Here is a 72,089-nt window from a genome sequence, read left to right as displayed (position 1 = left end):
AGTCTTATTTAAAAGAAAAAGAGGCACATGATAAAATAAACGGGGCTCTTATCAAAGACGAAAAATGGTAATTATGAGAAGGGGAAGGGGCACTTATACGGAAAAAGAGCATTTATTTGGAAGGAAAAGGGGAACATGTAAAAATGAAGGGGCATTTATAAGAGATGAAAAGAGCCCTTATCAGGAGGGGAAGGGGTACTTGTCAAATTAAAACGAGTATCTCTCAGAATTGAATAGGGTCATTTACAAGAGTTGAAAAGGGGCACTTATAAGAATGGAAAGGAACTATTTTCATAGATGAAAAAGGGCATTTATGAAAAAGGAAAGGGGCTCTTTTTTAAATAGGGGCACTTATTATAAGAGAAAGGGGCACTTATTAAAAAGGGAAGGGGGCACATGTGAAAATATAAGGTGCGCTTATCCAAGTTAAAAATGGGTAATTATTAAAATGGGAAGGGGCACTTTTACAAAGGAAAAGGGAAACCCTCCAGATTTAAATAGGGCAATTATCAGAGGTGAACGGGGCGCTTATCAAAAGTAAAAAGGGGCGCTTCTGTTACCTAAATAAGGAGAACTTACTAGAGATTAAAAAAGGCACTTATGAGAATGGAAAATGAACACTTATTGCTAAGGAAAACGGGAACTTGTCAAAGGAAAAGACGTACGTGTCAAAATAAAAGGGGAACTTATCAGAGGTGGAAAGGGGAAGGGGCACTTTCAAAGATTAATAGGGGCACTTGCCAAAGTAAATGGGGCACTTTTCTTATGTAAAAAAAGGCACTAGTGTCAAAGTAAAACGTGCACTTTTCCTATGCTAAAAGGGGCACTTTTAAGGTACTTGAAAAAGTGGGAGGGCACCCCCCTGCCCTCCGGGAGCGCCGCCTCTGTATACAACATAAAGAGTTTATTATTTACAATTTCATAACTTGAGACTCGATTTCAACCGCGACAACGATCAGTGAATATTGTTGGAGGGCATTTGCTTCTAATATGTTAATTTGAACCAAATTCATGACCCCATACACAAACTTTGTATTACCTTCGGATCGCTGGTTTTATTTCACCTTCAGAGTTTCTATATGTTTTCCTTATACCATGTGCCATAACGGTACACACACGTACACACACGTACACACACATAATAAACGTACATATAATTGTATGTATGATATACATATAATGTTTCTTTTAACGGCCAGTGTATGTTAGTTAATGCAGCCCTCCTACTGTCCTACATTGTGCCCGCGACGTTTCGGTTTGTATCTCATTCTTTGCAAAGCTGTGAAGATTTATTAGTTGTCAGTTGTCACTGTCATAACCTTTTAATAGTAAACATGAATTCGTCAACTACAGAGCGTGTGCTCCAACCTCCCTGTTCTGATCTACGTCACTGCTATAGCAACTGACCCGCGTTTCCGAACGCCGCTTGCATTTGGATCGTGCCGTCTATTCGCCGTCCATTCATATCTACGTAGAGATCAGTGCATGTAGTTGTGCAAGGGCGTTCGTAGACAGCGCGCAACCTGTGTTTCCGCATGCATTACTCCTTTCATTACGTTTCGTCCGCTCGGAATGTAGTTCCATTACAAAGGGAAAGAAGCCTCGATCTGAGGAGTTCCTACGTTTAATTCATGATCATTAATTGGTCGTTAATAATGACATATCAATCACATAAATGAATGAATTCACCAACCATCATCTTAAAGTGATATGGTGGAAATGATGCGGGTAGCGTATGAAGGTAATACTAATAGGCTGGTTGGTCATGAATAAACATGATCGATGACGTCATATGCATCATAATCGCTCGTCGACCAGGTTACTGGTTCTAAACATTAGAGCTGCGTAAGCCTCTGCGCTGTTGGAGTCTGTAAATTCTGGCGAGCAAAGCGAGCTAGAATTGTCGGACTCCAACAGCGCCATGGCCATCGACAAGAGGTTTGTTTAGCTTGAAATTGTTTTGAACCAGCAACCTTGAAAACTTTGTGAGTATGACAATTACGTAGCAGCCCCTTAATATGTTTTTACGGTCATTTTCGGTACCAAATATGCGCCATTTCGTAGGCATTCAGTATGTTTGCTCCGGTAGTGCACAAGCCTCTAATTACCTTCATAGTATGATTCTATCGATATTATATTACTTTCAAATCGATCAGTCAGATACAATCTGTCTCATCAAGCTGTTGACTTCATCCAATCTCGAACCAATTTCCCTATGCATCCCCAGTCTTAGGACTAACTCTATCCACCCAGGAACCAACTCCGTTAAACCTCTCATTAACTACACATACATAGTGCGGGGGGGGGGGCACAGTACCCCTAAACTGAGTACCCCTTTATTATTTCGGGAAAATGCATTCTTACTTCAGAAAAGTGTCCCTCCCCCTTTTCTTAAATTAGTGCCTTTTCCCACCTCTGATCGGTTTTTACACACTTAAGGTGAGTGTCATTTTTTCTTCTAACAAGTGACATTTTTTTTTAAACCTTTGATAACTTTTCTTATTCCAATCTGATAGGTGCCCTTTTGACTTTGACAAGTGCACTTTTTCTTTGTAATACATTTCCTTCTCATACGTGCGCCTTTTCAGGAGAGAGAAGTGCTCCTCTTTAACCATGACAATTGTCCTTTTTCCTTAGTTTGTAATAATTGTATTTTTCCCTTTACATTTCCAATGAGTCCCCCTGTTTAGGTATGAGAATACCCATTTTCAGCTCTGATAAGTACCCCTTTTATCTAAATTTGCCATTGTCCCTTCAAATTGTGCCCCGTTGTGGTCATCTAAATAGCCATATCTAGTTTCAAAGAATAGAAGCAGATTTTTGTAGTAACAGGTTCTCTATTTCTAAAACCACGATAACAGGTAGTAGCCGAGTGGGCAGGGAGTACAATGCCCAAATATTATATGAACGAACTGTGCCCCTTTCAGAAATACAATCGTGTTCGTTTTCAAAACCATCTAATGATCCTCTATAGTAGATATGTATAGTACCTGCTCCAACTCCATCAATCCTGGCACCAACTCCATTAAGCCTGGTAGTGGTACCAACTCCATCGAGCCTAGCACCAATTCCATCCACCCTAACACCAACTCCATTGGGCCAAGCACCAATTCCATCCAGCCTAGCACCAACTCCATTAAGCCTAGCACCAACTCCATCCACCCTAGCACCAACTCCATTAAGTTTCAAGTTTCAAGTTTCAAGTTTTATTTATCTTTCTTTCATAACACACTTTACAAATATGACATGAATATAACAAGTTTACAGAATATGGCGTTACAAAAGAAAGATGAGGTGACCTTGGTTGAAAGTAAGGCTTGTGGATTTAAGGTCCCTCATGAGTAGCTTATTAATATGTCCTAAAAGAACAAAACTCGTCAGATAAAAATAAAAATAAAATAAAATACATTAGGCCTGGTACCAACTCCATTGAGCCTAGCACCAACTCTATCCACCCTAGCACCAACTCCATTGATCCTAGCACCAATTCCGTCCAGCCTAGCACCAACTCCATTAAGCCTAGCACCAACTCCATCCAGCCTAGCACCAACTCCATCCAGCCTAGCACCAACTCCATTAAGCCTCACATTAATACCATCTATCTAAGCTTGCACCATCTAATAAGCTTGCACCAACTCCATCTACCCCAGCACCAACTCCATCCACCCTAGCACCAACTCCATTCAGCCTAGCACCAACTCCGTCTAGCCTAGCATCAGCTCAATTTAGCCTGACATTAACTCTTTATATCGTTGGATGGAGTTGGTGCTAGGCTGGACACAAGCTATAGGGGTCCTAATGGGCGATATATGGAGTTAAGTTAAGGCTTTATCGTGCTAGGCTGGATGGATTTGATGAAAGGCTGGATGGAGTTGGTACTGTATAAGCTAGATGGAGTTGGAGCAAGTTTAGATGGAGATCGCGCTAGGATATAATAATAATAATAGTGGGTTCTTGTATAGCGCTCATGTCAGTCAGAGTTGACCCTCTTGGCGCTCCCGATTATTCCCCTGGCTTTAAGCACGGCTGCCTTACGGCGCTCTAGCATTTCAAGGAAAAAATCCCCATATATGTGAAGTTAAAGGGGAAGTAAACCCTTAATATCAGAGGCAGTGGTGTAATGTGGCTTAATCGTGGTAGGCTGAATGAATTGATGATAATTATGCTTGGTAGAGTTGGTGCTGTATAGGCCAGATGCGGGAATCAAACGACGGAGCCCCCGGAAGCTCAATGGGTTTTAGGCATTTAATTCTATTTGTCTTTAACATACTTTTTCAAAAGGTAAGGAGTGGTGGGGGCGCTACTCCCCCCTCCCTCCAAGCCACGCCGTTCCGCGGGCCCTTTTTATTAAGAATAAGCAAGTTATGAATGAACACACAAATTTTTAACTCCGTGAATAATCTTGCGATCTCCCCTCTCTTGCCTGTAATGAAAAATATCTGAATTGTTTACTTCCCTCAAAAAAATCATATCATCAATAGTGATCTGTCAGTTTATGACAGGTTCAGTGACCCATTCAAAATTCTATATCAAGTGTCTCTCCGAGTTTCTCTCCAAGTTCCTCGGTCTTGAGCCAACCGTTTCATCGTTTCATACCCTGTTGCTCCACATTGTGTGATAATATCGTCTAGAAAGCCTTTACGAGGTCTTCCCCTCTTCTCCTTTCCATGAATACGATCTTCTATGACTCTGAGCATCAAGCCCTCATCATGCCGCATTATGTGTCCAAGCCATTTCTTCTGTCTCTCTCTAATCGTTTGAATCAGCACCCGCCTTTCTTGAGCTCGATGCAACACCTCTTAATTCGAAACTCTGTCCCTCCAAGACACACCTAGTAATCTGCGCCAGCACCACATTTCGACCACCTCCAATCGCTGCATGTCCTTTTTAGTGAGTGTCCACGTCTCAGCCCCATACAACAGTACACTCCATACTAGGAACTTCACAAGACGTTTTCTCAAACTAAGATCAATGTTGTGGCTCATCAGGATATCTTGTCTTTGAAAGAAGGCAGCTCTTGCCAGAGCTGAGCGCAAGTTGACCTCTTTGGCAGACTTGCCATCCTCAGTCAGCACACTGCCTAGATACTTGAAGTGGTTGACTTGCACTAGTCTGTTGCCATTTATCATGATAGTTATTTCTTTTGTCTTGCCTTTACTTATCATCATCACCTTTGTTTTCTTCTCGTTGATTCTCATGCCATAACTCCTGACCACTTGATCCATCTGTACCATCTGTCTTTGAAGACCATCGGCAGTGACCATCATAATATATGCATCCTAAATACAGTTATTGCAAATATGATTCTATACGCCAACCGTGTGAGAAAAAAAAAAATTCTGTCATCAATAATGACAAAATTGATGATTTAGGACATTTAATGTACAGAACACATGAGAGAGGAGCTCGCAGGATACGGAATAACGTTGCCAATAACCTGTGTTTAATTGATCGCATCTTCAAAATTCATAAGATTCCTATTTTTAATCAATTTTGCTCAAACTGTCACTGAGCAGAGCTGCTCCTCGCATTTTATGCTTTTATTAAAAAGAAAAAACACAAATTAATATTAGGACAGACTTCCTAGGCTGGGTGGATCTGGATTTGATCAGTAAATACATATTACATGGGGCTGCTTCATAATTCGTCGCTGTTTTCACGAAGTGACGGTAGTGAAAAAAACTACATTCACTTTGCGTTACGATTTTCCTCACTACCGTCACTTCGTGAAAACAAGGACGAATTATATCTCCCACGGTGGCTGGGTGCAAAGGCCATTGTGTTGCACATCGCAAAGTTGAGCGATGCGGATGACGTATTGCATAGATCATGTTTATTCATGAGCGCCAAGCCTGGCACCTTCATACCGCTACCTGTTTTTACATGTTCACTATGAGACAATTCCTGCGCGACATTTAACGAATAGTCTCATGATCGTATCCAAATGTTTGTGTTTTCATGTTTTAGGGTTTGTGTTTTCATTAAATTTTGACGATAGTACTGAGAGTGCTATCTTCAACATTTACGCTATGACATTTTGGAGAGTAACAACGTCTCTAGAACAATATAGATACTCAATGAGTGATATGAGGGCATTATTTAGGTTTGCGGAGATGTCACCGGTTCATAAACCAAGACTAAATGCATTTAAAGGTATTATCTGCCTTTGAAGGCACTTGATGATAAAAATCAAGTGCATGGACTATGCACGCGAAATGTCTGCTAGATACACAATCATTTTAAAGATGAAGTTGAGTTCTGGTCATGCGATTGCATTGTGACAGAAACGGTGTGGAATCGACCAGAAAAGATTGATCATCTAGCATATAAGAATTTGTGTGTATTGCAAGGTTCTGGAATCATCAAAATTATAAGAAATTTGGCCAAGTCTTGGTAAAGTTACAAACACTTTATACAGAAAGATGTATATGGGACTACACAAACATATGGGGTAAAAATCTTATCCGGATTTTTACGATGTTACATGACATATTAAGAATATGAAGGCATTTGAAGAGCCATGCTTTTCAGGGAACATGTCTTATCTGATGTTCTTCCACACTTGCATAATAAGAATGATAACTCTCATAAATTATTTTTTCACCTCTTCCCAGAACTCCACCTTCTCTTTAAAGACGCATCATGGTTGTCTTAGATATATCAGGGTTTTTATTGCAAACTTCCACTGTTGAAGCATTGTATCTTTCCATGTTCAAACTTGATTTGCAAACCTATTGTATTTCCCTATCCCAACATCTTATCAAGAGACTACTTTCCAATAATACTGATTTTGTTAGCAATACGAAACAAATATGTTTGATAGACTCAAAATCAAATGTCTGTTCGCAGTAATCAATAAGTTAATGCGCCTCGGAATATAATTATTTAGATAGACGACGATATAGAAATGCCTATTATTATTATTATTATTATGAATGAAATTTGTTCCAGAACAAAAAATCACCAAGATAGTTTCGAATATGACGAGTATAAATTAACAAGTAAAGAAAGATTCATCAAAGAAATAGAACATGTCCTTCATTTAAATTGATTTTTTTCCTTCTTCTCACCATTCAGTAATCGTTCATCATATTGTTCTTAATACGGTGTAAATTGCTGTCAGATTTTGAAAGAAGTTGAGGAAGTGCTAACGGTAATCCCAGCCAGATACGTGAAATTACTATGTGGCTTTGTTTATATACGGAAGAATATCATTGTAGCTTGCAACAATAATGTGGTACAAATTGCCCTTGGAAGGCCGTTATATTCATAAGCATTACAATGTTGATTCAACACGTGTGTGAGATCCTATACATCCATATCTAACAGTTGTATTGTTCGCTGCACATAATTCCCCTTAAGAGAGAGCGACGGAAGAAAATGGGAGGAAAGAAAGAGAAACGGCGTAGTATAACATATAAGTCGATCTAGTTATTATCATTGTTATAAAGAAAAAGAGAGAGAAAACGAGGGAGAGAAAGAGAGACAGAGAAGGAAATTAAAAAATAATGAAAAAAAATTAGTATTAATGGATCGGCAAGGTTATAAAGTGTAACACCTTTAAAGAAGTTTTGGAGTTGTAAAAGGTCCTCGGAGTCCGAGATCTGATAGCTGATAGTAGTTTGTGGTTTCATTGAGTTAATATGCAATATCAGTATATATGTTGTTGTGTTTTGGTTTATTGGCGATTAGTCAGTAATTTGACTATTGTCACCAAAATACTTTACGGCACGTGTTATATCTCTCATTTTTGTATTTTTGAAAAATATATTTATTTCGTTTTATATTTATCTATCTTTTAAGATAGTATCGAAAAATAATATCGTAAGCAAAACATTCATGGGCTTTGTTAGTGTTTCTTAACAGTACGTGCAGATTATTTGTTATATCACATACACACCATACATAAATATGTATACAAGATATTACCTACATAGGCCTCTATATTCAATAATCTTATCATACCATTTATCATTGTTACTTTTTCTTATTTTCTTTTCTTATTACATTATGTTATTATATTTTTAATGTACTGAGTGTAATTTAGCATATTTATAATATTGTTTTACTGTTCTTATTTTATTTCCTTATTACATTGTGTTATTATATTGTTAATGTACTGAGTGTAATTTAACATAATATAATATTGTATTATGTTTTACTGTTCTTATTTTGTTTTCTTATTATAAGAATATCATGGTAGCTTGCAACATGATATGAAATAGATTGCTCTTTAAAAGGGCCGTTATATTCAATTATATTCAGATAGCAGGATAAAAATACTGTAAAAAATCTATTTCAGATTATTATACTAAGAAAATGATGGTACAAAACGTTGAAGTGCTATTATTGAAGGTTTGGGAAGAACTAAAACATAGATAACCCGTCCAGTTGTGTTGAGAATTCAAATTGTGTTATTACAGATTCACATGCTCATACGGTCAAACCGCATTGATAAGTTTGATAAAATTGCTCGGATCATTGGTGCAGAGTGCCGCTTTTCATATTTGGTCGGTGCCCCTTTTCACCTCTGATAATTTCCCTTTAGCAATGATACGTGCTCCTTTTCCTTTCTATTAGGGGACCTATCCACTTTTCAAAAATACCCTATTCTCACCTCTGATAATTACCCTTTGTACTTTGAGACGTGCTCCTTTTATTTGTTAATATAGTGTATTATCCCTTTCGATAAGTGTCTATTATTCCTCTCATCATTAAACGTGCCCCTAATCTAACACGACATATTAAGAGCAATTTCTCCCAAAGATCTCTCGCTTGTATATATAGATTATATAATTATATTACTTTTCAAAGGTTTGTGCAGTCTTCCGTTATGAAAACCTGTTCATAACTCCATCATGAAAGGATTTTTCCTCTTTATAAGATGTATTTTTGTTTGCGCTGCGAACTCTTAAAACTTTCCGAGCTCGCTTCCCTCGCTCGCAAATGAATATTCAGACCATCACACCCAACTTGCAAAGTATGATGCCTAAAGGTATAGACCAATTCTGTTCATACGATCGCATTGTGAAAAAAACGCTGTGGAATCGATCAGAAAAGGTTGACCATCTAGCATATAAGTATTGGTGTGTACTGCAAGGTTCTGAAATCATCAAAATGATAAGAAATTTGACCCAGTCTTGGTAAAGTTACAAGCATTGTACACATAAAGAAGTATATAAGACTACGCGATATTTATCCAGTCCGGATAGATATGATAATTTACCAAAAATATCAATTAGTAGGCGGTTTCCCGGCAAAATTTGTATCATCACGTATTTTATAGTCAAAACCATATTCTTTCACATGATTGGTAAAAAGGGCTTCTATTTCATTTTTAAGAGGGGGGGGGGGGCGTTTCCAAAACTGGTCTATATCTTTCCCGGCACCAGGATCTTTTCCCTCCCTCACGAATTGATATCTCCTCTCGTCGCCTACGCTCTTCACATCTTCTCAACACCCCTCTATTCTCATGTTTGTACTACATTTATAAATATCATAAGTCGTACGGAATACCGTGAAGCAGTGACTAGCTGGCCTTCACAACTCATGTATTCTTCTGTAAAAATACTGTCTACGTTATTGTCGGTGTATTGTCTTGAATAACCACTATCTCAACTTCACTGTCTCTGCGCCAACACGGAACGATCATCAAACATTGATCAGTGCCCACTTCTACATCACATATTAGATTACACGACACACTCATCTTTGACAATTGCTAGGGGTTTTCAAACATCAACATGATCACATCAACATAATTCCTAACATTAATTCCAGACCTTACACTATGCCTAACAAAACCAGTAGCCCAAATCTACCCAATTGCAACCCTTACCCTAACCGTATACATTTGTCGGAACAATTGTCGCCGGACCAAATTACGATAAATTGACCTTTCTTTGAGGTCTTAACTGATTTGCTATTCATGTTTACAAGCACACATATATAGTCAAACGTATTTTTTTTAAAATTCAATTGTTTTATTTTTCCAAATCATTAATAAATTTACATCAAATACATTTACAAATACAATTCATGTACAGTAAAATAATAGATAAGGAAACAAAAAAAGGGAACCCCAAAAAAGCAGAAGCTTGTTGGTTGAAAAGTTCCCTCAGTAAATTATTATAATCAAACTGTGTACATAAATGAAAAGTAAGGAAAATATTAAAAAATTACACTTACACTGTACAAAACTGACAAATCACGACACACATCCACGCATACAATCAATCACACGGGGAGGGGAGTGGTCGGGAATCGGGGCTCAGCCAGTTGTGACTGGTGCAAGTCAGTCCCCTTCTCATATATACATGTAAGCAGGTAAAGTGACAAAAGACTGACCTGGACCAGCCACAAAACAGTGACGGGCCCTTGAAACGAATCTCATGTAAATAATATACATTGTAGTAACTTAATGATTATAAATGAATAACAAGCTTCGCTTACATTTGTTTTTGAATGAGCTTAAATAACTGCATGATGTAACATTCAAATTCAGAGAATTTCATATGCGAGGGCTCTTATGACGAATCAACCTCAACGTGCGATCATTTTCTACTTTTGAATAGTGCCATTTGGAGCTTTGCCGAGTATTGTAAGAGTGTATATGTTCATTTCAATTGAAAAAAATGAAGAAATATTTTTCGGCAATATTGCACTTTTTTAAAGTTTAAACATTAAAATAGCAATTTGTTAAGTATGAATATCAAAGATATTTAGAGTTTTAAATCTAAAGAATATTGGTTGAGAGCGAGCAAGAAAATGAGATGTACAAATTCCTAAAGCTTTCTTTTGAAGTTTGAGTAAAATGGCTCAAGTTTTGATGAACCCGTCCCTGCCCAGGACATGTTACATTGAACATGCGGAAGAATCAATGTGTTATATAACATGAACAATTGTTTTTCTGGAAGGATAGATTGAAGTTTAAATAAAATACCCTAGTTTTTTTTTTATATCTTCCTACAAATTACTGATCTATGCACATTGAAATTAATCTGATCATCAAGGATGACTCCGAGAAATCTTATATTTTTGGTCAATATGAGTTGAACATTATTCATCATACAAATATTCAATTGATCACGTGCAATATTTTGTATTCGAGAAGTACAAGTAATTTGTTTTTCGTAGTTAACAATTAATTAATTTGATTTAAACCTGTTAGAAACTTTTAGCAGTTCACTATTTGTCTTGGTTATTAATAAAAAAAATTACGATCAGATGCAATAATTGTTGTATCATCAGCAAAAAGTCTGATACTTTACTTAGCTCATAATATACAACAGAAAAGGCAAGGGGCCAAGAATCGAACCTTGTAGAATACCTGATGTAACATCTTATAAAGAAGAGAAGGTGTTATTGAATGAAGTATACTGAGTCCGATTGTCAGGTGACTCCGAAACCATTGTAATGGAATGCCCCGGATACTAAGATAAATTTGTGTAATAATAAATCGTGATTTATAACATCAGAAACTTTAGTAAGATCAAGAAAAATTCAAAGGAATGAAGACCATTATTCATCTTTGTCATCATTCGATCCTGTAAGTCAATAACTGCAAGGTCACATGAATAATAATGTCTAAAACTATACTGACAATCGCTTAGTAATGAACGTTTTACAAGGTGACTAAATATTCTTAAGTAGATTAATCTTTCTAATATTTTTGAAAGACTGGGTAACAAGGATATGGGTCAATAATTAGAAAAACGGTGAGGATCACCTTCCTTAAATTGAGGAATTATCTTGCTAATTTTCAGATCTTTTGGAACATCACCTGTACGGATGGCTAAAAATGTATGACAATGGCATCGCAATACAATGAATGACCTTTTTGATGATCTAACAACTCATTTGATCAATACCTGAACTGGCAGTTTTTTTCATATTCTAAAAAACTATATTAACCAATTCAGTTTCGTTCGTTGGGTAAAAATAAATAAAATGGTTACATTGCTCAGGTAAGTAAGAGGAAGAGTTTATGAGCTTAGATAAGACCGGATTTCTTTTTGGAGATTCAGAGCAAAGTAAGAGTTGAATTCCTCTTTTTATTAAAAGCACGGTATGCTGCTACGATATAGGGGCCTTATTAGAAGAGATCCTTGCTTAATAGGGTTCAAAACATGTGAAGGTCATGTAGCACCAATATTAGTGGATATTTACAGGAGCCTCAAGTCCTTTATGCTTTTGATGAGATGTTTCTTCCCTTTATATTCTAGCGTTCCAAAGATGCGTCCGTCCATAGACCATGCCGCACAGATCTTGTCATCGCTTTGAGTACTTTGCAAGAGAGTGAAATTTGAAGCTTTCAAATCCTCATGTATTGAAATTCCACTACTTTTCAGTTTCCGACGATTCACTAGGAGTTGCTGCCGAATGCTGTGAGAGCATAATTTCACTATGACACTACACTTCTTATTTTTCTTTCTGTTTCCCCCTTTTGGTTGCTTCGTCAATTACTAAAGCAGAGGAAGGCACAGTTGGTCTCATTTTGATCCCATGGCTGCGATCAATATCATTTGGTGATAATGGGTGATTTGATTCGTGAAAATCCTCCCATTTGTGGTCGTAAAACAGGAAAGGCTAATGTTGGGAAAAGGATTATGTGGCAGTTCATCCATGCATATCATTACACAAACACGATAACATTAATATGATAGAACGATCATCCATTTTTATGTGCAACTGTAACCTTAATAAATATAGTTATCTTTATTATGTTTTGTGCCCGATTTATCTGAAAACGTTTTTTTTTCTTCTGCTTCCCTGCATTAAAGGCCCCCTTTTTTTTAAACATTAAAAGAAATGGATCACTCTACAGTGCGTCCCAGAAAAAACGAAACCAAGAATTATCGATGTTTTATCATATTTTAATTACAATTATAATTAATAAATGACACCTATTTGTAAAGCTTAGATCCTTCTCTTTCATTTGATGCAACTCATATGATGAATATTCCACGCACGAGTGATTAAAAATAATTTTAAGAAGAGGAAGAGAAAGAGGAAACCAACAAGTCATTTGACTGGCGGTATCCAAATTTCATGGAGAAAATCACATTTCTAGGAAGTTCAATCTCCGCCCTTTCATATGACACCTCAATCAGGAAAAATGAGACAAGAATAAGAAAGTTCTGTTTGAAGTAATGCTTGCATTTCCATAATTTGACTAAACGAGTTCGTTTTCACTGGCTGCCTGCCGTAGCAAATAACAGAGTTGACAAAGTAGACTCCATTTTGTTAACGATCAGCCATGCTTGAAGTTTTTCGTCTTTTCTGTGCATGGCTGATCGTCAATGAAACGGAGTTAAGTCTTTTGTCAACTCAGTTTGTTGCTACATCATATGAGTTGCATCAAATGAAAGAGGATCTAAGCTTTACAAGTATGTGTCATTTATTAATTATAATTGTGATAAAGTTATGATAAAACATTGATAATTCTCGGTTTCGTTTTTTCTGGGACACACTGTATATATAATCAAACCTGACTAAAGCGACCACCTGTATGGAAAGACCACCTGTCTAAAAAGACCAAATTTGTATTTTCCCTTGCCTCGTTGGAACATGTACTGAAGGAACCAGTACATAAAAAAACTCCTGCCTGTAAAGACCACTTTTCGTGTCTCCCTTGAGCAGGCTTTATACACAGGTTCAACTGTATTATATATTTATTTTCAAACTCATACAGATACACACACCCTCACTGACCTTTTTACATTTACATTTACATACCTCTTCAGATTTTTATATAACGAAACATTATCACTCTTTGATAACTACATTAGTAGGAGATTTTTACTTTTGGTTTGTGTGTGTTATTTGTTTGATTTATCTTTAACAACAAAAATGAAGCGTTTGAACTGCATTCGTTAACAGTTTGAGAATCAAAAGTTTTAAGGTAGAGGAAAAAATATAATACATTTTACATTTCAAATTCAATGTAGGTATCAATGAATACTTTTTGTTATTGTAAATACATTCTCCTTTTTTTTTTTTTTTTTTTTTTGGGGGGGGGGGGGTTATTACAAAAATCATTTTTATCAAAAAATTCGAAACATGATAACTAACATATTTTCCGAATAACATATTACGATCAATTTCAACAAAGGTGAAATAATGAAACAAACAAAATGTCTTTCAGCCGAGACATGTACTCATGATGCTAACATCACCGTGTAATACACGGAATTATATTTCCAAAATTATATACAGCTATACAATACACACAGATTCCTTAGAAATATAACACAATCTTTAAAAATAATGTTGAGGTCTGGTTGTAGAGTTTCAGCGTGAACGTGACAAGAAGCCATTTTCGGTGTGAAGGTGAATAGACACCAAATGTTCATGTCATTGTGAATATAATACAAATGTTGGTTAACACATTCTTATTAAAGCAGAATCCTCTTAGTTATACATGTGTCTGTTTCATATGTAAACAGGCTAAACCAACTTTTAATGATGTCGGTGTCGGAGTGCAACAAGAATTTCTTTTTAAAAAACATTAGAAAACCGATAGTGTCAAGGGAGTTTGTAAGAATGACGATCTGGAATGGGAAGGGAATGTGTTAATGGAATAGCAATTGCCGAATAGTTTCACATATATATTATTATTTTGTTATCATTGTTATAGCGGTCATAACATTTAACATTTTTAATACAAAATTGAGGTTAAAACATCTATGGGTATTTAAACAGAAAGTTTGAAAACATAACAAGGTCCTCACATGTTTGAAATTTCCCGACTGAAATCAAAACCGTCCGTCATATTTTAACATTTGCACAGAGCAATGTAAAAAAAAGTGTAATTAAATGTACATATATCACTTTGTAAAAAAAATATATCTGAAAACAAGGGGTAAGGGGAAAGTCAAAGCGACATATTATTAGTATTATTCCTCCTTTATACCCACACACCACACACCCCTCACCGTAAGCGAGTATAGCGCAATTACTATATACGTAAATAACATAATGGAATTTCGTAAATGAGATTTGTCTGTATTTTTGTTTAATATGACTGACCTGTTAGCCCTGCATCCGGTGCCAGTGTTTATGACGCACTATACATTTTGTTAACTCTCGTATTTAGTTTATATCTGTTGTCTTTATTCGTGTGATATTTAAAACAAAAACAAATATTCGGGGAAAGACGCATTTCCATTTTCAACACATAACTAAAGAGCATGAAACATTTTGCACTAATTCATAATGGGTATCGAAATGCTACAATGTAAATGACAATGCTGATTCTGGTGAATGGGGTTTAACACGTCACGATGCAGATGCAAGGCAATGCAACGAAAAAGACGCCAGGCTGAATATGAATGCATAGTGCGGATATTTCGTACAATGATCTCATTCCCCTGCATCATTTGAAAAGGGTATCAATTAAATGTCTACCCAACTTTTGTAGCTCTTAATTAGTAAGTCATAAGCAAAATGACTCTGGGATTGCTTTCATGATGAAGAGTAACTTTTTTCCGTCCAATGATACCCTCCTTACAACATTTCTGCAACGGTTGAGTGAGCACCAGGGTATTTAAAAAGTGTTGTCTAAATTTAGAATATTAAGGCATTTGAAGAGCTGTGCTTTCCAGTGAACATTTTAATCTGATGTTCTTCACACTTACCTAATAACAACGATAACGCTTACATAATTTGTTTCACCTCTTCCCAGAACTCCACCTTCTCTTTCAAGGGACTCGAAGATGATAGAAAATGGTACTATTCAATGCTAGATGTACAATTGCAGATAATCTGAAAGTTAGAGTTAAAACCGACAATTATTAATGATACAAATTAGGAAAAACTGATCTGATCGATTCCTGAATTCTCCCAACTATACCTATTATATTTTAATCACTTGAAATTTAGGGTGAATGTAAATCGTCACAAAACAATGAATTGGCTCTTTACACCATTAAAGATATATAAGTGTTGAAAGATTTTTTAAAGCCCGTGTTATGTCTTACTTTAATGGAAAAACGGTTTGGAAAATTAAAAAACTGGTTGGGAGAATTTACTGTTAGAGTATGTCGCACAGTGACGCCTTCAAAGAAAACCATGAACATATTTGTGGTTTGAGAGTTTTGTCAGGATTGATTGCATGTTTGCACGTTAGAGGAATAGTACGGTAGAAGAAATACAATGAGTAACATTTCATACAAAAATTACGCAGTTTTTTCATCAACCTTCAACAATGTTACCGAATCACTTTAACACTTTTTTTTCTTCAATTGCATGATAGTCAATGTAAAAAAAAAAAAGAACAACAAAAATTGTTTAGGAACGAGATAACACACACATAATGGCTTTTTGCCCACATTCATTGCTTCAGCCCAAACTTGATACAAGAGGATTTTGACAATACTTTTTGAAAATCCTGCTGTTCAGCCATCCTTGGCAGCACAATTTTGAAAATGCTATCATTAGACAGGGTATTAGTTCTTCTTTACATTATATGATTCAAGCTCACACAGATTATAACCTTTTAATTAGAAACTACCAAAGTTGGGTAAATTTTGTTTGATACGCACTGTAAAAGATATGATTGCGAATGAAATTCGTCCTTGAATGAAAAAACAACAACTCCAATTTACTTCCACGGAACGTTATAGGTGGGACAATACACAAGGGTTGCGTGTTGATCCTCTACTTTTCAAATAATGACTATCGAATAATTACAACACAAACACATTTGGTAGCATTGATTATTAATATGGTATACATCTAAAATACACATTGCTGTAGAAAACAGCAATTATAAGTATCGTCTTTGGCTTTGATATATTTTATATAATATCAATCGTAATGCAACTTTAAAATGATTGACGCAAAGAGGTCCGGTAAATAACAAACGTCTACGGTGGACGCCATCTTTGGATTTTTTTTTGTTTAAAGATTCAACTCGATGTTTTACCACTTTAAGGTAAGCGATCGATATGATCAATCATGATTTGCAATCTGTAAATTAACTCATATAATTTGACAAAAACGTAATTTGATTTTGACTAACACAGACCCTACCTATACGGGAGGAATTTCTGAATGTGCTATATGGAGGTGTAGCTTCTTGTTATAATGTATTTCAGATATGTACATGTAGGAACCACACGAGAAAAAAACACGTAGAAGATCACTAAACTACAGCGCAAACTTTTACAGAATGAAAATAACGATGTATATTTCAATTGAAAATGACGAGAATGTAGTCTCCATATAAAAGCTGACCAACTAATTACTTTAAAGAACTTGAAAGAAAACAATTCTTATTGGCCCTATCGTTATTGCCTTCCTTCCGGTAGCTATATTTTGTAGAAGTTGTATAAAACAAATCCATTTTCCCTTCGAAATAAAGTTATCGAAAATTCACGTAGAGCTAAGGGAGTGTCTTAGAACAGGGTACTTACCAGTGCTTCGTAAGTCGAAAGTGGACGTCGGAATTATTACATTCGCTTTTCTAAAAGGCAACAATGGGTAATGGTGTCAAGTCAACTATCAACGCGTATGGAAGCCGTTTCGTAAATACTATGTGCGCATTGGAGGATTAGGTAATTTGTAATAAAATTGCTAAAACCCATCGAGATGAATAACAAAGCTTTTCATAAAGCACATTCATGACTTTTGCATTTATTATTCTAAAATACACAAAATGGGACTTCTCCATGAGTAAAAGATCTGTGGATATTTATTTGACCCATGTTCAATGGCTACAACATAGTCTATTATTTCTCCCCTTTTTCAGTTAGTAAATCACCACAGAACCTGATATCAATCCCTAGAACTGACTATTCAGCAGTAGTTCTTCAAACGTACACTGAATAAAATAAGTTTATTGGCTAATTTTCTGTTGTTCAAGTGTAATGTTAACGTCGCGTTTATTTTTTGCCTCTCTTAATTTTGTTATCCTTAATATTGGTTTCATATTTTGATGCATAAACTGACTGAAAGCAGCATTGACAAACGTGTAATGATACCAAGTGCACGTGACATCTCAATGTTTCTGGCAGTCCTATATTATTTTCTTTACTGTTGTACCAAATCTCTGCAAATTAACATGATAGCAACAACGTACATTACTGGTGAAAAAACGCACGAATTCATCTTCACGATTATACTCAGGCGGAAAGATTTTGCCTTTCATGCAGGGCTATCAATACAATGAAAATGGAAGACTAGCATAGTAAGCAGCTTGTGTCAGTACCAGTTTGTAATTGTCTGAAAATATGACGAAATGATTACCAGAATATAAGCAGTCGAATAATGATGTTGATGGCGCAGCTTGCAATACCATCCTGTGCTACACTCGAGAGCAGTGGTAGATTCGTCTCAATAGCAATGGAGTTATAGGTCGCGTACGTATAACGGGCAATACACGATTGTATGTAAGCGAGGTCCCCCTGTCTATACAAAAGTATGCAAATGAACTTGGCTGTTGTGTACGTCATCAGGACGTATTTGACCTTTGTACCTTTGTTCGCAATCGCTTCGTTGTAGTTGCAGCTGCATGGCCTTCTCTGTAAATGATCAGAGGTGAATTTAGCCCATCCTTCTAAACATTTAAACGTTTAAATTTAAAAGAGAGTGTGGAAATTAACAGTAGTAAACGATAAACTTAAATGCGATTTTAATTGCGTGGAAATAATTCTTTCAAATCGTATATCTCGTATACGCAATGAAATACCAATGGCAATGCGTTCGAAGAATGACACGACACATGACAGAGCCGTAGGCAGCTTGCAATACCTTAATGTATTCGCCGATCTTTCGATGTATTTCAAGATCTTGATCAGGATTCCGAGACAACTAACATAAATTTATGACTTGAACTTAAATCTAAATTCATATTTACATATGTAGCTGTACGATCTAACCCATCATGTACTCATCATTTCTCTCAATCTAGTACAGTCTGGATTTAACCACGTGCCGTTTGGTTCAAGGAACAACCCTTTAAACTAAAGGCTTATACATTATCCAACAAAAACCGTACAACCGTAACGTAAACCTGAAACCTCCAATGTAATACGTAGTATTCACGAGTCTATCAATGATAACGTTGACATTCTTGGACACATTTGCAGGTACAAAATAAACATTCTGTAAACAAATAATTTAGCGTGCTAAGGGTTTAAAATATGGAATAAAAAAAATATTGTGGGGCCCATATGGGTTTTATCTGGTTACAAATGGGCTGGTATATGTGCCCCACAATATTTTGCACCATCGTCCACAACGACCTTTCGAATCGGAGGGGTCAAATGGTGGTCACATTTGTTTACATGCAGTTTGCGTGTTCAGAATGGCATTGGTGAGGTTCAGTGGATTGGGTTATTTGACAAGCTATCCACCCTTTAATGTTTTCAGAAAGGTGTTCTAAATTAAAATTTGTATGCCAAGCACTCACAAGGAAACTAATAAACATGTTTCCCTTCAAAATGACACATACATAAGTTCATTGTAAAACCCATAAACTATCCAACTAAAGTCTAGGATATACTCACTGTTCTTGGAATATATGAGAGGGGTTGGGCACAACATGCACACGCCATTTTCAAATTCTTGGATCTTTACACAGTGGCAGGTGATACTTTCCAATACGATGGGGAAAATGTCATATGCATACAATGTCAAATGTTACAATTTCACAGCTATAAATATTAGAGGAAATAATGTCAGATCGCAACTTGTCTTTTGTGATTTTTTTCCTTCCAAGTGTCTCGCAACTTTTGAAACTTAGTTTGCAAAATCTGCAACAATTTGCGAGGTCACACAACATTTCGCAGTCCACATGCTGGGCTAAAAATGGAACGAAAATTGACATCTTACATACATTTGTGTACAAAACGCTAATTTTCGCATATTGCTCTTTAACGCTGCAAATCATGTCATTTACTGCTTGTATTGATCGTGTTTGTCTGGAACACAGCAAAATATGAATAGGAAAAATAGAACAATAACATAGAAGGTAATTTCAATTTATAATCACATCTTATGAGATTGAAGTAAAAAAAAAAATGATATCAAATAAAAATAATAAATTGAATGGGTTACACAAGCTCACGTAAGTGCCTTGTTTTTATATTGATGGCGTCTCTGTGTAATCCTGACCTAAATTCCCTCTCATCAATATTCACTATACGTCCCATGCACCACAACCATAAACCAATCGCAACACATCAGTCGCCAAATCACCACCAAGCACACATTCTTCGTTAACAAATTACAAGCAAGAAGATTGATTAAAATCATCAAATTGCAGCCTTAAAAACGTCCTCTTTTGTGACTATCAAAGAAGAACAAGGCTCATTAAAGACCGAAAAGTCGAAGGAGTTCTTAATTAATCACAGGGGCTTCTACTCCGAGGGACCGGAGCAACCAAGAGTATGTGTGTGACTGTCAGATGCAACTCCTTGTAACAAAATATTGAAACGGTACTGCTCTACAAAAGAGACATTGTATGTTGACCCTCGTGTATTGAAGCTGAGTTAATAGATTTTGTAACATCAATATTCGATAACGATTAATTATTTAGGTACTATAATAGCAGAAGAATGATTGTCTGAGTCGTCATAAGTCATAAGTTGTCACCTCCGACAATTTTACCTCTAAAGCAGGTTCGCGGCAGTAGTGGATTTTGTACAGTGCGTGGGTGGGAGAGGAGGGGGGGGGGATCTGATGGTTTGCGTCATGGAACTAATATAAAAACCGCGCCAATCTTCACACGTTGAATAGTGAAAAAGCACCCAAATACCCGATAATATAGACATCTGGGTGGGAACCCTTTGTTGCTTGAAGGCAAGCGATCCTTTGTGCGTGGACATGGAGAAAAAAAAAAAACATTTGTTTTTCATTATCGCTTACAAAAATGATTTAACATATCTGTTCATATCCACATTTCAATCAAAATTTCTTCTCATCAGTGCACTTTCATAGCCCCCAAAAGAAACGAACAAGTTCAAATGCATTAATACCTTTTTAAGGAATGTGAAATGATCAAAAAATGTAATTATAATTTGTTTAAAAAAACAAAACTAGAAAAATATATCATTGTATTTTGATACCGACATAATGAGATCCTATTACCCCGGAAAATAGTTTAAAGCATTATTATCTTGAATATCAGTGTTTATTTAATTTCCAATCCATGTATCCGTGTGTTCACAGGTCTCTGAAACAGCGAACCCGTAGTCCTTCCAGAAAATACTGTAACTAGCCTGCATATTTCGAAGGTAAGCATAATTTGATATAATGATCAGAATTTTTCTATGCGGTATATAAGCCAATGCACAATGCATTACACAAACCTGTTGTTCGCAAAAGTGAAGTTCACTCATGGTGATTATCTACACCTGTTATTGGGTGAGCACATTATTGATGTCAAAGTCCCCATGAAAACCCTCTTAGACTACCATGAGCCTTTAAAATGGTATTATTTGAACGAACCCAGAATATTTGAATAATGGATATAGTATCATATGATATGAAATAAGCATTAATTGTTATGATCATGTTTTGCAAATTTAATAATTTTTATTTGGCGAAATGCTGCTGGAGAAAATTAGAGTTAAAAAAAAAAACCCAAAACACTGTAGGCCTATAGCAGTGCCGGATCCAGGGGGGCGGGGGGGGGGGCCTGGAAAAAGGAGTTAAAACACGTTAATTTTACCTTTTTGGAGACCCCCCCCCCCCCCTGGCGCTCAAGGGGGGGGGTGCGATTTGTCAAATTTTTGAGGGCAAAACAAAAAATTAGTGCTCACTATCCCCCCCCCCCCCCCCCCCCCACTGAGCGAATTATCGGCCGGTGCGATTTTCAAATTTTAGCACACTTAATTTCAAATTGATTTCAAATTTGGAACCCCCCCCCCCCCTCCCCCTCCCGCCCCATTAAGAAATCCTGGATCCGCGCCTGCTGTATAGAAACAGGACAAATATTTCGCAGTGTTTGAAATTATCTCCACAAAATTAAGGCAGTAATGAATTTTAAGCTTTATAAATTATTTCCATCCATTTATACATATAAGTGCAATGGTCATTGCAACTTTACCAATTCGACGGCGTCTCTAGAAAGTGTCTTATCAAGGTAAATGATGACAGAGGACAAAGAAACGTAGCTGAACCTCAACTCTTTATTGACCAAGCTTTCGACTTGTCACCAGCTTTCTTCATTTAGTTCCAGATGTTTCGGTGGGGTCTTGATGTATGTACATACATCACTCCTCCCCACCCACACACACGAACAAACACACAACCGATTTGTTAAGGAAGCTGTGGTTGTACTTTAAGTATCTTTAACAAAATTAGTACCATATAACGCATCAAGGGTTTCAAATCTAACTACCATCTTTAGGTACCTCGTGTCTCTTTTTGAATATAAATACTGAACTTTGAACAAAACAAAACTTTCATTTGATATACCAGATTACAGCATGTTGGAAACGATGGAAATCCTCCATCCCTACATCACTGAGGACATTTGTAAGGTGGGAACAAAAGGCTGCTGTCAACATGATGATGAGCCACTCCCACATTCTCGCAATTTCCCAAAGAAAGGTAAAGTCAAATTGACATTATACACACTCTACCTACATGTACGTATATAATATGAACAGCTTAATTCCAAATGGAGCTAAGTCCACTTTTGCTGAAAATTGAGTTATTGATATCAGATTATTGTTTACTTGATAAGTACCCGTCTTTAAACAAAAATATTTACCTAAATTTTTAGAGCAATTATGAAAAAATGCACCTTTTAATATAATTTTTCCTTAGACGCCTGTACAAAATCTGGTAAACAATTTCTTTTTCTCTCCGAAGTTACACAAATGGATTTAGCTCCTTTTTAGAATTAAACTCTTCAAATAATCATTTTACCCATTGAATTTCATCATCAAAGCCACTCGCCGCAGTGTTATTGATACCCTGTTATTTGTTCATGGAAAGGTCTACTATCAACATTCTTCAGGGTAGTGACGTCAGTATTAATACTGCTCTTCATATTGACCCTGCCATTCTTATAAGGGAGTTTACAGATACAATCTGCGCATGGGCAGATAAAGGTCATTTGTACCAAAAAGGTAAAACCCATAACTTAGAGATGAATACTGGATATGCGCTCATGAAAGTTATGTAACATTATTCATTTATGCACCAACGGTACATTCTAAGATACGCAGGTGGAAGTATTCTTTTCAAGAGGGCAAACAAAAGGTATTCATGAAGCACATCTAGGACTTTGGCAGTTAATATTCAAAGACGCTCAAAGTGGAACTTCTCCATGTGTAAAAGATCTGTGGAAAGTTGGGGTCATTTGTACCATGTGCTATCTGTAAACTCCCTTATTACCCCTGAAATTGCAAGGTACCCATTTACAGGTGTGTGGAGAGTGGCAAATGTGGATTAACATGAGGATTCAAATCCTTAACCCTTTGATCGAGAGTCATGAAAATGAACAGATATATATCACGAAACCTACACAGGTTAATATTTTCACCAGACTCTTGTCAGTATACTTTATTATGATCTCATGAATAAATGTTGTTATTTCTCGGTCCCCATTTTCCCAGCTATTTTATCATAAATTTCGTCAACATCAAATTTATCAGAATACCTGTGTTGTACAATGTCGGAAAATGATTATTATTTGTATAGAAGAGTTAATCAATTTGTTCCTCTTTTTACGCAGAGTACGATCAATCGGAGGATCGAAAGAGTTCGATGAACTCTAACTTTGGGAATCGGCGGCCTGAGTTCGCTAATGTTCGGTCAGGGGTAAGAAGCATTAAATTGGAGATGATACAGAGTATAACTCTTCTGAGAAACAACCTCGTGCGTTCCATAGTAGCAGCACCTTTGATATCTACATCTTCACGACTAGACAGACTGTTCTTTTTGGTGATTGACAATTCGGCTGATCAAAAAGTACGAAAATCCATGAATTTTCTAACTCTAGGTATGAAGGGGTACAACAATTTACCATGTAAGGGTATTCAGGGATCAAAGAGATTTCACTCTACATGTCTGCTGAGATCAAAGGTCCTTAACTCTGAGGGTCTCCGACAGTGGTATAGGGAATCCCACATCGAAGGTCTGCAGAGATCGGAGATTGTACACTCTGCGGGTCCACGTAAACATGACAAATCACCCTACATGTCCAAATCAAAAGCTGTCAACTCTGCGGGTGAGCCGAAACCTGACAATTTCTCCTCTTACAGGACCGAAGGTCTGCACAGATCAAAGACTTGGCAAGACGAAAGCTTGAACAGATCCCAGACTTTACATTCTGAGTGTCTGCAGACATCAGACGAGCTCTACTCTAACAGTTGTAATAACTCGACCCATCCCTCCTTTAAGGGCACACGAGGAATCAATCTTGTCCTTCAGAATGCTCTTCAGGCACTCATTCTTCTAATTTCGATGTTACTGAGACTGGCTGGAAAATATCGTCATGTTGTCATTCTCATTGCTTTCCTAACCAGAGCCGGATGTACAGGTAAACTATCAAAAACGTAACTCCTAAGCGCTTTAAAAGGGTTAATTTAAGTTTATCGATCTTTTTATTTTGTTAATATGCATGTTTATGAATCTAGGGGGTTGATCTTTACAAGCCATTATCTCACGTCCTATTTCTTTAGAACTGAAATTAGATTAATACTAAGACCCGGAAACGTCTATGGAACGTTTTATCCTCAGATGTAGGGCCAAACCTTTTTTTCTTCTCCATCTTTGGCGACAGTAGGTTAGAAGATTAAAGTAGAAGAAGAATATAAATATATTTAATAAATTTATTCTGAAAATGATTTATCATCATATGGTGAATGATGACATGCATTCGACTGCGATTTCAAGATACCCTTTGTTGAAATAATGAAGAGGTGACTTTTATTTCCACTTCTAAATGGAAGGTCACGGAAGTGTGATGAGGTTTATTTGCTCTCCATTAACATTGGAAACATAATTGTGATTGGCACAAGTTGATAAGTCGTTGTAAATACAATATGAATACAATCATTTTTCCTGTATGATCCATGATAGCAAACAGCAGTAGGCACATGTATAAAATCATGTTTTATATCAATAGATGAATATGCATTAAGGGGATTTTTGAAGTCCGCTTTGCAAATGTTTCGTATTGCACGGGGTGATGGGGTTTATTAGTCGATTCTCTATGTCCTGTGAATTCGTTATGTCCTTTGCTTTATAATAACGTTTTCAAACAAGGCTGACGTGATTTGTTTCTCTTCCTAGATGTTCACGTACCTATCAATTGCACGAGTGCAGCCGTGATGATATCTCCAAATTACCCATCTCCATACCAGGAAGATGATAACAAACAATGGTTTGTGACCGCACCAGAAGGAAAAATGATCCTTCTGACCTTCAATAACTTCAGTCTCGGGTCTTCCGGTGACGTAAAGGTTATAGAAAAAGGCAGCGATAGAAAAAGGCAGCGCTACATTGGAGAGGAAAACACTTTTCCTCCATTTTTGTCCAGGAGAAACAGCTTACTTTTGAGATTTGCATCAGATGGATCCCCCACAGGGAATGGATTCAACATTTCCGCCTCATGCTTCGAATTGTCAGGTATGGATTCTCGAACAATGCTTATCAAATGAGACTTATTATGCGTCATCTTGTATATGCTTCATAGAAGACGATCGATCAATACACTATCACGGATGTTCTAAAGGAAGCTGTGTTTAAAGAGAATCTGGGGGGATTTGGTAATTTACAAAAAATATTGAATAAAACAGCAAATGAGAGGAATATAATCAACAAATTTAGGAAACATTTGGCTTCAACGAAAATTGAATTCAAATATTCACCTTTATCTGTTATATTTGTTATACATGTATATTCAAAATGCTACTAGGCAGCATGATGCCTTTAAACTCAGCAAATTAAATCCATTAGAAATAACATAGGCCACGTCATCCACATAAATTATTCCCTTTTTGTATGATCATCATGAAATGACACTACCAGGTCTAATACTTTACACTTGCCAGTTTTATATTTTAAAGAGAAGGTTGAGTTCTGAGAAGAGGTGAAACAATTATTTGTGAGCGTTATCGTTGTTATTATGCAAGTGTGGAAGAACATCAGATGAAACATGTTACCTGAAAAGCATGGCTCTTTTAATGCCTACATATTCTAAATATGGCATGTAACATCGTAAAAATCGGGACTGATTTTTACCCCACGTGTTCGTGTAGTCACATATACATCTTTCTGTGTACAGTGCTTGTAACTTCACCAAGACTTGGCCTAATTTCTTATCATTTTTGATGATTCAATGCAGAACCTTCCCAGATAGCAAAGTATCTGGGGCCCATATGGGATTTATCTGGGCGTATCTGGGATACAATATGGGCCCCAGCTGTGATGCACATATGGGGCCCATTTGGATCCCATATAGCCCATATGGGGCCCATATACCGTTTGCACCCGGTCCCCAAATGGGTACCATATGGGCCATGTTGGTTTTTACATCTGGGTCCTTTGTGGGTCCCACATGGTATCAATATTGTCTTTTTTTCTGGGTCCAATATGGGCCCCACATGGTTTCAAGATCGTGTTTTTATCTGGGTCCTATATGGGCCCCACATGGTATCAATATTGTCTTTTTTTCTGGGTCCAATATGGGCCCCACGTGGTACCAAGATCAGATATTCATCTGGGCCCCTTATGGGCCCCACATGTAATCAATGTCCTCTTTCCATCAGGGTCCAATATGGGCCCCACGTGGTACCAAGATCAGATATTCATCTGGGCCCCTTATGGGCCCCACATGTAATCAATGTCCTCTTTTCATCTGGGTCCAATATGGGCCCCACGTGGTATCAAGATCAGATATTCAAGTGAGGTTTTTGGTATCATTTGGGGTCCACATTATAAATGTAGATCGTAAAACACAGAAAAATAAAATCAACATACGAAATCAAGATATATTTTCTTTTCTTTTTAATATGGTAAGAGGAAAACGTTACTTCTTCCATAATAAAACTCAACACATGAACTATAAATGTTACTACATTTACATGTATTAGATACAGGGTACATCTTCTACTGTTTATATACATGTCACCTACAGTCCCAAAACATGGTATGTACTTCAAACTTCCACTAAGATATGATTACATAAATGTCAGGATTCCCACAGAAACTTGAGGACTAAATTCCATGACCCATCTTCACCCTAGCTTTTCCATGACCAGATAAATACCATTCTGGTATGGGTTATGGTGTCCAAGCGGCGTATGAATTCCGCTTCCATCGTCTGTCGAAATTGGAATGCTGCAATAGCCATGTACTACCCATATCCGCAATCCATTTCCGAGACTGTGGGAACCATGCATGTACTCTAATACTACGTACACATCGTTATCTCGGGGGGGGGGGGGGGGGGGGGGGAGAGTAGAAAACAGATATCAATATGCATATAAATAAGGCATATAAGACATTTAAGCATAAAGTAATTATTAGTTTGGCAAGAATATAATGTATCTTTCAGCTCAAGAAAATAACGTAATAATAATCATTTTCATTTACCTTAATATTTGCAGCAAATTAAGTTTGGCAAGTCATGCATAAAGTGGTTATAATAATTTCCATAAACCTCAATTGGCAGCAAGTTTGCTATTTGCTTATACTATCATATAGACTATATACATGTAGTACTTGCATTTCAAATATAAACTAGAAACCCACAGTGTCAATAGGACACGGATGACTTGCGTAATGTAATTCAACAAATATCTTGGTTCTTTTAATTTATACGCATATTTAATGAGCATTTCATTTATGTATATTCATGCATATTTAATGAGCATTTCATTTATGTATATTTACGCATATTTAATGAGCATTTCATTTATGTATATTTATGCATATTTGACCTTCGTATTCCGAATCCTAACTTAACATCCAAATTCGATGAAGATTTTCAAAGTTATCGAATGAAATCCAATTTAGGGATGAACGGACAGGGGCACCACTGCGGTAAAAAATATATATTCAAGATTGAATTGGTATACCACGCTTTTGGCATGTAATTAGAAGAGAATGTAACATTATACCTTCTGATCTCGGTGCATCATCCGGTTTATCAAAATTTCAATTACATACATGTCTTCAAATACGATATGTCACACTTAAAAACACCTCCCGTTTGTGCTACATACTTAGACATGAAATCGTTTGAGACATCGTATAGCACATCATGATAGCATACAATATAATCAGCCAGACAACAAATATCTAGTTGAACTCATTTCAAGAACATAATAAACTTTTTAAACTTAGTTGTATATCAGAAGTGGTACGTAGCAACAAATTTTGCAGTTCATGATCTACTTTTGCAATCTGAATAAAAAAAAAGTTAAAAAACTCATTGGAAACTGATAATATTCTTTAAATCAAACTAGTATATTCATTTCTATATCAAAATGACATCCTATCTTCTCAATGTAGCTAGGATATTTTTGGCGGCTGCCGGGCAATAGAAATGTCACTCCTGACAACAATAGTCAACCTGTTCGAAATGTCGAGCCACTCATCCTCTCCAAGCGCTATAGCTCTCCTTAGAACTATATGCTAAGAAAGATAACAGTCCTTTTCAGGACTACCACACCCCAAGAAAGATTACTGAGTCAGAGTCCTTTTCAGGACTCCTCAACACACTCTCTCTCTCTCTCTCTCTCTCTCTCTCTCTCTCTCACACATGGTGCACCCGCAAATATACTGTATATCTACATCACCATGCAAGCCGACACTTACAAGCAGCATCTACGTATTGGTGTGTACTGCAAGGTTCTGGAATCGTCGAAATGATAAGAAATTTGGCCCAGTCTTGGTAAAGTTACAAGCACTGTACACAGAAAGATGCGAATATGGGACTACATGAACATGTGGCGTAAAAATTGAACCTCAATTTGTAATGTTACATGCCATGTTTATAATATTAAGGCATTTGAAGATCCATGCTTTTCAGGGAACATTTTTATCTGATGTTTTTCCACACTTGCATAATACAATGATAAAGCTCACAATTTTTTTTCTCACCTCTTCCCAAAACCCAATCTTCTCTCTTAACATGAATACCTAAATAGATGGAAAGTCTCAAACGCTGGCAAATTTTGGGGCATATACATGTATACATGTACATATCAGTTGTGTAAACCAAATTATTATAATGTAAATCTAATCTGAATGAAATATATTCCTAACACGAAAACAAGCATTTTTTAATATTTTTGCTGATAAAATACTGGTAAAACTGGCAGATAAATGTGAACCATTATTGAACAGCTTAAAGATGACCTAAGTGCTGTGTCATACCAGTAGCAAGGCTATCTGGCAAGTTTTAATGAGATGTCATGACAAAAATAAATATTCTAAAAAAGAATTCTTTAAAATTTTGTATTGATGAATTATACGTGTGAAGGCAAAGGTATAATTTTACTATACATAAAGAAGTTCACATCAACATAAAAAAATTCAACCAAAAAAAAACATGGCGTCCGAGTATTAGTAAAGTAGTTAAAGTACAAGTCCACTCCACTGAAAAGTTGAGTCGATTAGATAGACAAAGATCCATACAGCCCCAAAATAACTTGGTTTTGGAAAATGGTCCTCAGACTTATTTTTAATAATTTTGTTTAAAGGCCATCTGTACTAGTTTGGCTAGAAGGGATTAGACCACACGGCAAGATCCCTGACAGGTGGCTATCTCATCAACTCGGCTCTCAAATAACATAAATAGAGGATCATGGGGAACCAACAGGCACCGATTGGGGAAGTTTTCTATATAGAGGGAGCAAGTAGCTACAAGTAGTGCAGTAAGGCTTTAATGAGCAAAAATCAAGTAAATGATCGAGCCGGTTCCCCTCACAATGCATTGCGCGACATTTTTTTGTGACCTAGGGTCCTCACAACACAGACAGAGGCGTATACGTCACATCTGTGCGGCAAATTTAAAAGTTTTGCTTGAAAAAAGCTGTGTATTGAAGATTACTTTCTCAGATTCCTTCCGACCGAACAAAGGTGACATGGTCGATTGTGGCAGGGCGAGGCGACCTGGATGTACTTGCTGAATGTTTGTAGGTCGGCATAACTGGCATAATTTTGAAAAGCTTTCCTCTATAGGGATCCCATGCAGATGAATTCTCAAACTCTCACCCTTGTCTTGCCTTGAAGTGTGTTGAACAGTTTAGTCTTACAAATCAAGACTGCATGTTCACTGGAACAGTCCACTTTGATGACTTTCCCGCAGCCGAAGATACCCTGAAAAATAAATAAAAGATTAGCACATTGTAGAATTGTATTATGCTCTCAAATCAAATATGTTGATATTAGCATACATGTACTCTACAAATGTACCATACCTGCCAACCCTTCCGAATTATCCAGAATATTCCATTTTTCTGGATTTTTAGGACCTCAATTTTTTTTGTTTTTTTTGTTGCTTAAGCCAAATTAAGCTTGTTTTATCATATACCGCGATGTGAGAGTTCACGTATTGCGTGCGTTGAAGGGCTGCATGATTGAGCAGCGAATTTGTATTCGCTTTTTTGCACAGATTTTAGTACCGCGTATTGCCAGTTACACTGCGGCTGCACGTGTGAACGTCTGTTAAGGGTACAGATTTCTTATTTTCGAAGACATACCGGGCTAAAAATTCTTAATTCTCATTTTCAAATGTTGGCAGGTATGATGTACTTGCATCATTTGCAAATTCATGACATGAGATGCCCCAATGGCTATATACATGCATTAATTATGACTGATGAGCCGCCCCCCCCCCCCCACTCAGTGTTATTTAGGGCAAGGGACTAAGCGTATGCATGTTCCCCCCTCCCCCTTTGAAAGCACCCCCTATCTCCTGTGTGTAATTTTAATACGGGCCAGATTTTTTAAAGCACCCTATAAGTCAATATGGGCCAAACTTTGTTGCATTAATGTACTCCTTTACCAGAGATTTGGGGTACACGAACACGGTCCCTCCAACCCGGCGTGATAGGGGGCCGGGCTTATTAGCTACTTTCCAACTATGATCACTGGACCGATCACTACATGAATGATTCATGCACTTACATGTGCATGTGCAGAGCTCAGAGCCTGTTAATGAAAACGATTCAAACAGCGCTGTTTACTCAAAATTGCTGAATAGACTCTATGCATGAATCGAAGAAAGAAAGCCCTTCTCAACCTCTTATATATACAGCAATTTAGAGCGAACGGCGCCTAGAGTAAACGAGGGGGTAATCGACCATCACCAGTTTTCGGCCGGTCCTTTGGATGCATGGTAAAATTCCTTTAAAATACATGTACATCGCATAATAGCATCACATATCCCACACATGCCATACCATGGTCACTGAAGAACCACATTCGCAATGGAAAATATATCCTAAAATATCACATTTTAGCGATGTAATCAGCGGTCCCGCTACCCAAATCTGAAAAAAATCGAGTATCTTACGCATGTCTGTAAGAAATATGGGTACCATAAAATGAGCTTTATTTCAAGTATTTTTCATATTTAGAGCCCAATTTTGTGTGAGTCGCAAGCTCAAAAGTATCTCATTGCATGTATTAAATCAACGCAGCCGGACACTCCAACGTACACACGATATCTCTGTCTAATTCAGATTTCAATTTCCGATCACCGCAGAACTAGTTTTCGGCATGGTGAGCTCCGGCTCGGGATACCTGCTCCGCACGCTAGTGCTATAGATCGGGGAAACGCACGGCGCGGGTGCGCTTCCTATTGACTTTGTACATATGACCGAAAACTGTCTCGCTAGGTCGATAATTTTGTCTCCGATACAGTGAAAATTGAAATGGATACTGTCATGGCAAATCATGATTTTTTTTTTCTGGGATTCTTTGTTTGTTTGAATAATAATATTTGCTTCATGATTTGAATAAGAACTGATAATAATAGGAAGTAAAGAGTCTTAAAAATAGGATTTTGTCTTAAGTGGCCGAAAACCCCCCTCCTATCATGAATATTAATATTTGCTCCGCCGTGACTGCGCATGCGTACTTTCTCTTCGCCATGTTAAATCAACGAACATGGATGAATCATCGGGTTAGCACAAAGAATCATCCTTTTTCCCCGAGACTTCTTCATATTATTTCAAGTGGTTGGAAAGATGCCCAAAAGGAGTAAAAAAAAAAGATTGTTAAGTCTAGTCAAAGTTGTAATTAGACTACCTCTTTTTCAGTATTTACTTTGCGAAAACATGTGACCAAACCCGCTCAGCCACTGTTTGAATCGTTTTCATAAACCTTTAGCATCGGCGTCGGAGCTCCATGGAGTACGTTACTTTCATGGATGCAGTATTAATTGTACAGTAGGGAATATAATCTAGTAAATCTACTATCATCATCAATTGCGATCCGTTTGGATTTTCTCATGAACAAAATTTACAAAAAATCATAAGGAAGAATGAGATTTATAAGAGAGAGAGAGAGACGACGGCGTGTAGTCTGCTCCCTCTTATCTCAAGTTTAACAAGTTATTTTGGACGTTTGGAGGAAATACTTTTACATTACCTGCATACTGATTCTTCAGGGAAGAATGTAATATCTACATCGGATCCTTATGGGAGTAATCTGCCATGTTATCAATGTTCCTATAAGTCTGGTTTTGGCGAGACATCTATAGCTCCATGTTTTAAGTGTGCTGTACGTTCTACACGTAGTATGTTCTATCCTGTGCATGCTAGGAATGTTCAAGTGTGCTGTGCATAGTGTGTATGAAATGTTCTGACCTTAACACATAGTGGGATTTATTACCGCCCTGCTCCGAACTGACCATTAATTTCATCTGACCTCAAAATGCCAACCACCAAGTCTCAGTCAGCAGAGATTGCTCGGCAGGTTATCGCCGAGTTGGAAAGCAGCAGTCTTTTAAAGAAGTTGGTGAAAGATGCAGTCCAGGAGGCTGTATCTGGCATCGCTGCTCGGTTAGAGGAGCAAGAAGGGCGGGTAATGGATTTGGAGGGGAAGGTGAAAGCGCAGGAAGATGAAATCAAGCGCCTTAAGAAGGAAGGAGAAAGCTGTACAGTTTTTTGTTCAGCTTTAGAAATAAAGCTAGATGCGTTAGAGCAGCAGGGAAGGTGTAACAACATCCGAATCCTCGGAGTAAAGGAGTCTGCAGAGGAGATTCCGGAGGTGGTCGCGATGGAGGTTGGAGAGAAGCTTGGAGTCAAACTAACCCCAGCTGACTTCGATCGCTGTCATCGCCTCGGCACGTCTTCACCTGATGCCAATCAGAGAAAAAAAACATCGCCCTCTTCTGGTAAAGTTTTCAAGCCGGCGCATCAGGGGTCTGGTAATGGGAGCCAGATCCAAGCTCAAAGGCACTGACATCTTCCTGAACGATGACCTCACACCCGCCAGACAGAAGCTTTTGTACAATGTCCGCCACTGCCCGAAAGTAGAGCGATCCTTTAGCCAAGAAGGGAGGATCTTTGCGGGCATGAAGAACACAAGCGGCGGCTTTACCAAAAAACTTATAACTTGTGATGCAGACATTGCTAAGCTCTGAAAACCAACAGAACAGTACACCAGCATCTCATTATCATACTTTCAGTATTTTTCCTTGCAGTTTTTCTATGGCAGCCTTTACATGCCCATTTTATTGCCTTACGTTATTTTTATACATTTTCTCGTTTTCATGTATTTTCTTATTTAACTTCTTTTTCTGGTCTTTTTTTTTGTTCTTCTCACTCTCTTGCAATTATTATAGATCCTTCCTATATTGTAGCTTAAAATGTGTTTTTGTTACCTTTTAATCTTTGTAGTATATTAATCTCCCATATATGTGTTAATATGTTTTCTGACAATCTTCTTGACTTGTACTCCCAACACTTAGACTTCATATTTTATTTTGTGATTCCAATCCAAGATGGTTAATATAGAAGAAGTTGCTTGTAATATTTTTGAAAATAATGCAAGCACGCTAGAGCCCAATTTTAATGATAATTTTGATCATGCCTCTCCAATTGTTTGTCATTACTGTTCAGAAAATCAATTTATGGATGGGTTTCGTAATAAATGTGAAAATGATGTTACTGTCCTACATTTAAATGTTAGAAGTATGCATAAAAATGTTGATGTTTTTAATACTCTTATCAGAAACCTCAATGATAGCTCTACAATAATTGGGGTCACGGAGACTTGGTTTTCGAGTGAGAGTGATGTTAATTTATATTCTATTTCTGGATTTAGTTTGGTGTCTAATCACAGACGTGATAAAAGAGGCGGTGGTGTTGCTTTATACATCCCAGTTGGTATGGATTTCCAAGTAAGGCATGACTTAAATGTGATGACTGATCAGTTGGAGTCTATTTTTGTAGAGTGTTTTATTCCAGGCAAAAAGAATGTTATCTTTGGAGTTATATATAGACCTCCCCAGAGTAATATAGATCTTACTGTGAGTGAATTGCAGAGTATATTGTTGAACCCACTATTTGTCAATAAGTCAATATTCTTAATGGGAGATTATAATATAAACCTTCTTCAATGTGATGAAAATGACCATTATAATGCTTTTTTGAATATGATGTTGTCATTTTCTTTAATGCCATTAATTACAAAACCCACAAGGGTAACTGATAGTTCATCTACCCTTATTGATAACATATTTTGTAATTTGCAACCTTTTCCATCTTCAGGTATTATAATATCAGATCTTTCAGATCATTTTCCTATCTTCACTAGAGTGAATTTTCGTAATACTGCTCATAAACATGAATGTAAATATATTCGTAAAAACAATCCTACTAACATTGAGAAGTTTCGAGAAGCACTAACGGCAACTGACTGGAGTGCAGTTTTACTTGAAAAGGATGTTAATATTTCATTCAACAATTTCTTTAATAAGTTTTTGCTACTCTATGATGAAATTGTTCCGATTTCCAAATGTAATACTAGAAATCGTAAGAAAATTCCACGCATGCCATGGGTCAGTGCTTCCTTATTGAAGTCTATCAATAAGAAGAATAAGTTGTATTATTCTTATAAAGTTAGTGGAAGAGAATCATCACGTAAACGATATGTTGATTATAAAAACACCCTTACTTCAGTCTTGCGTGCAGCAAAGAAAACATATTATTTTGCTCAGTTTCAAGCAACTTCAAACGATATCAAAGGAACTTGGAAAGTGATAAGAAATGTGTTCAAGTCAAAGAAAAAAATTCTGATGTAAAGAATATTGAAATTGATGGTCGTTTAGTGGAAGATAAGAATATTATTGTGGAAAAATTCAATTATTATTTTGGCAGTATTGGTCCTAATCTGTCACGGGCGGTCCCTTCCTGTCAAAAATCTTTTAACGATTTCCTGAAAGAATCTAACAAGAAAAGCTTATTCCTTTTCCAATTAGTTAGGGAAGAGTTGCTTACTATTGTGAATTCGCTTAAGGCTGGGAAAAGTCCTGGTTACGATGGTGTCAATAATGACATAATTAAACAGGTTATCTTAGCGATTATTCAACCCCTTATTCATGTTTTTAATTCATCAATGTTAAATGGAATAGTCCCCGAAAACATGAAAATTGCAAAAGTCGTACCCGTTTTTAAAAAGGGTGATCCTCAATCTTTTTCAAATTACCGTCCTATTTCCCTTCTAACCTCCTTCTCAAAGATCCTTGAGAAAGTGATTTATGTTAGAACTTTAGAATTTTTCAACAAAAGTAAAATATTTTCAAATTTTCAGTTTGGGTTCCGAGAGAAACATACTACCTCTCATGCCTTGCTGCACTTTATAGATAAGATTTCACAAGCAATAGACAAAAAGATGCACACAATCGGTATATTTCTTGATCATTCCAAGGCATTTGATACTATAGATCATAAAATTTTGCTAGGGAAATTATCACATTATGGTGTCAGGGGCACAGCTCTGGACTGGTTTAAGAGCTACTTAGCTGACAGGAAACAATTTGTTTCTTTAAACGGTTTTGATTCAGGGTTACAGAATGTCACATGCGGCGTTCCTCAGGGATCTCTCATTGGTCCGCTCTTGTTTATTGTATATATTAATGACTTTCATTTCTCATCTGATATTTTGTCATTCATTTTATTTGCTGATGATTCCAGCTTGTACTATTCACACAAAAATTCACAAACTCTGTTAGAAACGGTTAATTTCGAACTAAGTGAAGTTACTTTGTGGATTCAAGCAAATAAATTGTCTTTAAATCTGCAAAAGACAAATTATATGTTTTTTAGTAATACAATCAAAGTGCTTCCAGGAGATGTATCATTTAATAATGTATTGATAGATAGGGTATCATCAACAAAATTCCTTGGTTTGCACATTGATGACCAAATGAGTTGGAAAATTCATGTAAATCATCTCTATAAGACATTGTCAAGAAACAGTGGCGTAATTCATAAATTGAAATCAATTTTACCTAAAGGCATCCTTCTATTAATGTACTCGACATTATTCCTCCCCTATCTTAATTATGGTGTTCTTGCTTGGGGTAAATCTCTTAAAACTAACCTTGAAAAGTTATACTTGATTCAAAAGAGAGTCTTAAGAATTATTTGTAACGTTAGCTTTCGTACGCACACTAATCCGCTTTTTTATACGCATAGAATTTTAAAGGTGCAAGATATTTATCACCTTCAACTGGGTTCTTTAATGTACGACTTCGATTCTGGTGTCCTTCCACATGCTCTAGTCAGCATTTTAAAGAAAAATAGTCAAGTTCATGACCATGCTACACGAAATGCCTCTGCGTTTCACTTACCCCAAGTAAGGACAAAGTTAACTTTTAATACTTTGGTTTTTACTGGACCTAAATTTTGGAACTCTCTAGGCTCTAGCGTTAAGCAATCTGTTAGTCTCTCTTCATTTAAGTGTAAACTTAAGGTTTATCTTCTCAATAAATACTGTGACTCATAGAGTAGTTCATTTTTGTAGTTATTATGGTGCCAAGATATATTATGTATTACTATAAATGTAAATTTTCTTCTTGATATTAATATGTGTCTAACTGAATATTTTCAGATTGTCAACCTCTTATCCCCCCCCCCCCTGTTGTCTTGTGCCCGTTGTGTGCTGTACCTATTGTCGATGTGCTGTAGTCTTCTATTATTTCTCATATTTTCTCTTTTCTCCCGTCTTGTCTAGTCTCGTCTCTCGTTTTGTTGTTGTTGTTGTGTGTGTACACTTCTTGTTTTGTTATACCCCCTTTTTCCTATTGTATTCTTAGGTAGTCACAAATATCTATTCATCATGTTTTATCCGGCTCAGAGGGGACCCTAATAATTACAAGCTCTGCTTTTACCAGGGTCTCCTTGTCTTTCTTTTAGTTAACTTTGTTTTTATCATTGCCATAATTTGTTATTTTGCATTGTAAATGTGTTATGATCCAATGTCATTATGATCCAATGTATGTCATTTGAAAGAAAGACGAATAAAATCTTATCTTATCTATCTTATCTTATAAATCTAAAAGTTAGACTCTATAACCAAATTTCCTAATTTTTACAGAAAGCATACCCAATTCTGTATCAAGCCTTAAATTATGTTTAATCTTATTACTCACCTCCTGGAGATAATGTTGATCTTTAAAGTAGACTATAGCTCCAGCAGCAAAGCAAAGTTGGTCGTTTTCTGCAGACCGATATTTCCCACACATGAGTGGCTGTGTGGGACTGTACTGTAGACCAGTCAGTGTGAGTTTTGTGACTGTATGAGAGCGTGGTAAAAAATTGAAATTCTATTTCGAGTTCGATCTTTTCTCATGTTGTTCAATACTTGCTCTGGAATAGTCTCTTACAATTCTTCTTTCCTGGTGTAAATCTAACCCTTATCCCCTATATTCTGGGTTTTAAAGGAAGACAAATCTGGCGAAACGGCAAAGTAACGGCTGGAGTGAAGAGTTAATTCAAAATTGAAAATACAGTGTGCATCCACCACTAGATGGCAGCAAACACACTAATAATTGTATTTATTTTGGGACAAATTGTTACATTATAATTCCATATTATCGGATCAGTTCAAGGTCATCAAAACAATGGAGTAGTTAGCAAATTCTTTTGCTAATAACATAAACAAATTTTTGTATACTTGATTCAGATTTTAAAAGACAGATAGATCATTTAAGTCAAAGATAAAATCAAAAAATTCTTAATGAATTAAATGATCATTCAATAAAATTATACTCCCATATTTTAAAGGGCCGGGAGAGTCTAGTTCTGAGGAGGGCCAGTAATTTGTTTGAATCATCTTTGAACTCATTTGTATTTACACAAAAAGACATTCTTTCAATATTAATTTGTTGAATTTCTTTTAATACTATTGAATGTTTAAAAACAAACATAATTTGATGGTGGGCATCCATCGAAACATTATTTCCTGGCTAATTTCCTGGGTTTTGAACAGTTTAGGTAGATTGTTTTGAAGGGGTCTCTAAAAGAGTGTAATTTATGACCACCCCCTCCCCGCAAAAAACATCTATCAATATCATGTAGAAGTATTACAAAAATTGAAAGAAATTACACAAATATAAAATGGTAAGAGCTAGAAAAAATTAAATATTAGAGATGCCAGAAATACAGCTACAAAATGACGGAAGTAAGGAAAAAATAACTAATTACAGAAGAATGATGGTACATCAATAAAGGAAATGGAAAGGAGCCAACAAAATATCAAACAAAGTTAAAAGTAAATGTAACATGCTGTTGTTTTGGGGTACTATAGGCGCGTGTTTCATTCTTTTTGATAATATTTATGCCTTTCATTTTTTTTTCTATCTTTTTCTTTCATGGTTTGTAAATTTGCACTCTTCATAAATTTCTAGTTTTTTATGACATATTGACAAACAAATGTTGGTAAAATTAATGATTTCTTAAAGTATATATATCACACACAGCTAGTGGAATAAAACCCCAAAAGTATAAGAAATTAAAGGCAACTAGCAAAAATCTAATAAATTGTAAAGAAGTATTGATAATATAAGGTAAATAGCCAGGAAATAATGAAAGATTAAAAACTAGTTCAGAAGTCCAGAAACATAAGTGAAAAAATGGGTCAGAAAAAAGTCTAGAACGTACAAAAAATAGGAAGAAAATGGGCAGTGAGAACAAAAACTAGTTCAGAAGTCCAGAAACATAAGTAAAAAAATGGGTCAGAAAAAAGTCCAGAAACGTACAGAAAATAGGAAGAAAATGGGCAGTGAGAACAATCTAAATCCAAAAACATAATAAACGAAATAGGACGACATCTCAAAAATCGAAAAGAATAGGGACAAAATAGCAAGAAATATGTAGAACATATAGTTATCAAACTACTTATTCATAGGTTAAAAAGGGTATACCATGGGTATATACCGCAGATTGTATACGGTATTACTGCAGTAGTACCGCAAAAGAACCAGGAGTACCGCAGTTTGTACTGTGAGTACTACGGCAGTACAGTAGTAGAACTGCATACGCAAAATGTGCAATAGTATGGAGTAATAATGCAGTAGTACCGCAGTAATACTGCAGTAATACCACAGGTACAAGTACCACATATGAACTACAGGTACTGCAGTACTACTGCAGTATTACTGCAGTACTACTGCGGTACTACTGCAGTACATATGGGCCCAGATATAAATCAAATAGGCCCCATATATTTTTCACCATCTGAGCCCCATCTTGAAATGCCCATATGCAGCCCATATGTAATAATAATAATAATAATAATATGTGGTACATATGGGCCCAGATATAAACAGACGGACCCCAGATATCTTCCACCATGTAGGCCCCATCTAGCAATGCCCATCTACAGCCCAGATTGGTTATAATTATGTGGTACATATGGGCCCAGATATAAACCAAATGAGTCCCATATATCTTTCACCATATGGGCCCCATCTTGAAATGCCCATCTGCAGCCCATATGAGTTATATGTGGTACATATGGGCCCATATATACACCAGATGGGCCCAAGATATCTTTTTATCATATAGGCCCCATCTAGAAATGCTCATATGCAGCCAATATGGGTTATATGTGGTACATATGGGCCGAGAAATAAACCAGATGGGCCCCAGATACCTTTCACTATATGGGCCCTATCTATAAATGCCCATCTGCAGCCCAAATGGGTTATATATGGTACATATGGGCCGAGATATAGACCAGATGGGCCCCAGATATCTTTCATCATATTGGCCCCATCTAGAAATGCCCATCTGCAGCCCACATATGGGCCCATATATAAACCAGATGGACCCCAGATATCTTCCACCATCTAGGCCTCATCTAGCAATGCCCATCTGCAGCCCATATGGGTTATAAGTGGTACATATGGGCCGAGATATAAACCAGATGGGCCCCATATATCTTTCACCATATGGGCCCCATCTAGAAATGCCCATCTACAGCCCATATGGGTTATAAGTGGTACATATGGGCCACGGATATAAACCAGATGGGCCCCAGATATCTTTCACCATATGGGCCCCATCTAGAAATGCCCATCTGCAGCCCATATGGGTTATATGTGGTACATATGGGCCACGGATATAAACCAGATGGGCCCCATTTATCTGGGCCCCATATACCAATTCGCATTTACTTCCCATATGGGATTCATCTGGGCAATATGGGGCCCAGACAACCCAGATAAAACCCATATGGGCCCCAGATACTTTGCTATCTGGGTTGCAATACACACAAATACTTATATGCTAGATGATCAACCTTTTCTGGTCGATTCCACACCGTTTCTTTCACAAATGACCAAAACTCAAATTCATCTTTAAATCATTCTAAGGAACACGAGTTGGGCGTCTCATGGGGGGCAATACACTAGCAGAGGGCTTCCTTGAACTACAAGCCGAGTCAGGAGCGAAATGGATGAGAGTGTGTGAAGATCCCTCAGCTGATCGGTTGGCGGATGTAGTCTGCGGGGAACTTGGTTTCCCTGGCGTTAAAGAAATGTCCTATGAGCACGGAGGATGTTCCTTAGAAGGAGCTGACCAGGACTGTATTCGGGCCCATACCTGTGATAATTGTAAGAAGCTAGGCATGACCTTTTTTTTTAACGCAGTTTTTTGTTCGGTTATTTTCTTGTAGTGTGTGTGTACTTCATTATGCTTTTGTTTAATATACTTAATAGCGCGTTCGTTCAAAGCGCTAGTCATTTTAAATACAGTGTTTGTGCTCATCTTTTATTCAATAGAATGTACAACAATTAGACTCGACATTGTTTTACTGAATGCATTATAACCTCATTCCACATTATAAAATTGAGATTCACTTTCCATAATGTGAACGAAATTGTCGATTTGGTTAACAGAATATAATACAGCATCAACTTTAGATTCAATTACTAAAATATGTAATTTGTTCGTACCATGAAATTAACAAGCACAGTATGTTAGGCAATTAATTCTCCTTTACGATGTATCCTGACAGACGCATACCATTCGCAGGATTGCTCTGCATCATCTAACGAGTGCAATTCGTCGCTGGCGGTCAAAGTCAAGTGCTTTGGTGAGTCTTTAGCTTTGAGAGCACGTGCGTGGGACTTGCTGTAAGGGGGTGGGACTGCTTACATGGTCATATGTGATGGGCCTAGAGATGAGTGGATGAATGATTTAAACATATTCAATGTAACCGAAACATCAAGTCAAAGACTAAAGGAAAAACATGGTTTATTTTTTGCTAAAATACAATTTTTTGTTTAAACCTGTCTTGTGTATGTTTTTTTTAAAGATGGACTGAATGTCAGAATTTCATATATTATATGATTGTTTTTCAATAGAGATGAATCAGTCATGAACCATGTTGAGACGGAGTTTGCCTGTCTGTGAAGTTAATCCCTGCAACATTAAAAATACCTCATGTATATATCACTAAGTCCATTAGTTGTCCACACGCTCTTGGACCAACTTGCCACGATTAAGTCAGCACGACCTATCACCGACCAACGTAACCTACGGAAGTGGTGGCGCCCGCACTAGTCAACCACAACCCGCTTTGCGGATCTAAACCGTTCAATTATTTTCATTTTTGATTGTAACAAACAACCCTCGTGAAAAGTCAAAGATACTCCCGGGTGTCAGTGAGAGCATCCACAGTCATGTTCAACTTTAGTACGCTACCCTCTAGTCGTGTTAGCGAGTTACTCCTTGATAAATCCAGGAGTAAATAGGTCTGGGTAAAGGTATGAGTAGCTAACACGACCATCGTTCAGACGGTCACTTCTCCGACCTTTACACCTACCTCATCATATTTACCCCGACTAGCTTTTAACACGACCTTTACCCCGGGGTAAATCGTCTCTGTCTGAACAAGACTATAGACGGATGAAAAGTAATACGTCCTATGTATTTATTTAACCATTTTGATATTCTTGAGCAAAGCATTATAATTATTGTGTTTTGATCAGGTTCCGTGTCCTCATATTTCGAAGATGGCGGTTTGGAGCCCTAAACATTCGACTAGGAAGCCAACAAATAAAAGAAAACTTTATATGCAAATGACAGCATAATAATTAGATATACACATTAGTGTCTTTTAATTCGAAATAATTACCAGAAAAAGAATCTGACAAAATAAGGGCGATTTTATTCATCAGTGGGATATGCAACGGTTACTTTACAACATCTCTCCTAGCAGTACGTTCAACTATTAAATGAAAACATCCGTAGAATGGGCAAAGCAGCAAATGTGTTTGCATAATTTTGTGTTTGACGATTACTTTTCTTTTTTTGAATAACTATTTTTCTATAAATCCATATTCATCAACAGAGCTTGGATTCAAAGGATGTTATAACTTGAGTAAAATTCAACTCCAGGACGGATCCTCATACGATTCAACCTCCCAGTGTGTAGCATCATGCAGAGAGGACACATCCAAGGCTATAGCCATTATCAATGGAAGTGAATGCTTTTGCTCCACAACCGATGAAATCGGACTATCCTCCTTCAGCAAGAAGGAAGCCCGGTCATGTGCTCCACATCAGTTAGTTTATAATGGTAAACCGAGAGAGCTACATGTAGATCATACATTGGTTTAGTTTTACAATCCACCTTTAAATTCTGAGGTTGCTTGTATCAGCTTTCAATAAATTTTGAATCGATTGCTTTCCCTTCTATATGGTTAATATCCCTTGTGAATCCCTCTTGTTACGATCCTACTCTGAACCTCACATACTGAATCCCAAAGCTTGACATTTCGAATGGCGGGGACTAAATCGTTAGCCCTAAAGAACCGGGCCATAGTCCTCGAAATTGGAGAAATGGATGGGACACATTATTGTAAAAGATAAATGAGATTAAACAAATTATATCATTTTTAACGTAATCTTTATTTCGCTATGTCTACATACAGTTGTAAGGTTCCAGATGTAATACGTCTTCTTCTTTTTTCTTCTCTTCTTCTTCTTCTTCTTCTTCTTCTTCTTCTTCTTTTCTTCTTCTTCGTTTTCTCGTTAGCTACTGTTGGCTTCTGCAGTGACCTGAATGACGACTTTCACGGATCATGGGATTCTAACATCACATGGTTTGGTTCCATTGTTCGTCTCACGTGTGATGCTGGATACATGCTGAATAGAAGTGGAACACTGCAGTGCATAACAAAGGTGCCTTCATACCTTCCTGTCTGGAACGATTCTATTCCAACATGCGAAATTATTACAAGTAAGGAACAAAAACCTTTATCTACAGGTCACAAAAGTTGAATAAAAGAAAAACTGCACATTTTCGAGCGACGGGATCTGTCATCCAAAAATTATCATAGAAATATATGATCAAAACTTGTGTAAAAAGTTGTAAAAAGTTGGAAAAGTACAATCGGGTCTAAAAATATTAAATTATAAAAGGAAACAGACAGTTATGAATTTGTTTTATTTGTACTTGATCACTGCAAAATGGCATCTCTGTGATTGAACTTCCGCGCTAGACTCTCATTTGTTCGATTATTGAAATTCCATATTTGTCCAGTTATCCTGTTTTTGATGAAGTAGTAGATCTATTTCTTGTATAAAAGTCTGTAAAAATATAATTATGTAAAAAGATGTTTCAAGAGTACATATATAAATGAACGCTTTCGTCTTAGAAAAAGTATATTAGTGACATTTTAATACACACCATATGTGCGAAGTGCTTTAAATCCCAGATTTGCCATTTTGTCATATCCAAGCGTAAAATCATGCAAAACTCCCAAGTTTTCGGCATCCTTCACATGATTTTCCTAAACATTGAAAAGATTTAAAATCCAAGATTTATATGTTCTTTTTGGGCCAACCTATACTGTGAGCTTCCCCTTTAAACATCATTAACGTTAAAGGAAATAAATTGTTGTAAATATATTGAAGGTTTTTAATTATTTTATATTAGGTAGGCTTTTTAAGCCTTTCAAACGGATTTCCCCTATAGATTAATATTTTCTGCACACCGACCATGCTCGAGAAGTTTTAAATGAATATATTTCTATCGTGAAATGAATTATTCTTATTCCCGATTGTTGCGATCATCAATACGCTGATTAAAAATAACTTCAATCGTCTTATTAATTGTATAAGATTATCATGAAATTACAAATAACCTTGCAGCAACCACTGGACCAACAACCACGCAAGGTACGTATGACAACATAAATTGGATTCATGAGACCTTGCAATATATACCTCACATTGTTATATTGCCGCACTACATACAACCGAGTTAGTACTTTGTCATGCATTGTATATGATGCGACAAAGGATGATCGAATGGTGTAAATTGATCTAGGAATTTTGTTGAAGTAATATATATACATATATATATCAATATGTAAAACTTGTTTAATGATGATCAGGTAATCAAGATTTGAACTAGGTAAAACAGATTGCAGAATATACACATCCGTATTTTACTATATCCCTTTTAATAACCCGACAAGGGTCTAAGATTATGTTTAGCTAAGAAAAGGTTAGAATCCAAACTAACTTCCCTCGTTAAACACGATGTCGAATCAAAGCCTAGGTCCAGAACCGGATTTATATAACGTCTATCCAGCTGGCGCAAAATTGAATGACAACTTCGCGTCACTAAATTGAATTGATTTCTCTCTAAATTGAATGAAATAACATTTCAAAGGAATGACATGAAACGAAATTGAATGATCAAAGAATGAAAATGAACCATGAGAGCAGAGAGTTGACAAAAATCGTTCAAACTTGAACGTCTATTCATGAATTTGAATGAAACCTATAGTATGTAGGCCAATCTGTTGAAATATGACTTTAAAATACATTTGAAAGACAAGAAAGTGTAGTTAAAATGAAAATGAAAGGCGGAAAATGACTTCCTTACAATATTAGCTGTCTAGGCTTAACATCAAAGAAAACGTCATAACAAATATAATCCTTTGAAAATTCAGTTTGGAAATGGCATTTTATACAAAATTCCCATTAGTTGAATATAGGCTTAACCCTTACTGTACTGGGCTATTTTGAGCACCTCCTGACTGGGGGGGGGGGGGGGGGGGCCTGGGAGGCCCCCCCCCTTTGATCTCGGCCGTCGGATGTCCGATGAACACGAAAATTTGCATGTTTGTAGATATTTACGTAACGAACAAGATGGTGTAATTAGTTTTTTGCAAATATGCAAATTTTTGTCGTTATAGCCTAATTAATTATGCAAAATGCTAATTTTATGCATTTTACAGAAAACGTGTCAAACTTCACTTTTTGAACGTTGAAACTCATTATTCATATGAAACTTCTTTTCTAACACAAAATATTTATTTGGATGTAATTAATAATGATAATTAATGCAAATTTGACGCGATTTTCAAATATTTATTTTCTTATGTATTTTATTGTTTTTTTATTTCTTATTATATCTATTGTTTTTATTTCTTATGTATTCTTTTGTTCTGGAATACATCAAGTTACTTTGAGAAACATATAAAAGCAATTCGATATCAATTCATATCACCCACTTAGGAAGGAATACATCTAAACCTGTATTCACATTTCTGCTTGTTCATGAATATATGCAATTATAGCATATTTTTGATGACATGCGCATACTGATTGTTATGTAACACCTCACAGGTATATCCGATTGCGACGAAAAGGGTATCAAAACGTGCGTAAGACTTGAGGGGAAAAAGTCATGAAACGACAATTCAAAATTTCAAGCGGTTGCGGCGCAATCTCCGAAAATGTCGAGGGGGGGGGGCCTCCCCGGCCCCCCCCCCCCCAGTACAGTAAGGGTTAAATGTAACAGAGTACCCACCTCGGGAGGTGATGTCCAGAGCTTATTTTCTCCAAATCTGAAAAACGAACAATGGCCTGAGGGGGCAACTGAAGCTATAGATATAAGTGAATGTATATTACCTTATTATATGGAGCAGGTTAAGTTTTAAAAAAAGGAAATAACGATTGCTACCTCCATCGTTCTTTTCATAATGGGAAAATCGATATCAAGACTAAGAAGCCATGTCTAACATGAAATTTGAATTACATTACTTTTGCAGCGCACAACTCTTGTATACTAATATAATGATTTTGTTCTTGTTTCTTTTTTTATTTCTGTTCATTTTGAACTATGTAACAAAAAATAAAAAGCGAGACATTTATCAACATTACAAACTGAATTGACAAAAGACTTATTCTCCGTTTCGTTGACGATCACACATAGACGATAGAATTCATGCGTGCCTGATTTTCAACGAAACGGAGTTAAGTCTTTCGTCAATTTTGCTTGTTGCTACGGCAGGCGGCCAGTGAAAACGAACTGTTAAAATCAAATCATGGAAATGCAAGCATCACTTTAAACAAACAGAACTTTGTTATTCCCCGCTCATTTTTCCTGATTGAGGTGCCATATGAAAGGGCAGGAACTCAACTTTCTAGAAATGTGATTTTCTATTTGAAATTCAGATACCGTCCGCCAAATGACTTTTTGGTTTCCTCTCTTCAAATTAATTTTAATCACTCTTTCGTGGAAATTCATCATGTGTTGCATCAAATGAAAGAAGAGGATCTAAGCTTTACAAATATGTGTCATTTATTAATTATAGTTGTAATTAAGTTATAAGACATCGATATATTCTCGGTTTTGTATTTTTCTGGGACGCACTGTACATTCTAAACTGAAGGCGTCTTTGCATTTTGCGCGAAGGTAGAGCTATGATTGATCTGTCGCTAATTACAAATCAGCGTGTAGAGGCGAATAATCTTAATGTGCCCAATATAATAGTTTTGTAAACATGAATAATTTACATTGTTATTTCTACTAGCAACCTGATTTCTTTTATAGCAAACTTTTATCACACAAGTACAGCACCTAGAAATTATGGCTCCCAGCACGACACTTCCTCGTTCAATTCAACATCTGGTGCTGTACGTGTAAATCAAGTTTATGAAATTTATGGACAGGCCTTATCATTACAATGAAGAAATTATGTGTTGAATTGGACGAAATGAGGGTAAATTTCTATCCAAACAACTTTCGGGCAAAATCTTGTTGAATGCCAAACGTCGACAATTGTTTGCATTTCACGATCAAATACTACACATCCAATAGTAATCACCAGAAATGTAATAGCATTTACAAAAAGCACAAGCCCCAACGTTGGTCAGACACACTCGCCATGCTAACATTTTGCACTGTCCTTATGTGTTTACAATAACATTTTATCGAAAATAATATCGCTATTGATATTCGTTTGTCTCGCAATGTGGTCAATAAGGAATCTAAAAGATCACGACGTTTCGTGCGCCGCTGCAACACTTCGCCAGTTGATAAAAACTAATGTAAGCAAGCGTCTTTTATACACAGCGGCGCACGAAACGTCGTGATCTTTTAGATTCCTTATTGACCACATTGCGAGACAAACGAATATCACTAGCGATATTATTTCGATACTACATCCGCAATGAGTAATATATTTAGCATTAATAATATTTTACGTTGCATATTTTATTTCTTACACGCTCGGATGCCGTACATTAAATCTTGTGGAAGCAAAACTTGAAAAAGGAAGAGTTACATGGCGGGGGAAATTATATTTATTTCATAAAAGCCGTTTTTTCTTCAGTGTTTCCAGAATATCAGAATGATGACACGATAATAGCACATATTCAATACAAACAAGTTCATTGCATTTAACCGTTGATACTAAGATCTTTATAATTAAAACGTAGAGAGATTATTGGCATGCTGTTTGCAAAACAACATTTCTTTTGGTACAAGGTATTTTTAAATTTTATATCAGATGTTTATCAATCTGTTTGGGATATAAGGCTGACGCCTTACAACTCCTTGGTCTTTTCATTAAAGGGAATGGGTAACTTTGTCTCAAATTCTGAAGCAAAATCCTGGATTTAGCTCATGCTGTAATGATAATTATTAATCTTTAGGTCAGTCAGGAACCCACTGACTTTTACAAGCCGATCGCCTGTCTGATTATCAAGATATTTACAATTGGAAATTGTAATTTAAAAATTCGTTTTCCTAACGGTTTTTATAACACCACAGTCTATTAGGGAAAATGAGTATGGAGTAACTGGTCACACAAAGATTTTTACTTTTTTAAGGCAGTATATTTTTTGTAGGGCTTCAATATTACACCATATCACAGACACGTAGGGCCCTGCATCTCAGATTTAACATTGTTAAAAATTGCCTTTAAAATAAAACTCAAACATGTACGCCACTGACGAATATGGGATTGAACTTTTCTACTTATTTTCATGATTTATAGATAGTACATCATGTACCTACGCTGAAACAACACAGGGTAAGATATATACACATTCTGAGCCGTTTTCGCAGGATATGACACCACCAGAGATGGGAATGATTTTGCATAATTACCACTTCCATGCTATTTTAGGCAGTTTTTCTGATCGTATTATTTATTTATATTTTAGTAGTAACAAACCATAATTATGTAACCTGCATGTGACGTCAAGTACCATACGTTTTCCTCTGGAGTGGCAATCCTGTCAGATGCTATTTTTCGTTTATTTTCACCTCCAATCGCTCATACCCAATATCTTACACCTTTTCAGGTTGTTTTGAGTTTTCGGAAGGAGAAAACCTACATCATGATGACACCACAATCATTGAAGGGGAAATATTAAACCACAGAATCTAAATTCGCCCCTTTTTCTAAGATTTTATGAATTCCTATTGCTCGCTCTAAATATTCCAAAAATTAAACCTACGGGAATTCCATTACGTAACATTTTTACTAGTCATCAGACAGCCAATTTCCAGGGGCTAATGCAGTGAGATCACGTAAATTATGGAGATTGAAGAGAATTGCACCCGCAAGCACTGATAAAAAAGACCCTGTTGACAGAAAGAAAAAATACGGAAAAATTGTCCTTTCAGATGTTGGTGAACAAGCCTTTTGGATAAACATAAAAAAGTCACTTAGAGGGCAATCTAATCCTTATAATAACTAACAATAACTAATAACCTCATTTGTATAGAAGCATAATAATAGGACGAAAATATGACGAAAGTGAGGAATAAATTAGGCCAATAATACGGGAGTTAAGCATGTTTGAAATATAAGATCACTAAATCTATACAAATCAGAAATTAGCAAGGAGATTGTGACCTAATAATGATGTACACAGCATGCATGCTGTAATATTATTGCTTGGTTAAGCCAGGAGGGGCTACACGCCTGCCTCAACCTCCTTCACGCGACCAGTGTCGGTTTACTTTGTTGCATACATCTTTTCTATCTATGTCCATGTTGCCTCTTATGGGTGGGCATAATGAATGCAGTATGGAAGAGGGTAAGGAACAAATGATGTTCATGGTTATCAAAAAAACACATTCAACTCCTGTGTCACATGTCCTTTGATCCAGTACTTTGTACTTCGAGTGCAAATAAAATACTTTTTTTTGAAAAAAATTGCCACGGCAAACTCAAACATACAGAAATTTGCACCCACTCAACCATCAATATTCAGAATCTGGATATCTTGATATGTTTATTATGAATGGTTTTGTATATGATTACTTTTAAAATGCTCACTAGAACACCATTTTTGTCTTAATGATTTGTTTTGTTTTCACAGGACAGTCTGTTGTTTATAAGTTCCTTTTCCTCGCCACTCCTAGAAAATAACTAAATAAATGTATGTATATATATATATAAATATAAGAAATAATTTAATTTGGAAATTCTTCTGCACGGTTGTAGAAAGAGTTAATATAAAGGTTGTTCCCACTATATTATACTTGTATATGCATTACTCTATAATGTCTATGAAACGTTCCATTCTGCTGCGAGACCGAAATTTGATTGATTAATCTACGAATTTTGACAATATAAATTTCTTACGAGTCTCACAGTGAAGAGAGTTCAGGAGTCAGCAAAAAGTATTTGTTGTGATAGTTTACACCTCGTAACATTAACACGAATAACTACCAACTGATTATCGATGTTTTCACTTCTTATCTTGTTCGTTTAAACACATACAGAACAACATTTAGATACTTCTCACTCGATGACTAGTGAAAAGGGTAATGCAGCTATAGCCATTTCTTCCTCCATGATCGCTCTCTTCACCGCTCTCCCCATTTGCATCATATGTGCTGCTGTCTGGTACGTTGTTCTTTACTTTTTAATTCCATAATCAGTTTCTGCAAACTATTACTATATTTGATATGCAATCATTTATAATTGACGAATTGGCGCGATAAGCCTCTTCCTTTTCAAAAGTTTGTCAACTTACGGCATACGGTATTCGCTTTATTCCCTTAAACAACGAGGATATGTCGTAGAAGAATGGGAGCACTGCGTTGGAGAGATTGGAGACTGAAGACGGAATAACGTTGACAAAATCACATTGAAATACATAGGCATATCAAAAACAGTCGAAATATAACTTGTGGTGTAATTTTGACGAGCGTTTTGCGTTTCATTTCAGTAAACTTTTTAAATGAATTTGGTTGAAATAAAAAAAAACTTCATAATTACCATACATAGACTTTCAGTGACCACATATTGACTGGAATGGAATGATACCTGAAGGTAAGATTTGTAACTTTTTGCCCTTGGTGAATGTGTTTGTAAAATCTAAGCAGCATGGCTATCTGCAATCTATTCCAAACTCAATTGCATGCATTTATAATCATTCGGCATTCATTTTATAGAAGTGGCATAACTACAAAATATAAAGAACAGATATTCTTCATTTTGTGATGAAAACACCATAATGCAGCACTCATGTAACCATAATTCTATACATAAATATAGAAATATCTCAGTCATCCTACCCCGAGGACTTTGATAGACATGTTTCAAAATGTTAACGTAAGCTTGGAAAAAATATCACTACGTTGCAAATACTTAATGAGCAGTTTTGCAGTTGGGCTCTAGTATATTTATAACTCAGCCCTGACACCTAAATCCTACTCGCAAAATTACAAGTAGTGGGGTGGATATGAACACAGAGTGAATAGATACAAAAGTTAACGTGATTTCTTTTTAGTAACAAGTCAGAGAACTTTCATTCTCTGAAATTTTAGACCTAATTGTATGGAGAGTGCCCTCATTTCGAGTTTTTGAAAGATGGCTGCCATTGCCCTATCACGACTAAAGAGCGATTTATGAGATGCCTTGTTATTTATTCAAATCTGCTCCTTAAGCAAAGACAATCATTTGACACGATAACATTTTTTAAAATTGTAATTCATCGGCTATGCCGCTCCACTAGTCCTTACAAAAATTGTGATTGCCAATCATATTCCATTAATCAATTTTATGTTTGTATGTTACACTGAGGAAATTGAGGATGAGTGCTAAATGCCATTGGGCTGTGGGCCTAACTACATCGTGTATATAAACCATGTAAAGCCTAGCAATAGATTTTTCTAACTTTTTGGTTCCACCTTAACAAATTAAACGTAGAACGGGATGTAAGTAAAGATTTATCAAGAAGAAGCTTTCTATTTAAGGCATGTGGGTTGGTAGATGAAACTTAACACATGTTTAGGGTAAGACACTCCAACTTTAACTAAAGATGCCAGGCAGGAATTAACGAAGAACGTTTATACACCGAGGTATTGAGTATATAATATGAAATAAATAACTTTCAAAATGTAAAAGCTGCAGAGTGTGGTTTGATTTACTGCTGTATTTTGTGGCTTAAACCGATACATAGCTGTAAAATCACGTTCATAATTCTCTAATTTAAGAGGAATATCAGCTTTCTAGAAGCTTCAAAAAGAAATTGAGAGCACCTCTAGATTGGGAAAAGAAATAGCGACTGATAAAAATCTAAACTAGTAAAATCTCTATTTACCTAGAGAATATCTTGGAAAAAATACAAAAAATTGCTTGATGATTAGTAAAAATTCTTTCTTTTCAAATGAGCATATCATAATGATCCAATAAACCTTTGTGTAAGAGGCCTACCAGAAAGGAACTCTTTGAAAAAGTAGTAAAACATATGAGTAGAATTGCAAGCTGTTGCATTTATGTGGAACTAATTTATAAAAATAAAAAAAAGTTCTTCCTAGAAATTACATGTGCTTGATTTGAATAAATGTACATGAAAATTAAAAGCAAAAAAAAAAGCAGTTAAAAAGCAATGCTGGGCTATTGGCTGTCGGTCTCGCGAGCTTTCGGTCTAGTCCGGGATTTCCCACGCTTCATCGTTATTCTATACAAGCGATGTGAACATGGGACAAGTAGCTACATGCAACTTTATTAAGCGTACATTTTCTTTAGATTCAGCCTCATTATTCATGTCATAGTTAACATTGTATTTGTGTTTTGCTTCTGTGTGTAATATATCAATGTTCTTTGTAGCTCCCCCTGTTATAAGCACGTTGATCTTCAAATGAATGTTTTATAATGCTAAACCCAAAGCTAATTTATGTTTTACTGTCTTGGTGCGTTTGAATAGATGTGGGCATGCTGGTGTGGCTTGTGTGTGTGCGTGTGTGTGCGCTTGAAAGGGTGTGTTTTCTGCTATGCCAAGAGGCTCATTAGAATGACACGTCTATCTTGTTCCTGGTGTGGTGAAGAAATACATAAGCGTTTCCCTTCCAATAGAGTACCGAAGCTGTGACATCATATAATTTTTTTGTTTTGTTGAATTTCTCAATTTCTTTTTCATTGTCCGAAAGAGCATAAAAAATAACGTCCAAATGTCGAAAGCCAACATTTTGAATATGTTAAGTATTGGCTGAGGGCTGAGATATGACCATCTGAATAAAAACAATTCCTATAGGAGCGCAGTGTTATTTTGTTCTGGTTCGTAAAGTTATGAACCAGAGCAAAATAACACTGAGTTCGTATAGGAAATCTATTTAATATGCAGATGGTCATATCTCAGCCAATAATTAACATATTCAATAGGCTTTTGACATTTGGACATTATTTTTGATGCTCTTTCGGAAAATGAAGAAAAAAAAATTGAAAAATTCTAAAAAATACCAAACCCCCCCCCCCCAAAAAAAAAAATGATGACGTCACTCTTCACCACTCTATGTTGAATCCAGGACAGATTTTTCTAACAGGGTCATAGATTGGGGAGGGGGTGGGAGAGGGATGGTACAAGGGTCAAAATAGGCAGTGATATACTATAGGCCAAGATGTAAGCAAAGCTTCCTACTAACGCACGTTAGAATGTAACTACTATAAGTTTAAAGAATGTCGAATATGAAAATGACGTCTAGAACGTTATGTATGAGCGATTTCCAAAATCACTACTTAGTATGATCAGTCTTAATTTTCATGTCGAGTTTAAAAAAAGACTAATCATCAGGAAGGTCGGAGAGCTGCCTTATGATATATTGTTGTGACAGGGATAAGAAATTTCGAAAGGAAATGGGGCCTATACAGTTCGTCACGGCTGAAATATTTTGACAAGACAAATAAAACCATAATGCAGCGATGGATATTCTGGAATCAGGTGCATGATGGACATTTAAACGTGCATAGTAGACGAAGAAAATTTAAGTAGATTGAAGAAGATGAAATAATACTCTTAATTCTCAAAATAGACTTTCGATGGAATTCACAATACACGTGTCTATAATGGAAGTAGTTAAGATAGATGCATCATGTTCATCAACATATTTTGACCATTGGCATCATGCATGTCATAATCAGTATTTGATTCATCAAGCAGGATTGCTAGCATCTTGTTTGTCATGCTCGATCTAATCATCAACTTCTTTATCATTTAATATAGCTTCTCTTAAAGAGAAGGTTGAGTTCTGGGAAGAGGTGAAAAAAAATTGTGAGCGTTATCATTCTTATTATGCAAGTGTGGAAGAACATCAGATAAGACATGTTCCCTGAAAAGCATGGCTCTTCAAATGCCTTTATATTCTAAATATGTCGTGTAACTCGTAAAACTCGGGGGGGTAGGTTTTTTACGCCACGTGTTCGTGTAGTCCCATATACATCTTTCTGTGTACAGTGTTTGTAACTTTACCAAGACTTGGCCAATTTTTTTATCAATTTGATGATTCCAGAACCTTGCAATACACACAAATTCTTATATGTTAGATGATAAACCTTTTCTGGTCGATTTCACACCGTTTCTTTCACAATGCAATCGCATGAGCAGAACTCAACTTCATCTTTAAGTTTCCGATTTTTCAGGGTTCAACTATCGATTCACATAATGTCTGTTGATTTTATTTGAAAGAATTAATCTAGAGTTATTTTGAAGGCGCCTTGAGAATCTGTAGAAATTGGTGTAAGGGCGCTTTGTGTAATTGGTATCATTGCAATCATTAGTATTATTATCATACATATTGCTGTTGTAATTATTGTTTGGGGGTTTATATATTATCATTTTTATTAACATTAACGTCATCACTTCTATTATTACTATCATCATTTTAGGAATTAAAATTTGTAGTAGTATAAGAGTTTTTTTTATGTTGGTACTATTACTAATACTACATTTGTTTTGTCATCATCATAAATGAAACTATGCATAGCAATTAGTCCTTAATCTATTCAAGTAAAAACAGCGAGATTCATTAAGATGAACACACATCATGTTAGCCTGACTACATAATTGTTTATCAGAAGGGGACCTTAATTTCAATTAACTTACTTGATTTACATTTTTGTTACAGGAAATGCAGGAAAAGAAAAATCCATAAGCAAAGTGCGGCTCCATCAACAACGGCAACCAGAGAATCCGACCTGACCAACCGTACCAGAGCTCTCCCACAAACTCCCATTGACGAATCCCAACCAACCATATTACCTAACAGATCCCAACATGTTACCAGAACGCCAAATAACCTCAACAACTCCTCCACATTACATACCTCACTTGAATTAACTGCTTTACAGCGCGGGAACAATAATTACGCATCAGGTAATCCGTATCACTACGCAGTCAGTATGACTCATACACATCAAGCAACACCAAACATGGGTACTGATGTGAATGCTGAAGACATGACAGATCAAAACACAATCAATGCCGGGCAGAGGACGAAGATGATGCCCATGTTCAATCGCCCATTACCACATAGGCCGATATCGGTTGGTGTTCAGGAAGGCCCATCCCTTCCTCCTCGAGAAAGACATGTGATTCACTCTTCTACTCTCTCTCCAAACTTGACACAAAATACACGTTTAGTAAATTCACACCTTGGGGCATGTTCCCTGTCCTACAACCCGCTAACAAACGGAGAACAAGGTAAGACAGTCGACCGAATGCCACGAAATTGTGCTATTACTAAAGAGGTTGTCGTAATATATCCCTTTAAAGGTACAACCTCTAATGGAAATACACACCATGGATATTATTCTGCAGATGACTTTGAACATGATGAAGTGAATAAGGGGGGCGATTTTCCACTTGTATCGTCTAAATTAAACCCTTTTTACCATTGTCTAGAGGATGACGATCAGCAAATGTGTAGCAATGATTGTGATACAGATGTTTTGATTAATAATGAAAGCAATGATCATGATGACAACCTGGCTGATGTGATGGTTGATAATGTGCTTTACAACCCAATGGACTTCTAATATTTTCCTGTTTCAAGACATGATTGCCTATATATGGTACAAATACATTTGCAGGAACCAATCCCCAGTGACGAGCTAGATCTACAAGCGTGTGGTCTTCAAACCGGATTTAAGACCTTCTGCTGTCACGTCGGGGATAAATACATTTTGTTACTGTAAATTTTATCTGATCCTTCCCGAGTATAGTTTGTCACAAACTATGCACTTTGTTCTTGTAAATACACAAGTGTCATCATGTAATGCATGAATTTGTAATAACATAGTTCGAATATTTAAGTGGATATTTACCACATCTCTTTTGATGATGAGTATATGTGTAAAATTTGTTCTTGTATATTTTCCCCGTCAATTATTACTTTTTTTGCACACATAAACATAGTTTCTAGTAAGTGATGTACATATGAAATAAATGATTTGTGCAGAACAACTGAACTGTCTTAACGTTAACATAAATCTACATTCAAATATACAAGATTAATTGCAGGAGATAGTTATAATGCAATGTTTGTTTGAATATGAATGTTTGTATTTGCAAGATACAATGCTAAAGCGATCCAGTGTAAATTAACTTTACCAATGTGCCTGCAACCATATACATGACACTTTTAAAATAAGGAAAATAATTAAGAAATTGTATATAATTATGATGAAATGTTGTGAATAGTTGAAATAAATAATCGTTTAGTAGAAACTATAATGAGTAATTGTAAGCTATAATGTCGTGCTATGGTATTAATGGTACAAATCCATAATAATGTGTGCACTGCCTGTAAGAAAATAATTTGTGTTATTGTAATTAATCTTTGTCATTATGATCTCACTACTACATGTTATTACCTATTTTGATTCCTGTAATTTTGATGTTTGCTTTTACTATTGTACGAAACCTGTAATTCGGCTTTCGAGCCGCGATTGATTTTTATTTCAATAAAACCATTACTACTACTACTACTACTTAGTAATTTACTTATGAAAGTACATGTAAGTTATGCTCTCAGACTATATCTTTAGATTAATCTGTTTTGTACTCTAGAGATAAAAAGCTTCGCAGACTAGATTAGAACAAAATATTACAACAAAAAGTTGACAACTATAAAAATGAAACAATTATGTGAAGTAGACGATAACATTTTTAGAAAGGATATTTATTCAAAATTGAGAAATGGATTTCTGTTCAGGCCTCTCAAGGGAAAATGCAGACGGTCACTGTAGAAATGTGCCCGTTTTCTGACATGTTATTCTACAAACATGTAGTTCTAAAGGGAGGCAATATAGGTGATGATAGACAGTTGTTTTTTATAGAGGCAGATTTGACTTTAGTTCATATACTCAAGTTTATGCCGTGTACAGTGTTAGGTGATTAAACAGCGATATTCAGAATGCTGAATCTCACATCAGTGGCATATGCAACATGTTATGGAGAAGGTGTAGCCCCTTTCCAATATCCTTCCTAACCCTTCAGAGGTCACCCCTCCCCCCCCCCCCCCAAAAAAAAAAAAAAAATTAATAAAAAAAATAAAATAAAATAAAGATATATATATCAATACAACTTACAATGTTTATACTGCACGCAGTATTGCCGTTCCGATCTTGGTCCCGGCTATCTAGGGAAGTATTCCGCCCATCTTCTTTACATCACTAAATATGGATATGCCACTGGTTCTATGCTTATGATTTAAGGTCCATGTGAAATGCTTGATACTCTTATAAATGTGTTGAGCCTGGAATCTGCAGCAGTTTGCCAAAAGGTATATTATATTTATGTGGATTTTAATTTTAATTTAGTTTATCATGTTTATTTTATATCAATAGCCTATGTATATTTGTAGTAAAAAGTAATCGTGTATTTGTTCGTATCATCTTTCTCTTACGCTAACTGCATTAGTAGTGCATGTTGAGTTCGTTGATATTATTATGCCATTTCTCACATTTCACATCATGGAATGTGCCAGTTATCTCCAGGTCAACATTTCTTTCTTAGTTTACAGAACAAAGTTAATAGCTTTGTAAATGACGAGTTGACTCGTGCTGTTGTTAAAAGGCGCTGAAATATACTGAAATAAGCAAGGATAAGAGGCCATACAGACGTCTACTACGTTTCAACTCCGACTGTAATCTTTCACCATCATGCTCCAATTTCTATCATAACTCTTACCAAGTGTCCATATTAGTCTTTCTCTTCGCTATCGTGGCTATAGAATGGGGTTGTCCACTTTCCTTTGTTATTTGTTAGTTAGATCGTGCAGGCTCTTGTAATATTTTCATCTGTTTTGGAAGTTGTGCTTTGATGTGTTGAACGCTTTCCTGTATGAAGTATTATGCATGAACTGTATTTGGTAGTGAGGCAGTCAAATATCTTTTGGGGAAAATGTTTACTTGTCTGCTGACTTCAATATTATTAGACAACAGAACGTAAAGCAGCCCGAAAAAAGTGACACAAAGCAGGTAAAAATATTCAATTCCTTCTATGTATAGATGGATGTTTGTATGCATAATTGTGAAAGCGCTTTCGCTGGTACATGGTTTTATTTTGTATTTGATTGTAAATTCATTCCTTTATTTTGATTTCATCTCCTTCATGTTTTCATCCGTTTACTTATTATTGGTGTATTAAATGCGAAATAAATGGCAAGAGTAAAGATACCCTGAAAGATTCTGATGTATACATTTTTGTTAAAGCTTTAGCTCTAGTTGCTTGTGCATAAAACAAATTCTCCATATATATATATATATATATATATATATATATATATATATATATATATATATTTCACACCTCCATGTGTAAACACGCATCTATTCACATGCACTAGCATTTGCTAAAATATTACGTTCGCATATATATACACTGATCATGGCCAGCTTTAGTTTACCTTCCATTTATTAGGCCTCCATACATACACTATATTATTGGTAATTTCTTTTCTTTTCTTTTCTTTTCTTTTCTTTTATTTAATTTTCTGTTCCTTATTTTCTAATCTTGTGGCTGATTTGGAAAAGCATTCATGTTCAAAAAAACACCGACGTAACTAATTCTTACGTCTATTGAATGTTTTACTTGAACAGCTTCTAAATATTCTTAAGAAGGAGATATATAAATACAAAGAAAAAGGCTGTAATACGGAAAATTTCAAGTTCCTTTTTTCAGCCACTCATTCCAAGCATCATCTGACTGTAGCGTGGAGCAAGACGGGAAATAATGCTTCTACTCGATGCATAAAGGAAAATATATATCACTGCTTTGTTTTTTTCTTCAGGACAAAGGGCTAGATAAACCCGCTCATTTCTTTGATTTTCACTTTACATTTTGTATTTGAAATTCTATTGAAATTTCCATCCAGGCATCTTTTTCACTATTGCTACTAATCAACACATAGCTACAAATTTATGAACAATTACAATATTGATTTATAGAGATTGAGGAGTGAACTTCGAATTAATTCACAGCAAAGTATTCTGTTTGCAACGTTTAATTGTCGCTAATCTCTTATAATGACACAATAACGATTTTTATTGTCCTTTTCTTGTCTAAGGTTGAACACTTTACAGTTGTGTACAGTGAAGGAAAAAAACAATTTTCTCACTCATATAATGTTGAACCCTTATTTAGTCATCGAATATATATTCTAAATTATATATAGCCCTGAAATAACTACAAATCTTCTTGTTCCCAATAATTCAATGAGCCCTTTTACGATTGCAGTATCTAGCCTAAATATATTCTTCCCCCTTTTTAATTGTTGTTTTTATCTATTACGTTTTCAGAAATGTATGCCCCATTCAAAGGAGGTGTGGCTGTCATAACAAGCGCCATTAATTTTATTTCACTAAAAAAAAATTTGTTTCGATTGCTAGGTAGAGCCAGTAGTGTCAAATGTGACAGACATGAACGATATGAAAGAGCTCACTATATTCATAATTTAAATTTTTCCTGTTTTCTATTACCCTTTCTGACTTGTATGCATCATTTGATTGGAAAGAACCCACTTTAACCATGACCATTTCATATTGTTTGTAATTCTTTTCGATAGGAAAAGAAATGCAGCCTTCTTCCAGAAACGCCCGTCTTCTCTAAATTGATTGTTTGGTTGTTGCTATGGAGCGCCAGGAGTGTCATTATGAGACAGACGTCAGCGCTATAAAAGAACGTATTATTACCATGGTCGTTTTTTCCTATTACATTTTTTGACATTTATGCACTATTCGATCTGGAAGGAACTGCAGCCTTCTTCCAAAAATGCAATGTTTTTTACTTTACTAATTTGTCTGTTTCTTTGCTAGGAAGCGTCACGAATGCTAAATGTGACATTCTTTTGTTTTAAATAATTGTTTTAATTATTATTTAGTTGTGTTATTTTAAACGTTTTTATCCAGCTAAGAAAGGCTAACCTACCTTTTCTAAATTAATACCCCCATAGTTGATGGGTCTAAAGACAGGTAAAGCAACTACTATCTGTAACGGTAAATGCATGGAGTCATGCAATTCTAGTTTATTAGACCTAAACCTATAAAATTTAAATTTTTGGATCTAGATTTTCATCTATATAGTCCTGGGGTTAGAATCAAGGGTCTAATTTTGTTTGATCATTACCAGCATGGTTTAAGTTTATACAATTATATAGACCTTATTTTACCATTTAAATTCTAGTCTAACGTTGGGACACCGGTCAATTACGTGCATATTGGGATTCAAAATGGTGTTTAAAGAGACAGATCTATATTAACCGTAAAGTAAATCTATTAGCCAAAAATTAAATGATAACAGGTATACAACCTAAAACATGGGAAAATTAGATGTACATTAGTGATCGGGGTACTTATGCGAATGACATTGATAAACCATCATCTGAATTTATAGCCGATGTATACTCTAACAAGCCGCAAGAGACTTCTCAACGGAATTCATTCTCTCAGAAAAGTATGAACTGAGCTCATCCCGTAAAAGATGAGCGAAGACATCTCCCCTGGATTACTCGCGACATTAAACAGAAGATGAGGAAACGAGACGGTCTGTTTAAGAAAGTTCGCCGCCAGGATACTACAGCTGCTTGGGAAGTCTTCAGAAGGTTTCGAAATCGAGTGGCTACGTAAGTCCATTTATCCCATGGTGACTACATTAACAACATCATTGAAGTAAGCTTAACTGACAATAACAATTCCTCTCGGTCCTACATCAGGAGATGCCAAACCGAATAGATTGGTATAAACGTTTCCTGCGCCACGCACAAGAATGTTCTCCGCAGCGGCAGACACTGCTGAGACGTTGAACAACTACTTCTACACCGTGTTCATCCATGAAAATACAGAGAGCTTATCTTCCAGTCTCCTTATCCATCCATCTGACATCTATACATCGACATGAGATGAGTAGAGGAATTTGAGGAACAGTTGCAGCAGCTTAACCCTTTTAAAACAAGCGGGCCTGACGAAACTCCACATGAGCTTCTCAAGCTTATTGCCTATGAGATTGCTCCTGCGCTCTCGTTCTTGTTTCATCAAAGTTGTAACACTGGCACTGCAATACCATCACAGTCGAAACAGACTCTCATCTCACAAGTCGGGTCACAAGAGTGACCAATCTAACTACCTCCCATATTCCTTACCTGCATTTTCTACAAAATAACTGTTTTTCTACAGAGAAATCGTGACTGATGATGCCTATCACATTCTGCAACAAGATCTCCTGCAGCTGTCATAGCGGTCTGCTAGATGGCTAATGAAATTCAATGTCAAGAAAATGCGCTGTCCTCTCCATCACACGTAAACGATTTCCTCGCATCTACGAATATCATCTTGACAACGATGCAATACCAAGGGCCAAAGATTACAAATGCCTAGGAGTGAAGGTAACAACGATCTGCGATAAAATTTACTCTGCCAGAACGTCAGGCAAAAGGCAAGTCGGACACTGTGCCTCATCCGCAGAGCTCCGTCAAGTACGATTCGAATATCGAATATACCACCGGGGTCTATCGTACTCAATACAAACCCTGCTACATTCAGAGAGACTGCACTATGCCTCATCATTATGGTGCGGCCTCCTGCTGGGTCTCTCGTACTATAAAGGAACCCATGCATATTTTGTATTTCCACCTACACATTTCTGTTGTATATATAGCCTATGTGAGCCGACGCAGACATATCACATAATTGGCACTATCATTGTGACATGACATCCCGGTATATAGGTTCCATTAAGCTGTGATTTTGTTTACTGAATGTACTTGGTCACAAATAACATTACGAACTGCTACGAACGATTTGCAGACCATTTCGTAAGATCTCATTAAGAATTAGGCCGTACGAAACCAGTGTTCGCAGACCGTTCGTAGACCGTTCATAAGTTCGCAGACTGGTCGATGGTCTTGTCCAAGATATTGTTCAACATCGTACGAAACCCTCTCTTCGTAAGATGGCCGTACGAACGTCGTAATAACATCGTAATAATCACGCAAGATCTCCGTAGATTTCGCAGAGTCGAGAGACAATTCTAGAAGCCTCAAATTGTTACGATGATCGTAGGAACGCCTTAAGTTATTTATACAGGGCTCTTACGGCGTTTGTAGGATCGCCTTACGAACGCTGATTCGTATGACTACTCGTATGTCCTTCGTACGAACGACTCATGGCATACGTTAGACGTTCGTAAGGTGCTCATAAGGTGTACGTACACAATTTATGCAGCGCTTTTTTTGTAACCCGACAATTAAAATATACAAACAAATCGTAAGATCTTGAGAATGCTGTCAGTTACACGTACGACCATCTTGCGAGAACAAAAACTCACAATATGGCCGTAAGCATGACGATAGAAGTACGCGAGGCATTCTTACAACAAAAAAGGAAAATAAAACGGCGTTTGACCGTAGCTTATGACTTGCTTCGGGTTTTAAGACCCTGGCAGGTGAGATGACATTGAATTCTACTTTGGGTAAAAAAAACATTAGTGACGGAAGGGGTCGACGACATTTCAGTCGATTTATAGATATCGTTATAATTTGCATAAGATACATGAGAACCTCCTCCTGAAGAAAGAAAATAAATAAAAAGGATATAAGCCAGATAGGACTACGTCCTCACCATGGAATGCAGGACAAGCAATACCAGAAAGACCATTTCTCGTGCATCATATAGCTCTCTGCAGTTTTTCAGCAGTTTCATAATGATGAAACGGCCATAAATATATGAGGAGGGCGGTCTCTATCCACTGCAACAATATTTTCGGACCTAGCTTGATACATAACCGCTGGACAAAAAAAATATATAACGGCTGAAAAGTTTGGACTGAAAATAAAATTATTTGTGTAGTATGTTTCAGTGTTTGTAATTTACTTTCTTATATATATTTAATTTGTAGCATGTATCACTTCTTCTACGTCACTGAATTATATTTTCAAAAATCTTCATGCACGAATCAAGGTGCTAGTCTGTCAGCAACGTATTAAGGCCAAACAAATATCACCTTACAGTTTTGAACACATTAAAAAAAGGCACCATTTGGGCTCTTAGAGGGGGCTTGTAAAATACTCGTACGCTTCAATTAATCATGCACACACACGCGCAATACATGCATGTCATACCTATAAAACATTTTTCACCTATTCCGAAGGAAATCATTTGCTTAATATACATACGTATGCAAAAGGCACAACCATCACCAAACGTTTGGCAGCTACTTGACGATTAGCTTACTACACATGTGTAGATCTACGAGATGATTTGGTAGTACAACAGACGGTCAAAAAGATAAAAGACAATTTGCAAACATCTACAGCTATTCACTAAAAAACAAAAGTTTAAAATAAAGAAAGTTGTTTTCATTAGCTTGTAAATTATAATGGTAAAATCATCATAAATATGTTAGATGGTCACATCGTCAATATTGCAGTAGAGAGGGGTACATTATTCACGTTTTCTTGCAATGTAAAATCATGCACATGAGTTTATGACGTGGATCGACCTACAGTTCGTTAGAGAAAAGCTGAGGGATGTTGGATGTTGGCGTATGATGGTGTACGTGCTTCACGGTTGAGGATGTGGGATGTAAGCGTGTGAGGATAATGGGCTTTAAGGTGTTGAATGTGGGGGTGTCAAGGTGTGGGGTGTAAGGCTGTGAAGGTTCGAGTTTGAGTTTATTAACAACATCAAGAACAATTTTTTTTAAATGTATCAATCATGATAACATAAAATATAGCAATATAACAAAAGACAAAACATTACACATGAATAAGATAAGCATTGTTTTATAGAGTATGTTATGTAAAAATGAAGGAAAATATTATGTGTAAACTGTTGTTGTTGAAGGAGTACCGAAAGTTAGCACAAGTGCTAGTCCAGTCTGAGTCTTTGGCAATAATTGTTGGTACTATACTTTATTACATATATATATATATATATATATATATATAACATAAACTATTATGATGAAAGTAAACAAGGAAAAAAATAGTCATTTACAAATACTCCTCACTTAATATTTACATGTAAGTCAAATGTATGTCAACTTCCGTATCAGGAAGCGTAAGCGTATTAGCATAAGGGTGTGAAGGTGTGGGTATATGAGGGTGTGGGTGTAAAGGTTCGAAGAATAGGGGCGTATCAGGACGATTACCCCTTGGACAATCATCCCCGGAAAATGGGGGTAACCTCGCTATTCTTAAGGATCGCTATTCATTACAACATTGAACTTCCCATACCCGAAAAACCGCTATTCATAAAACGAAAAGGGCCGATATTCGTCAGGACCGCTATTCATAACGTGAGATGAGGTTCGCTATTCATAATTCGAATTCAGGGTCATTACTCATCAGGACCGCTATTCATAATACGAAATCGGGGTCGCTATTCATGAACATGAAGAAGGGGCGATAGGCCTATTCATAATTTATATTGCGGTTCACTACTCGTAGGACCGCTATTTATAAGATAAAATGAGGGTCGCTTTTCGTAATACGGAAGGAGGTCGCTATTCAAATACGAGATGAGTGTAGCTAATCATAATACGGGATGAGGGTTACTTTCATAAAAATTAATTAAGCAAAGAAAATCATAACAAGAAAGGGAAATATTGAATGGTGGATACCCCAAAGGCTTTAGCGTAGCCATGGGGGACGACACATGGCCCCGAATATTTGACGAAAACATGCATTTCCGAACAAATAAAGAAAAAGGCTTGCCCCAATAATGTACGCGACCCATCACCCTGGGCCCCATCCCCCAATCAGTACCTACCATGCTGCGCCATTCAGCTCACTCTCCCTGCAGTATTCAGGTACAAGTAAATATTACCGACAATTTTCGTCAAAGTAGTTTATAGATGGTGTAGCCTCTGGGGGTGTAGCAGTGTTGCCATCAAGGTGCTGATCTATCATGTCCCTAACCCTCAGCAAAGGAAGGAAGCAACGGAGAGGGGGTTATAGGAAATTAAGTCATATACAATTTTCAAACTTTAAGTAAATATGCAATATTGCACGATATATTTTCCATATAAGCTTTGCCACTGAACCAGCGGAGGCTAAGGTAGGGGGCAGTTCCCAACAATAAAAAAATAAAAAATCTTCTGTGTGCCCATGCCTTGAGCCATAATGCATGGCCGTACAGAGGTTTTTTGTTTTAGCCCCCGCTGCGTACAGTCATGGTTCAGTGGCAGCGCAATGGCCTCGTAACTGTGAGGCCCCAGGATCAAAACCGTGTCGATGTGCCATATTAGTGCCCTTTTGTGGGGCATAAATCCTCATTACTGTCATTTATGACTTAAGGGCGTCGGTCCCCTAGTTGATAAGCATAGTAGTATACAACTGCTTTAGCAGTCACGCAAAACAAACACTGGCAAATTATTATTCAATAAAATCTGAGAATGTATACTAGTATCTAGATCTATTAAAAATAAATCATTGTCAAAATAATTCCATACATTGGGGTAAAACGAAATATTCCAACTATATGAACGACTGTATTTAGCATCTGTTGTAATTTGTTGTTACATGTATTGTACGGACCCATTAATGTAAACCAGCCAAGTAGCTGAACTGGGCTTTTATCCTGCTTAAATAAATAAATCAAATCAAATCAAACAAACATGTCAGTCTTCAATACTTTCCTGTTTCCGCTACGACATCATCTCAAGAATAATACTGCTAACTTCAGAATAATGAAAAAATAATCTTAATTTGAAACACTGACTTAGAACGTTGAATTTGTGAGACATTGTAGAGCAATTAAGCTCCATCATCGTCATCAGTAAATAGACTAATCAAGTTCGTGGGCTGCTGCTGCGTGTCATAATCATTTAATAAAATACCTGTCCATACCTCGAATCGACGATTCATGACAGTAAGTGTGAGCACACAAATTTGTATTCTTTTTCTTTATGTTTATGCATAATTTGTTGTTCCTCTGTTAGAATGGTTGTGAGTAATACTTGTATTTCAATGTATATGCCATGTTAGAATATATATGTATTTAATGGCCAGTAGCAAAGCGTGGGCTTAGTCATAATGAGGAAAAGGGGGCACCGGTCTTTAGTCCAAATAGATCAGTGTTTTGTAACCCTTTTTCAGTCACGGCATTTAAAAAAAAAAAAAAAAGCATCTCGTCACCCCAATCCCAAATTCATCACAGAAGATTCAGTTTGCATCGCTCTAGCACTCGTCATTTATCATGAACACATGTACGGCTATATTTGATATTAAATGTTGCAAGTAAGCGAAGCGAGGGAGCCAATAAATGACATTTTCATGATTGGTAAAAACACACTAGACAAGACATACATGTACAGTAATGAATGCGGGCGCCTCTCAGATGAATATAGATGGATACAAAAACCCACATATTCGGTTTAGTCGATACACGAATAAGAAGATATTTTGTGCTCCAAACGAGTGAAGCGAGTGGGCGTGGTAACAATAACATTTCGATGACAAAATATAAGATACAATTAAGTACCTTGCTGTCAAATAAAGATTTTCGGGCACCTCATTGCCAACATAGGGAGTTATTCGGGCATTTTGCTGCCTGAAATCATACAGTTTCGTAAGTTTGCGAGCGTGCGAAGAGAGCGAGAAGGAAACTCTTTTTAATATCTTCCAAATGCTATTTCCTCATGAAATTACATATTTCCGTCGTTTCTAACCTTCGGTTTTCATGAAATCGACGTTACTCCGTCAATATTTAATCGGATATGACTTAATCTCTGTCGTGTCACCCTTAGAGATGTCTTGCAACACACCGTTTGAAAACTAAATGGTCAACATTTTGATAGGGCAGATTGCCCGGGCCGGAAGGGGATTTACTCCTTGCCCCTTAAGAGTAGAGTTATTTTGACAGTCTACACATACACCACCTCCAACCCATGCCCCCACCCCACCCCCCCCCCCCAAAAAAAAGGGGGAAACTGAGGAAAAAAATAATTTCCAACATGCGGGGCACAGTTCAACGGTAACTATAGATGGGGAATCTGTTAAGAATAAATCATACTATTTTTTTCAGACGAATATTTAAAGTTCGTTTGACAACCCATTACGACGACAAAATTCGTAAGTATTTTTATGTGTTTTGAAATGTCCGGTCATACCACTTTCTATGTACTAACAAATTTGGTGGATGTTGATAGATGGGGTAAAAATCGATCCGACCTTGGAGTCAGGCTGACAATTGACTTACAGGCGTCAAATCTTATCAATGAAATTGGTCGGTTTATTATTTTGAGACAGGCTCTTGACCTGATAAGTAATTGCTCTTTTAAAGGTATTTATTCTTTCTGATGTTGTCAGGCAAATCCTTCGCTTGCAGCTTTGCTTGACTGGTCTTTTTGTAATAGTTTCCCAAACGGATGACTGATGCCCAAGGTAAATGCTATAAATCCCTGTTATCGCTCTAAAAAAGCAATAAAAAAACTATTAAACACAATTGAAACATCCACGGTAATTACATGGAGTCCAAAATGTTGTAGTATATATCAGGTTCGGTGCCACAGAGCGGCACAATCAAATGCTTCAGCGAGACCAATACATTTCGACTTGCACATCAATGTTGTTGAATCAATTAGCATACGATGTTGAAACATCAAAAATAATACTGCAATCAAAGTAATGAAGTATTCTTAAAATAGTCCCAGCCATTATGATCACGTACAAACTCACTTTAACTTTAGGTAAATAATACTTGTAGGCCTACATACTTCAATTATTTTCTCGACCGTAGGGTTGGATACGTCTCCGATGAATCACAATTTTTTCAGGTCAATGTATTAGCCACAGTTTGGTAAGAGGAGGTGTCGTGGTATTTTAATAATCTCTGGACGATTTCCAGCCCTGCGCTACTGTCCTTTTGCAGGATATACATGTATATCCACGTATGCCACTTTCAACCCAGGTGTAAATATATACATGGCTATCAATAGATGTGGCTACACGAGGCAAGCAAAAATTACTTTCAAATTCATTGGCCTATATTCCTTCATTGAATTCGAGAAGAACTATTCTTTGGAATGTCCAAAAGGGTAGTCCAACCTGGTATAAAGTTGGTTTTAATAAAAGCGGGACAAATTAGAGAAACGGGTCAGTGACAGTTTGAGCAATTAAAACCGATTAGAAATAAGAAAGTTATAAATATAGGTGCCACCTATCAAACATAATGAGTATTGAGAATCACATCAAAACTGCAAAGTATGATGCTTAAGCAGTATCTTGCCATTTAAAGGAGAAACAATATTGAAATCACCCCTGATAATTTTACCACATTATAGGGGTATATACCAATATACCGTACCGGAGTGTTGGCTCAGTCAGTAGAGCGTCCGCCACACAACCGGGAGGTCGTGGGTTCGAACCCCGGCCGCGTCATACCAAAAGACGTTAAAAGATGGGAGTTGTTGCTACCTTGTTTGGCGTTCAACAATAAGGGATAGAGCAACGTCGATCTGGCGCTGCTCAGTGGCTGCCGGGCTCACGATAAATTGGGCAAAAAGAATTTCCGTTTCGGTTTAATAAAATTTGGAGTGGACTATTAGGCTATTATTATTATTATTATTATATATTTTGCTATTGCCTCCCCCCCCCCCCCCCCCCACTTTGGAAGTCGCTCCGCGGCCCTTTCTTTCACTCACGAATACAAGACGGTAACATTCACATCAAGCAAGCTCAGGATTAGAGTGTCCTCACCAAAGGGATGGTCAACAGGCTAGGTGCCCTCCTCTTGCGTCGTTTTACTGTCCTGCATGGATGAAGAGAATGTGTAAACCCAAAGTCAAGGCGCATTTTAAAAGGTTCAATATATTCTTGAGCAACACGGATGACAGAAAAGCCTGTTTAATGCAATTCGACCCGGGAATTTGTGTAGCGACGATACTTTAATAGTTGCCTAATCTTAAGCGCTGATTAGACTGCAAAACTACTGAATAAGCCTATCATGATTCACCTGGGAAATAAAGGGGTAGTGATTTGTTGTCAACTCAGTGGTCAGAGGTCGCCTAATTATGTACAGCTCCCTCCAGTTTCTGCTTTCATTTTTTTTTGTTTAAAGAAAACTTAAACCAGCTATTACCTTCAGAATTTATAAAGCAACATAAAAAAAGGAGAAGTCATTACGTTTAACATATTAGGTAGGATTACTTGTATTACACTCTGTGACGACATACTTTTAAATAAGGTTATTTAGGGGTTATGTGTTTGAAACAAGATGTGTATCTATTCTGTCTGTAACCAGGGAACCTCTGACATAAAATCACTTAACCACCCGAGGATTATAAATATGCATTACAATACATTATCTGAGGTATCATCGATTGCAAAAATTGTGAGATTTGGCATGAAAACAAAGACTTAAATAGTGAGGTATTAACATTAATGTACCCAACACCACACAGCCTGTGTAGGACGAGTTGAAAGGTAATGACAAAGAAACATCTTTGGACCGTCAATCGCTGCAAAATCTGTCTTATGTTTCTAAACATTTTAATTTGATGTAGAGTACGTGCAGTTACATTCTGCCAAAACTAATGATGGTCCACGGGTAAAGACAGGGATTGACATGGCAGTAACGTAATTTAGCACTTGTTACATACATGCACGCACACTCCCACACAAATACATACAGTATATATAAAAAAAAAAAAAAAAAATTTGGGGGGGGGGGGATTAATTTACATGTATTTTCTTACGATTAAACAAAAATGGTTAAACTAAAACTGTTACAAGGAGTCTTTAAATCAACACATAGGGTAGGTGTAGGGAATTGGAAAACCTTAAGCACATTTGCATAATTTACATAAACATGAAAAATGTTATACACATACAGAAAGTTTGTATTCTCTTCTGTAACTTCTTCTCTTTATTTGGTAACAAAATTGTGGTCATGATGTAACTGATTAATAAGATAATGATTAATGACGGCATCACCAAAGGTCTCTTATTACCTACATGTATTTGTAATAGTTACAAATCAAGACATTTTAAATACAATTTGAATGAAAATGGGATTGTTATAGTTAGTTCAAACACTTTTTGAAAGAGATATATGCAGCCAATGAACTGTAATTTTGAAACGATTTTAAAACAATGTGGCCCAAAATATTTCTGTACATGTTATTTTACAATGCCATTGATGTCATCAATTTGCTTTCTCTTCTTCTTCTTCTGCCTCTTGTTCTCCCACTTCTTTTTCGTCTTCCTCTTCTTTTCCCCTCCTTCACCTTCTCCTACTTATCATTATTATATTATTTTATTTACTCTTTATTCTATTTTTCTTTTCTTCTCAAAATCACTCTCCGGCCTTGTACGTCTCTAGAATCTCGTACTGTACTACTCCGTTTTAAATACCTTTTAAATTCAGACCTACCATATTGTGTTACTCAGTTCGGGAGCCTATTCACATACAAGCTATGCTTTTTTATTTATGCTCCCCACATTTTACATTGTCTTTTTTTTTTTACCTTGCCTGTCTTATGTATATATTTCGAAATTTCGTACTTATTTTCCGTACATTATACTTGATTTGAAATCTTTTATTTTTGTATATTTTTTTTCGTATGAAATCTACTCTTATACGTCTGTGTAAAAAAAAAATTAAAAAGAATTTAAACTGTTTTTTAAAGTAAAATGTGGAATCAATAAACTTCAATTAATCAACCAGCATCGGTTCATTGACTGTTATCGGCATACTCGACATTCACAACAAACGACCCCCATCGTGGACCTGGTGTTCCCCATTGCCTACACACATCAGACATCATTCATAATGTGCATTGCAAAACCCATTCACAACACACAATGGCCATAGGTTTTCTGTGATGGTTGGCACACTGAATGAACTTCCTTTTAAAACTATTTTTTAAGAGCCACCCCTAAATATCTGCATTCGCCCCCAACATTCAGTGAAAATGGTGTTTAGTATATCAGAGCAAAATTTCACGATCAAAATTGCTTCCCTTGGTCAATTTTGCCAATTTTCTCGGAGAAAGAACTCATTGTAGTCTTCGAAATGAATTGGATCTATGCAGTAGTGTTGTTAAAGGCCACAAATGGCGCAATAGCAATATTGGAGCCAACACGGGCAGACAGCGATGGGTTCAAGCTTGGTGGTCTCCAATCCCCTACGGTCTCCAATTCCCTACACCTACCATACGTATCTTTGTTAATTTTTGTTCCCCTATTTATGCTCTCGTTATTAAACCCCTGTCACTGTTGTATGGTTTGTATTTACCTAATGAATCTTATTTTCTTACAAGTGACATGACAAAAATATATATATAGAAATATAATCAAACAAACGACATGCTTATCTCTTGTACGCCAGAACACGATGCGAGACAAGCCTCTCAAGAAATGGCCAAGAAGAAGAACTTCAAACAGGTGTCTCGACAGATTCTGCAGCCTGAGAAGCAGGGGTACCGGAACCAAACCTCTTAACCCACCGTCGCATGTCCAAAGTCAGGGGCAGATGCAGTACCAACGGGATTTAACATCATCTGGACTCAACAACGAGTGTGCATTTGGTCAATACAGTAAACGACCGTCCACAGGTGGTGTAGTAGAAGTGGCTACTTTAAATAAACTTACAGAACACAGGCGCACGAGTA

The 72,089-nt window shown here is 36.5% G+C and overlaps 2 protein-coding genes and 1 long non-coding RNA gene across 3 annotated transcripts; all 3 read left to right on the top strand.

Annotated features, from left to right (window-relative positions):
- Nucleotides 1–16,874: 16,874 nt before the first annotated feature.
- LOC105439296 lies at nt 16,875–22,599 on the top strand. The gene is made up of 3 exons (XR_004063867.1): nt 16,875–16,936; nt 21,175–21,239; nt 22,429–22,599. It is a non-coding gene; the product is annotated as an uncharacterized LOC105439296 (long non-coding RNA).
- Nucleotides 22,600–23,915: 1,316 nt separating this feature from the next.
- LOC115918093 lies at nt 23,916–25,622 on the top strand. Its single transcript, XM_030983726.1, has 2 exons — nt 23,916–24,499; nt 25,255–25,622. Exons 1-2 carry the CDS (start codon nt 23,941–23,943, stop codon nt 25,620–25,622), a joined length of 927 nt encoding a protein of 308 aa, XP_030839586.1. The 5' UTR covers nt 23,916–23,940.
- Nucleotides 25,623–40,824: 15,202 nt separating this feature from the next.
- Nucleotides 40,825–56,962, top strand: LOC115918578. Its single transcript, XM_030983725.1, has 7 exons — nt 40,825–41,017; nt 41,449–41,526; nt 42,787–43,014; nt 43,474–43,677; nt 50,479–50,602; nt 50,987–51,031; nt 55,105–56,962. Coding segments are annotated over exons 1-6 (828 nt in total). The 3' UTR covers nt 50,988–51,031; nt 55,105–56,962.
- Nucleotides 56,963–72,089: the final 15,127 nt, after the last annotated feature.

Source organism: Strongylocentrotus purpuratus, unplaced genomic scaffold (assembly GCF_000002235.5).
Source record: "Strongylocentrotus purpuratus isolate Spur 01 unplaced genomic scaffold, Spur_5.0 spur5_scaffold_13, whole genome shotgun sequence".
NCBI classification, from domain to species: domain Eukaryota; kingdom Metazoa; phylum Echinodermata; class Echinoidea; order Camarodonta; family Strongylocentrotidae; genus Strongylocentrotus; species Strongylocentrotus purpuratus.
This window is presented reverse-complemented; position numbering and strand designations above follow the sequence as displayed.

Bases quoted from the DNA above. Each gene is read 5' to 3' on its own strand.
- LOC115918093 (XM_030983726.1), top strand. From the start codon at position 23,941: ATGAATTTTCTAACTCTAGGTATGAAGGGGTACAACAATTTACCATGT. The intron at 24,500-25,254 runs GTAAACTATCAA...TTCTCTTCCTAG, and splicing joins AACCAGAGCCGGATGTACAG to ATGTTCACGTACCTATCAAT.
- LOC115918578 (XM_030983725.1), top strand. From the start codon at position 40,825: ATGGGGGGCAATACACTAGCAGAGGGCTTCCTTGAACTACAAGCCGAG. The intron at 41,018-41,448 runs GTATTCGGGCCC...GTATCCTGACAG, and splicing joins AGAAGGAGCTGACCAGGACT to ACGCATACCATTCGCAGGAT. The intron at 43,015-43,473 runs GTAAACCGAGAG...TTTTCTCGTTAG, and splicing joins ACATCAGTTAGTTTATAATG to CTACTGTTGGCTTCTGCAGT.